General features: G+C 43.5%; 3 non-coding genes across 3 annotated transcripts; 1 reads left to right on the forward strand and 2 right to left on the reverse strand.

Annotated features, from left to right (window-relative positions):
- The first annotated feature begins 31,513 nt into the window (after window positions 1–31,513).
- Window positions 31,514–31,651, forward strand: LOC114810900. The gene has a single exon (XR_003758590.1). It is a non-coding gene; the product is annotated as a small nucleolar RNA SNORA7 (small nucleolar RNA).
- A 3,505-nt stretch (window positions 31,652–35,156) lies between these two features.
- LOC114810904 lies at window positions 35,157–35,294 on the reverse strand. The gene has a single exon (XR_003758594.1). It is a non-coding gene; the product is annotated as a small nucleolar RNA SNORA7 (small nucleolar RNA).
- Window positions 35,295–52,571: 17,277 nt separating this feature from the next.
- On the reverse strand, window positions 52,572–52,709 carry LOC114810662. Its single transcript, XR_003758357.1, has one exon. It is a non-coding gene; the product is annotated as a small nucleolar RNA SNORA7 (small nucleolar RNA).
- Window positions 52,710–72,089: the final 19,380 nt, after the last annotated feature.

Below are 72,089 nucleotides of genomic sequence, written 5' to 3' on the forward strand. Positions count from 1 at the left end.
TTACTTAATAATGCTGGTATTTGTTAAGTGCTTACTATGTGCAGAGCACTGTTCTAAGTGCTGGGGTAATCAGGTTGTCCTACGTGAGGCTCACAGTCTTAATCCCCATTTTACAGATGAGATAACTGAGGCCCCGAGAAGTTAAGTGACTGGCCCACTGACAAGTGGCAGAGCTGGGATTCGAACCCGTGACCTCTGACTCCCAAGCCCGGGCTCTTTCCATTGAACCATGCTGCTACTTGTTAAATGCTTACTATTTGTCAAGCACCATTCTAAGTGCTGGGGTAGATAGAAGTTCATCAGGTTGAACACAGTCCCTGTCCCACATGGGACTCACAGTCTTAATCCTCATTTCACAGATGAGGTAACTGAGGCCTAGAGAAAGAAGGGACTTGTCAAAGGTTACACAACAGACAAGTGGCAGAGCCGGAACTAGAACCCAGGTCCTTCTGACTGCCAGGCCCGTCTTCTATCCACTAAGTCACACTGCTTCTCTTTAGCTTTTCAGCCATGCTTGGACTCACTGTACCTCCATCTTGTCTCTCTCACTTCTGACCCCTTGCCCACTTCTTCCCTCTGGCGTGGAGCACCCTCCCTCCTCAAATCCAACAAATAATTACTCTCCCCCCTTTCAAAGCCTTATTGAAGGCACACTGTCTCCAAGAGGTCTTCCCTGACTAAGCCCTTCTTTCTTCTTCTCCCATTCCCTTCTGCGTCATCCTGACTTGCTCCCTTTACTCATGCCCCCTCTCAGCCTTATGTACATATCTGTAATTTATTTATATTAATCTCTGTTTCTTCTTCTAGACTGTAAGCTCATTGTGGGCAGGGAATGTATCTGTTTATTGTTACATTGTAGTCTCCCTAACACTTACTACAGTCTTCTGCACAGTAAGAGCCCAATAAACTTGATTGATGATGGTTTCTTTCATGAAATTCACCATCATTGATGTCTTTCAAATCAGAGAACCACCCTAATGACAGTTTGAGAACTTTTCAGAGTTTGAAAAGTGTCACCCAGTGCCTGGGGATTCCAAATCAGTCTTCCTAATTAATATTCCTAATATCTGAGGATTTCAAATCGATATGATCATTGCAATTTAGTATGTAAGGGTTGAAAGCATATATATAGTATGTATGCTACAGCGTATATACATGTATGTGGTTTTCAGCCCTTCCATGCTTAATTGCAGCACATCATACTAATTTGGAGTCCCCTGATATTAGTTGATTTCTTTGACACTTTCAACCACCCAGTTCTCCTGGAAAATTTATCCAACCTTTACTTCACTGAAGTAAAGTTCTAGTTCTCCTATCTCTCTGGACGTTCATTCTCAGTCTCCTTCACAAGGTCCTCCTCTGCCTCCCACCCCCTAACTGAGGGAGCCCCTCAAGATTCAGTTCTGGGTCCTCTTCTATTTTCCATCTACACCTATTCCCTTGGAGAACTCAATTAATCCCGTGGCTTCAACTACCACCTCTTTGCACATGATTCCCAAATTTCTATCTCCAGACTTGATCTCTCTCCCTCTCTGAAGTCTCACATTTCCCCCTGCCTTCAAGACATCTCTTCTAAGATGTCCCACAGACACCACATGCCCAGAATAGAACTCCTCATCTTCCCACCCAAATCCTGTCCTCTCCCTCAATTTCCTGTCACTATAGACAGCATCGCCATTCTTCCTGTGTCACACCTCTTTAACCTCGGTGTTATCCTCAACTCATCTCTCTCACATAATACACATATTCAATCTGTCACTAAATCCTGTAGGTTAAACCTTCATGATGTCACTGAAATACCCCCTTTTTTCTCCATCCATTCATTCAATAGTATTTAATGTTGGTATTTGTTAAGCACTTACTATGTGCTGAGCACTGTTCTAAGCGCTGGGGTAGACATAGGGGAATCAGGATGTCCCTCATGGGGCTCACACTCTTAATCCCCATTTTACAGATGAGGTAACTGAGACCCAGAGAAGTGAAGTGACTTGCCCACAGTCACACAGCTGACAAGTGGCAGATCTGGGATTCGAACTCATGACCTCTGACTCCAAAGCCCATGCTCTTTCCACTGAGCCACGCTGCTTCTCTCAGCATATTTATTGACTCTCTCTCAGTATTTACTGAGTGCTTACTATGTGCAGAGCACTGTACTAAGTGCTTGGAATGTACAAGTTGACAGCAGATAGAGACAGTCCCTGCCCTTTGATGGGCTTACAGTCTAATCGGGGGAGACGGAAAGACAAGAACAATAGCAATAAATAGAGTCAAGGGGAAGAACATCTCATAAAAACAATGGCAAATAAATGGAATCAGGGTGATGTACATCTCATTAAACAAAATAAACTAAATAGGGTGACAAAGATATATACAGTTGAGCGGATGAGTTCAGTGCTGAGGGGGTGGGACAGGAGAGGGGGAGGAGGGGAGGGAAAGGGGGGAGAAGAGGGTTTAGCTGCGAAGAGGTGAAGGGAGGGGTAGAGGGAGCAGAGGGAAAAAGCGGGGAGCTCAGTCTGGGAAGGCCTCCTGGAGGAGGTGAGCTTTAAGTAGGGATTTGAAGAGGGGAAGAGAATTAGATTGTCTGAGGTGAGGAGGGAGGGCATTCCAGGACCGCGGGAGGACGTGGCCCAGGGTTCGACGGCGGGATGGGCGAGACCGAGGGACGGTGAGGAGGTGGGCGGCAGAGGAGCGGAGCGTGCGGGGTGGGGACTAGAAAGAGAGAAGGGAGGACAGGTATGAAGGGGCAAGGTGATGGAGAGCCTCGAAGCCTAGAGTGAGGAGTTTTTGTTTTGAGCGGAGGTCGATAGGCAACCACTGGAGGTGTTTAACAAGGGGAGTGACATGTCCAGAACGTTTCTGCAGGAAGATGAGCCGGGCAGCGGAATGAAGAATAGACTGGAGCAGGGCGAGAGAGGAGGAAGGGAGATCAGAGAGAAGGCTGACACAGTAGTCTAGCCGGGATATAACGAGAGCCCGTAGCAGTAAGGTAGCCGTTTGGGTGGAGAGGAAAGGGCGGATCTTGGCGATATTGTAAAGGTGAGACCGGCAGGTCTTGGTAACGGATCGGATGTGTGGGGTGAACGAGAGAAACGAGTCAAAGATGACACCGAGGTTGCGGGCCTGAGAGACGGGAAGGATGGTCATACCATCTACGGTGATAGGGAAGTCTGGGAGAGGAGCAGGCTTGGGAGGGAAGATGAGGAGCTCAGTCTTGCTCATGTTGAGTTTTAGGTGGCGGGCAGACATCCAGGTGGAGACGTCCCGGAGGGAGGAGGAGATGTGAGCCTGAAGGGAGGGGGAGAGGACGGGGCAGAGATGTAGATCTGCGTGTCATCTGCGTAGAGATGGTAGTCAAAGCCGTGAGAGCGAATGAGTTCACCAAGGGAGTGAGTGTAAATGGAGAACAGAAGAGGGCCAAGAAGTGACCCCTGAGGAACTCCAACAGTTAAAGGATGGGAGGGGGAGGAGGCGCCTGCAAAGGAGACCGAGAATGACCGGCCAGAGAGATAAGAGGAGAACCACTCCTACCACATTAACCCAAGCATTTATAATAATGATAAAAATTGTGGTATTTGTTAAGCGCTTACTTTGCACCAGGCACTGTATTAAGCACTGGGGTGGATACAAGCAAATCTGATTGAACACAGTCCCTGTCCCACATGGGGCTCAGTGTCTCTTTCCCCATTTTTCAAATGAGGTACCCTAGGTCCCAAGGTCGTACAATGGACAAGTGGTGGAGCTGGGAATAGAGCCCATTACTTTCTGACTACCAGGCTCGTGCTCTATCCATTATGCCATGCTATTTCTCATCCTGGTTCACCTTGTCAACTGCATCAACTCTTTTTCTGACCTTCTTGTTTCCTGTTTCTCCCCACTTCAGTCAGTATTTCACTCTGCTGCCTGGATCTTTTTCTTTTCAAAAATGTTCATCCACTTTTCTCCACTCCTCAAGAACCTCCAGTGGTTGCCCATCCACCCCCACATCAAACAGCAACGCCTTATCACCTATTTTAAAGCACTCAATCACCTCATCCCCTCCTATCTCACTTCACTACTCTCATATTACAACCCAGCTTGCATTCTTCACTCCTCTACTGCCAACCTTCTCACTATACCTCGACTTCGTCTATTTTGCCTCTGACCTCTTGCTCACATCCTGCCTCTGTCCCGGAACACCCTCCCTCTTCCTATCGGACAGATGATGACTCGCCCCACCTTCAAAGTCTTATTCAAGGCATATTTTCTCTGAAAGGCCTTCCCCAACTAGGCCCTTATTTCCTCTTCGCCCACTTCGCCCACTCCCATCTTTAGCACTAGGATTTGCATCCTATATTCACCCCTCCCTCTACCCCACATTAATTATATGCATATCCATAATTTGTGTATTTACATTAATGTCTGTCTCCCGCTCTGGACTGTAAGGTCGCTATGGTCAAGGAATGTGTCTATCAATTCTATTTTATTGTACTTTCCCAAGAACAGAGTATACTGTTCTGTACACAGTAAGTGCTCAAATGCAATTAATTGATTGATCGACACCTTTAAAAATCCATTGAAAATTAAGGGGTTTAGCACATAGTACAGTGCTCTGCACAGCAAGTGCTCAGTGAATATCACTGAGTGATTATGGTGGCCAAATTCAACTATGCTTCCCAGATCTGTCTGTGACTCTCACAAATTAGAGCAGGAACAAGCATCCCCTATCTAGTAGGCATGTTTTCAGTCTTCATATATGCTATGATGCAGTTTGTCCTGAAGTCTGAGTTACAATGTTATTGAATGAGATTTCCTTAAACCACATTTCTACTTCTGTTTGTATCCCTGTCACATAACTCACGGAACAGCTGGATGTAGGGAAAGTGAAATGTAGAATGAAAAGTAAGCAGCTTTCTTGACTAGACCAACATGCTAACGCACCTTTGGATTTTTCCTCTGTGACAAATGGCAGAACAGGTTTAGTAACCCTGAACAGGTTTTCATTCTTGCCCCTTACAAATTCCCTGCTGCCTCAGAGTTTGGAAATGGAAACTACAGCATATAATTCTCTCCTCCTTCAACCCCAGATCCCAAAAGTAGTTTCATGTCCCTTTTGGAAGCTTTACAAATCTACCATCCAATCAAATTTCTGGGTTTGGCTGAACATTCGAAACCTTCATAGTTTGGAAAGGACTCATGTCATGCAATGGAACAGTTTGCTTGTAACAAGGGTTCTTCCATTACAAGTACACAGGAGTGGGAAATTAATTGCTCTAACTTATTCGAAGTTTGGTGCAACTGAACTCTGTTGCATTTTGGATCCCATAGATCTTTTCAAATGGTAGTTTTCAAGTGTTTTAAGTCTGGCAGGCCTAAAACGAATTTGGCCAAATGCTTTTCCCCTTAATTTTTAAATCCATGTCTATTTCAAGGAAAATGTACACCGTATGTTTCTGATTCATTTGTACGTGATTTGTCAAAACACTGTTTGCTAAGAAGTACTTGATGTCCAAGAACCTTGACGACCCCTTTTAGAAACATTTTTTCGGACGAGAACATTTCTTGTTGTCGGTTCTAGTTATATCTCAGTTCAGCTTCACTCCAGGCTTATTTCTACTTCACAGACTCCAGGTTGATTTCCTGAAGACTGTAAGCTCCTTGTGGCCAGTGATTACATTTTACTAACTGTGTTTTATTTTCCCAAGCATGTAGTACAGTGCTCTGCACCCGTAAATGCTCAGTATATTCATTTATTCTTTCAATCGTATTTATTGAGCTTAGTGTGAGCAGAGCACTGTACTAAGTACTTAAATATACCACTGATTGTTTGATTCATTCATTCTACAATTCATAACTCCGAGTAAAAGCATTCTATACTTGGCAAAATGCTTAGTTTCCTCTCTGGGAACTTGACTAGGATGGTATAAGAGGCTGGACTTTCTATTTTTCACTAGTATTAGTCTTCTCACAGTTTGTTCTTAGATCCTTGATGAAACTTTGGAGGCTTGGCTGAAAACCCTGGGCAAGCTAAAAGCCTGACTTCACTGGGTTGAGTAATTAGGCCCTTCTAAAAGTAAGGCGTGTGTATTCCTTTGCCTTTATTTGTTTAACATGCAGCAGGGTAAACGAATATGTTTCGCTGTGGTTTACCTCTATTTGAACTGTGGTATAAGAGACTTCATTCACGGTTCAGACATCCAGACGTGACTACTCATCTTTGCATCTTGGACCTAAACCTTAATCATCTTCTGATTGAAGATATCACCACTTATCTTTGAGTTTCTCTGTCCTGGCATGAGACCTGGCCAGTAAAACCATATGGTTAGGCAAGAGGAGAAATACGAATCATACCATTAACGTTCTCTCCTTCTTGTTTGTTTTCAAGAGGATGCAATGGAAGAGACACATGTGCAATGAAATTTTTAATTAGAGGCATATAAGGTGTTACAACTACTCTATAATACAATTGCCCTGGGAATTGAGAAGCAGCATGGCCTAGTGAATAGAGTATGGGCCTGGGAGTCGCAAGGATCTTGTTTCTAATCCTGGCTCCTCCATTTGTCTGCTGTAGGACCTTGGGTAAGTCGCTTCACTTCTCTGTACCTCAGTTACTTCAGTGTCCAACTTTGTATCTACTATGGTGCTCAGTACAGTACTTGACACATAGTAAGCACTTAACAAATAACTTAAAATAAAAATCAACTAGTAGTGTTTGATGCCTCATGATATGACCAGCCTGGGGTTATATTCTGTACTATTTAATGTCCTACTCTCGTTGTGGGCAGGGAATATGTCTATTCACTGTGCTATGCGCACATTTAGTGCTCAATAAATACGAATGGCTAAGTGATTACAACCATTGTATGATACCAATGGGGATGCAACCAGCTGGAAATGCAACATTTATTGTTTGATTATCTATCCCTGCCTACACCCCTCTAGCTTCATAGCATTAGAAATGCATATATCCTTCCCTGACCCTTCCCTTCACCTTAGAAGAGATTAAGCAATCAACGGAGACTGGACCTTGGAGGATGCTCTGACCACCGTTGACATCAAATTCTCAAAGGGGTTGAAGGCACCCTTGAGTAAGCAGCCCCAGAGGTGGTGGAGCTAGGGAAGCAATTCAATTTAAAAATGGAGGGAGTAAATAGAAATGAGCAAATTGCACCTCATTAATAGATAGCCTAGCCACAGTGTCTTATTCCTCCCATTTTTTATATCATCTTCCTGTCCTTGTGTTGCTTGTGTTTTATTGTTTAATTCTTCCTTGCGAGTCTGTCACCTTATCCCTCACCCCTCATTCATTCTCAGATGTTGAGCCCTTTGAAGGCCAGGGACTGCCTAATGGTCACCTGTGAATTTTTCCCAGTACTTAATAATAATAATAATGTTGGTATTTGTTAAGCACATACTATGTGCAGACCACTGTTCTAAGCGCTGGGGTAGATACAGGGTAATCAGGTTGTCCCACGTGAGGCTCACAGTTAATCCCCATTTTACAGATAAGGGAACTGAGGCACAGAGAAGTTAAGTGACTTGCCCTCAGTCACACAGCTGACAAGTGGCAGAGCCGGGAGTCGAACTCATGACCTCAGACTCCGAAGCCCAGGCTCTTTCCACGCGAATCACTGGAAGATGCTGAAAACAGTGAAGAAGCCTTTGTGACTCCTCTGTCACCAGTTATAAACTTTGAATTTAAAAATCTTGCAAGTTTTCAAAAAAAACCAGATTAAGTTATGCATATGATTGAAGAAGAAAAACCTAATTGATAAAGTTCCTTTCTCAGAAGATGTGGCCTGCTCCGAGGTACTTTATGTAGAAAAGACGACTCCTGTGTAGCTTGAATTGAACAAATTTTTCACTCAAATTAAAAACTACTGCCACAGTCATCAGAACAAGCTTTTCTCATGGCAGCCTCTGGAAAGGCTCATAGTCACCTACAAATCATCATATAATATTGTGAAGTTATGCTTTGAATTACTGTGCTTTAATAAAGTTAAACAATAGTTGAGTGACATTTATCATTACGGGACATTAGTCTTCTTGAGGTTGTGGAGTAGATCCTAATTTTAATATGGAAGTTTATGGGAAAATATGTTGCACAATACAAATTCATTTTTAGGGACCATGACTTGAATATATCAGGAAGCGTTGTGCGTGTTCTTCAAAAGCTTGAAGGACATTAGCTGTTTAATTCTCCCAGAGACAAAATATCTATCTAGGGCCTCGTAGAATTACCAGACTCTCTCAGGTCACTAGCATTGGGTTTAGCAAGTAAATGCTTAGCTTTACTGAAGTATTTAAAAGTTTAGCATCTCCCTTGATGAATCATATAGTATTCTAAATAACTTTGTGGGGTTAACCAGCCCAAACCAGGCATGTCACCTCCATATTTTACAAGTCAATCTCCTGAGGGGGATTGTGATCTCCTGACTTCCCTTTGGCTAATTTAGAAGAAGGTTATTTTCCTCTGCAGCCAGCAGGTTCTTAATAATAATAATAATGTTGGTATTTGTTAAGCGCTTACTATGTGCAGAGCACTGTTCTAATTGCTGGGGTAGACACAGGGGAATCAGGTTGTCCCACGTGGGGCTCACAGTCTTAATCCCCATTTTACAGATGAGGGAACTGAGGCACAGAGAAGTTAAGTGACTTGCCCACAGTCACACAGCCGACAAGTGGCAGAGCTGGGATTCGAACTCATGAGCCCTGACCCCAAAGCCCGTGCTCTTTCCACTGAGCCACACTGTTCTTCTAATGCAACCAAGCCACTTCCCGGACTCCTTATGGAAATTAAAGGAAATATCAGCAGGAGTCATTGACCAACAAAAAGTATTGAGGGTTAAGGGAGAAAAAATTTGATTTTGTTCTGATTCCTCACAGGGCAAATGGAGCACTGAACAGCAATTAAAAAATTGTGAGATCGTACAATCTGGACAAAATCAAAAGGCCAGAACATCCTTTGGGAGACTCTCAGAATGTGATGGCAGTGTGGTACAGACTCCAGACCAAAGTGAAGTTCTGTCCAATCTTCTTTTCAGCTTTGAGACACAGACACCCCCTCAGACTTCTTGAGCAGTTCGTTCATTCACTCATTCAATTGCATGTACTGACTGCTTACTGTGTGCAGACGATTGCAGTAAGTGCTTGGAAGAATACAGTGTAAAAATCAACAGACACATTCCCTGCACACAGTGAGCTTACAGTCTTGCATTTCACCAGCATCACTCATGGGCCAGACTTGATAACAATTGGCAACATTGAAATTTTGGATCATCATCTGTCTCCTACCACATCGAAGCTATGCTCACCTAAGCATAGCTACCTTGGGTGGGATGTCTGAGGAGAATGAACAACAGCAAGGATATCCAAACAGCTGCTATATGGAGATATGACATGGTAAACTAAAAGCCAAAACTCCTTGTAGGCAGGGATCAGGAATAATGCCTACCTACTCACTTCTGTTGTACTGAATTTTACACCTTCAAATCCATACTAAAAGCCTATCTCCTCCAAGAAGGCTTCTGTGAATAACTTTTCCCTCCTATTCCCTCTCCCTGCTGTGTTACTTATACACTTGGCTCTGAACCCCCTAAGTACTCAAAGTATTCATCACAGAACTTATCTGCATGTGCTTATACTCTTCTTTAGAACCAGCAATGCCAAATAATTTTATTGCCTGGAACTGGCAATACAATATCGCATTTCTGGAATATTTCCTCCTGTTTGCATACATTTGTCCAGTAGATCACAGATGTATATGTCTATATATAAGTTACATATAAATAAAAGTTTTCTTCCTGGGATCGATACTCAATAACAAAGGAACTAGTAGCCAAGAAATATGCCGAAAATTAATGTTAGGAAGATCTGCTATGAAGAGCCTGAAAAAAGTCATGAAATGTGCTGATGTAACAATTGCCACAAAAATACAAATTGTAGATTTTATGGTGTTTCCAGTAGAAATGCATGGATCCAAAAGCTGGACAGTGACAAAACAGGATAGAAAGAACTTTGATTCTTTTGAATTGTGGTGTTGGAGAAGGCTTTTGCGAATACCTTGGACTGCCTGAAAAGCAATCAAATGGACTTTGGAACAAATTAAACCAAAGTGGTCTTTGTAAGGCCAATTTACTTGATTTATCTTAGCATATTTTGGACCCACAATCAGGAGGACTAATTCTCTGGAGAAGACACTAGTGCTAGGAAAAGTCCAGGGAAAATGTGGAAGAGGCAGACTGGCAGCTAGATGGAAAGAGACTATAAAAATGATAACAGAAGAACCATTAGAGAGGTTGAGGATTATGGCAAAGGAAAGGACGTTGCGGAGAAAGTATAACCATGGAGTCGCTATGAACAGGAAATGACTTGAAGGCACTTAATAATAATAAATATACATATGTATACATATATATATACTTGTATATATGTATACATATATGTGTATGCATATATACATGTATATACATATGTATATTCATGTATATACATATCTATATTTATTATTAAGTGCTTTCAAGTCATTTCCTGTTCATAGCGACTCCATGGTTATACTTTCTCGTATATATATATATTTATATATAATGTGTTATCCTCATATTATGGAGGAGGGAAAAGATATACAGTGAGGTAAAGTGTGTTATCTTACAACAAGGATGTCCAACCTGTGACACACAAGTGTTTTGGCCCCATTCTTTTTAATGTGGGTCACTGCTGTTTCATGAGAGAACCATTAAATTCATCAAAAATACATTGAAACACATGCCACTTCTATGGCCTAGCATCAGCCGCACAGACCTTAATTATAATAATAATATAATAACGATTGTGGAATTTGTTAAGTGCTTACAACATTCCAGGTGCTGTACAAGAGCTGGGAGTGAGGGGGATATAAGCAAATCAGGTTGGACACAGTCCCTGTCCCACGTGGAGCTCAAAGTCTCAATCCCTATTTTACAGATAAGGTAACTAAGGCACAGGGAAGTAAAGTGACTTGCCCAAAGTCACAAAGCAGACAAGTTGCAGAGCTGGGATTAGAACCCATGACCTTCCTACTTCCAGTCCCATGTTCCATCCATTACACTATGCTGCTTCTCGTATTCTCCCAAATGTTTAGCAAAGGGCTCTGCACTTATGTATGTATCCTTCATTCATTTATTTATATTAATTTTTAATGGTATTGGATAAGAGCTTATTATATTCTACACACTGTACTACATGTTGGAGTATTATATACAAGGTTGGTCACAGTCCCTGTCCCAAATGGCACTCACAGTTTTAATCCTCATTTTACAGATGAGGTAACTGAGGCACAGAGAAGTGAAGTGACTTGCCCAAGGTCACACAACAGAAAAATGGTAGAGTCAGGATTGGAACCCATGACCTTCTGATTCCCAGGTCCATGTTCTATCCACTATGCCATGCCGCTTCTCATGTGCGGTGCTCTGCACACAGGGTTTAATAAATACCATCAATTCATTCATTGATTGATTGTTATGCCCAGGACAGGGTCCAAAACCCCAGGTGACTAGAGAGATAATGTAGCTCTCATTCACTACTCCTTTCCTACTCAACTCCAGTGTAGTTACTTCCCTGTTCTTAGCAAACTCCAGCACTGCCTCCAAATAGGAGTCATATTTAAGATAGTTTTCTCTTCCTTCAACCCCATGGAAATTTGGGGGTGGAAGGGTGTCACTTTTCCACTATTTTAAAATAGACAGCCCAAAGAGTTCAATGCCCAGCATCTATTTCAAAATTAATTTCCCCCAATACAAAAATCTAACCATGATTCACAGTCACTTATGTGCTGACAACACACACACACACACACACACACACACACACACACACAACATATGCCAGTCAGATGGTTTTACCTAGATTTTTTTGTGACATTTGATAAGCGATTCCTACGAGCCAGGCACTGTACTAAGCACTGAAGTAAATACAAGCCAATGAGGTTAGACCCAGTTAATATCTCCCATGAGGCTTGCAGTCTTAATCTCCATTTACAGATGAGATGACTGAGGCACTGAGAAGTTAAGTGACTTGCCCAAGGTCATGCAGCAGACAAGTGGTGGAGCTGCGATTAGAACGCAGGTCCTTCTGACTTCCAGGCCTGTGTTCTATCCTCTAGACCAAGCTGTTTCTCTACTTCCCTGGAATCTTGGAATCATCACCCTTAGTACTTTTCCCCCACCTACCTGGGAGCATTTATGTACTCAGTCTTATATTCTGCTCATTCATTCAATCGTATTTATTAAGCGCTCATCTCTCTTGCTTCCCTTATATGAAATTAATTTTACTGTCTTCCCCACTAGATTGAACGCTCTTTGTGGAAAAGGATCATCTCTACCACCTGGACTGTACTCCTCCAACTGCTTAATACAGTGTTCTGAGACAGTAAGTGCTTGATTATACTACTGATTGAAGATTTCAGCATGAACCAAAATTGTCAACAATCCTCAAATTTGATTAGCACCTTCAGGCCCATGGTTCCAAGTCCTAGTTCAAAGTCAGGTCATATCTGTAATTTATTCATTCATATGAATGTCTGTTTCCCCCTCTAGACTGTCAGCTTGTTGTGGGCAGGGAAAGCACACAGTAAGCACTAAATAAATGTGATTGACTAACTGAATGAGCAGATTTTCAATCCCTATTTTACAGCTGAGAATGCTGAGGCACAGAGAAGTTAAGTGGCTTGCCAGAGGTCACACAGCAAGCAATTGGCAGAGCTGGATTAGAACCCAGGTCATCCAAATCCCAGACCCATACTCCTTCCACTAGGCAATGCTCCTTCTCCTAACCCCAAGCAACTTAATATTCTCCCCACTCCACTTCTCCCAGGGCATGTATGCATATATCCTTAAACTCTGTTGCTTCCCCTATCTGTAATTTAGCTTACTGTCTGTCTTTATCACTAAATTGTAAGTATCCTCTGGTACTCTCCCAAGTTTTTAATACAGTGCTCTGCACACAGATAGTGCTCAATAATACTACTGATTGATGATGATAGGGAAGCTTAGTGGCCGATTCAATTCTCTCCAGATTTATGTAACGCAAGATGGTTTGCGAGAGACGTGAAAACAGAACTCCAATCAGTTTCAATGATTTCCTAGTCTGGTCCCTAAAGAAAAATCTTTGAAACAGCCTTGGTTTGGGGATTTCAATATTTCCATGTCTGATCCCAGACAGAATCTGATTGGACGGAGGCCACAGTAGAAATGAGAACTTTCTTGTGGAAAAATATTCACCAAAATTCTTTGTGGGGTGGGCAGCAAAGGGAAAGGGGAGAGGGGGTGTTCCTAAAGAAAATGTCCTGTTTTGGCTCTGAGCAGAGACTGCACTGTGTTCTGAACCTCTATTCTTACTCTGAGAGGACCCACTGCATGGCTGATTGGAATGGACTGGTCAGTGCCAGGCTCTCTGGCCAATTTCTCCAAACAGTCTCCCTTGTGGTGATTTGTTCCCTCACCAGGCAGTTTGGAATGTAAATCAACAGTTCAGGTCAATGTGCTCGAGGCTTTGAAGTTGACGTTAAGAAACAGGGCTCCAAGATAAACTTTTACTAGAATATCAACTGGAGGAGGTTTCCAATCCTCTGAGGGCCCTTCCCCCTGCCGCCTCCCTTTTCTTTTCAGTTTTATTGAAAAGAACAGTCAGTTTCAACTGGGAGGAATCTTTTCCAAACCAAAGTTAAGAACGACTTTGGTACAGAGAGCTGGCAGGCTTTGGAGCGATGTGTCTCGAGTCAAAACCCTTCACTTATCAAGGGAGAGCAGCTGATGTGAGCACTTTGAATGTTGACATATAAAACAAATAAACTGAGCGACTGAGTGCATTCTTGTTCTTGAGCCTCTTTGGGCAGGGATGGTATCTTCCCCGCCTTGGGCCCAGGGCAGAGCATGTTGTCAGCACTCAATAAATAATCCTGCCAGCTCAGAGGAAAGGGTCATGAGCTGTACGTGAAAGGGGTCAGTTGTTCGGTTGCCCGGAGTGGTGTAGCTCGTCGGCCCAGTGCTCTGGCTTTGGGACCAAGATGAGGAAGACTTTCCGGAGGACGTTCCATGGGCCAGCGAAAGAAGCCGCTGCTTACCTTTGCAGAATTTGGCTTGGAAGCCGGAGTTCCAGGGGGTATTGATTAGCCACAGCTGCCGAAGGAGCATCTACCCGCCACAGAAGCGGGTCTTAAATTCCACCCAGTGTGGCAACACGCTGCTTGGACCTGGGCTCGGTCCAAGATTCAAGTCTAAATCAAATAATGGTATTTTTTAATGGTATTCGTTAAGCGCTTACTGTGTGCCAAGCACTGTAAGCAGCATGGACAAATTGTTAGAGCACAGGCCTGGGAGTACATCTCCCCCAAGAGGCCTTCTCTGACTAAGTCCTCCTTTCCTCTTTTCCCACTCCCTTCTGTGTCACTCTGACTTGTTGCCTATATAAGCGCTTAATAAATAAGATTGAATGAATGAATTCATCCCCACTCCCAGCCCCACAGCAGGGGTAGGCACAATACAATCATATGAGACTCAGCCCCTGTCCCACATGAGGTTCACAGTTTAAGGGAAGGGAGAACGGGTACTGAATCCCAATTTTACTGATGAAGAAACTGATGCACAGAAAAGATAAGTTAACTTGCTGGTAATCAGCAGACCATTCATTCATTCAATAGTATTTATTGAGCGCTTACTATGTGCAGAGCACTGTACTAAGCGCTTGGGATGAACAAGTCGGCAACAGATAGAGACAGTCCCTGCCGTTTGATGGGCTTACGGTCTAATCGGGGGAGACGGACAGACAAGAACAATGGCAATAAATAGAGTCGAGGGGAAGAACATCTCATAAAAACAATGGCAACTAAATAGAATCGAGGCGATGTACAATTCATTAACAAAATAAATAGGGTAACGAAAATATATACAGTTGAGCGGACGAGTACAGTACTGTGGGGATGGGAAGGGAGAGGTGGAGGAGCAGAGGGAAAAGGGGAAAAAGAGGGTTTAGCTGCGGAGAGGTAAAGAGGGGATGGCAGAGGGAGTAGAGGGAGAAGAGGAGCTCAGTCTGGGAACGCCTCTTGGAGGAGGTGAGTTTTAAGTAGGGTTTTGAAGAGGGAAAGAGAATCAGTTTGGCGGAGGTGAGGAGGGAGGGCGTTCCGGGACCGCGGGAGGACGTGACCCGGGGGTCGACGGCGGGACAGGCGAGACCGAGGGATGGCGAGGAGGTGGGCGGCGGAGGAGCGGAGCGTGAGGGGTGGGCGGTAGAAAGAGAGAAGGGAGGAGAGGTAGGAAGGGGCAAGGTGATGGAGAGCCTTGAAGCCTAGAGTGAGGAGTTTTTGTTTGGAGCGGAGGTTGATAGGCAACCACTGGAGTTGTTTAAGAAGTGGAGTGACATGCCCAGATCGTTTCTGCAGGAAGATGAGCCGGGCAGCGGAGTGAAGAATAGACTGGAGCGGGGCGAGAGAGGAGGAAGGGAGGTCAGAGAGAAGGCTGACACGGTAGTCTAGCCGGGATATAACAAGAGCCCATAACAGTAAGGTAGCCGTTTGGGTGGAGGGGAAAGGGCGGATCTTGGCGATACTGTAGAGGTGAAACTGGCAGGTCTCGGTAACGGATAGGATGTGTGGGGTGAATGAGAGAGACCAGTCAAGGATGACACCGAGATCGTGGGCCCGAGAGACAGGAAGGATGGTCGTGCCATCGACGGTGATAGAGAAGTCTGGGAGAGGACCGGGTTTGGGAGGGAAGATGAGGAGCTCAGTCTTGCTCATGTTGAGTTTTAGGTGGTGGGCCGACATCCAGGTGGAGACGTCCCGGAGGCAGGAGGAGATGCGAGCCTGAAGGGAGGGGGAGAGGACAGGGGCGGAGATGTAGATCTGCGTGTCATCTGCGTAAAGATGGTAGTCAAAGCCGTGAGAGCGAATGAGTTCACTGAGGGAGTGAGTGTAAATGGAGAACAGAAGAGGGCCAAGAACTGACCCTTGAGGAACTCCAACAGTTAAAGGATGGGAGGGGGAGGAGGCTCCAGCGAAGGAGAACGAGAATGACCGGCCAGAGAGATAAGAGCAGAACCGGGAGAGGACGGAGTCCGTGAAGCCAAGGTGAGATAAGGTACGGAGGAGGAGGGGATGGTCGACAGTGTCAAAGGCAGCAGAGAGGTCAAGGAGGATGAGAATGGAGTAGGAGCCATTGGATTTGGCAAGAAGGAGGTCATGGGTGACCTTAGAGAGACAAGTACCTGCAAACTAGGGGTCAACCTCACCTACTCACTTTTTCAGCAATATATTCAAATATTCAAGCAATTGCTATCCTCTGCTCCTTCTTCCTCCTAAACATTTCCCACATCTACCCAAACATCTACCATCCTTGACCGAGTTCTTATTGCTTCATGGTCAGACAACTATATAAATTTCCTCTCTGGTCTCCATACCTCCACTCTCACCCCACATCACATGCTACTGCCCTCAATCACATTCTTGAAAAGTTGCTTGACACATATCTCTCCAATCCCCCAAAGACAAAGCAGCAAGCCTTAGTGGATAGAGCATGGACAAAGGAGTAAGAAAGACATGGGCACTAATCCCAGATCTTCCACTTCTCTGTTTGGACAAGTCACTTCACTTCTTTATGCCTTAGTTAACTCACCTATAAAACTGGGGATTAAGACTGTGAGCCTCATGTGGGACAGGGACTGTGCCCAATTGCTTGTATTCTCCCTACAGTGTTTAGTACAGTGTCTGGCACATGGTAAGCACTTAACAAATACCATTATCATCATTATTATTACTAATAATAAAAGTCAGCACAAATGGCTGCCCATCTCCCAACAAGTCAAGTTAAAGTGCCTCACAATTGGCTTTGTCTCCTCCATAATATCTCCCTAACCTACATATCAGCCTCAAAACTGACCTTCTATATTTCCCTCTCCATTCTCCCTCCTAAGAGCCCTCATTTTTCCACCCGGCCAAGAAACTCACCTCTGCTCCCACTCCCCAGCCTGTCTATCTTCAGCTTCAAAGCCCTCTTGAATCCCAGCCCCTCCTAATCCACAACATTTTAGTCCTGTCAACCCAGTAGTCCCCGCTAAGCTCTTTTGTGTTTAGCCTGACTCTCCACACTTACCTATATACCTCTACATTAGACAAGCAGCACGGCATAGTGGAAAGAGTATGGGCCTGTAAGTCAGAGGATTTGGATTCTAATTCTGGCTCTGCCACTTGCTTGCTGTGTGATCTTGGGCAAGTCATTTAACTTCTCCGTATCTCAGTTCCCTTATCTACAAAATGAGGATTCAATGCCTGTTCTTCCTCCTACTTATACCGTGAGTCCCATGTGGAACCTGTTTATGTTGCATCTATCCCAGGGCTTAGTACAGTACATAATACATAGTACATGCTTAACAAGTACCCTAGTTACTATTATAAATATTAATCAACTTGCTCTAAGTTAGCCAGGGTTATTAGAAATGTAATCACATTTGAGTAGTTGCTTAAAGTTTGCCTGAAAGTAAATCAAGAGGCATTGAAAAAATGGCCAACCTAAGGGAATGGCTGACAAATCTACAACCATCATTTCCTCCCTCCAAGACCAAACTCTTGTAGTGAAATTTGAGACTAGCCAAGTTGTACTCAGGCTCAGCTTTTGTGCAAAAATGCTTGTACTCCTCATTTTAATTGTGCTGGTAAACCTTCTTTGAAGTTGACTTTAAGAAAAATCCACTTTTACGGCTGAATAATATCTTAGAAGAGAGAGACTCTCACACATATGACTTTTAATTTTAACAGAGGAACTGTCTCTTCTGACCAGACTTTGAACTCATTGGTTATAGGTTTGGGAAATTGATCCAAAGTCGAATTTTTGGAGCTTGGAGTTTGCTCATTCTTAGAACAATACAACTTCCCGTTCCTAAAGGAAAAGACATCTTGAACATCAAATAACTCTTGCAAAACAACTTCAGTGACTTAAGGGTAAATGAATCAGATACATAAGGATCACATTTCCCTTGAAACGCAAAAGGGTTTAAAAATTAAGGGGAAAAAGTCATCAGGGGAAGGCAGATTTTGCTGAACCCAACACATTTGTAAAATCGCTTGAGACCTTCAGTAAGCTCAAAAACAGCTGTGGTCCAACCCCTTTATTCCGCCCTGCACACATCGGACTCAACTAATATATAGTCTGTATCTAGGCTTTTATAAGGGAGAAAAACCCCCCACCAGAGTGAAAGGCATTCGTTTGAAATAGAAGGCTGATACGGAGTTTTATAGCTTCCTCCTAGAAAGAATGATACAGCCCACGTCCCTATAATGCTGAATGAAATCCTGTGAGAGCCTCACTTCACCCCACAAAACACAGAGACCCAAAGAGATCCAGGCTGATAATTTAACTAACTCTGTTGTGCGAACACATAGGAACAACATAGCAGTAGGAGTAGCTGTCTGTCAACTGTCACTGACTTTCTTCATGAAAGCAAAAGCAATTAGTTCTGGTTAGGAGCCATTTATTCAAAGAAGAAAATGTTGAATAAAATGGGCACAAACAGCATATTACAAGCATATGGCCTTGATTTAGCCTGCCCTTGAGTACTCATTGAAAGGGGGACAAGATGGGGAATGTTAGGGCATCTTGGAATGGGTCTAATTTGTGGCATAAAATACCTTTTATCTCCAGGATGCCAGAGTCTTGCTTGTCAACCAAAGGGCCATGACTCTCCCTAGGGTATTTGTGTGAAAAGGAGATGGCTGACAAAGTGCGCGTAATCACAGCTGGAAGTCCCTGAGCTCAAAGAGGCCAAGTCAGACATGAAGCCATCAATCAACAGCAGACCATGGATCCACCACTCACTGGCTCTTTCTAGAGTGCCCAGTGGGTGAAGCAGGGTACAAGCTCATATCAAAAGACAGATGAAGGTACCACCCTTGCCCTCAAGAGGATTATAATCTAATCAGACAGGCAAGATAAGTCTGGAAGGTTTTACCCCACTCTCCCTGACTAGGGACAGTACAGAGGAGGTTGGTGAGAAGCTAATATCTGTTCTATAGGGAAGCAGAGTGATGCGATCAGGAACCAGAAGATCTCAGTTTTTATTTCAGGTCTGCCACTTGTCTCCTGTGTGACCTTCAGCAAGTTAACTAACCTCTATATACCTGGTTTCTCACCTGAAAATAGAAATGATACTATCGATCTTTACTTACCCCCCAGGGATGGCGTGATGACAAAAACAAAGTGAAATAATGTGAAAATGCTTTGGGAATAAAATCACTCTACAAAATCAAGATATCGTAACTATTCTGCAGGTCAACAGAAGACTCTGGTCTATTTCCAGCACTTTCAGTCCCTCTTCGCATGCAAACATTTCAGACCTGTTTAAAGATTAGAAAAATTAGATGTTGTTTCATTTGTAATTAAGCCAGGAAAGCAAGAGCTCTGGTTAGGTTTTATTTTCATTGTGGCATTACCCTTATAATTTCATATATGTAAAAAAAAATACAAAACAAGCAGAACCACCACAAATAAGGGCACATAAAGCAAGCCACATTTCCCAAACAAAAGTGCTTTCAAATTACAGAGGAATGACTAAAACTTCACTGAAAGCAACCACACTTCATAAAAAAAAAAAAAAGAATTCTACCTCCCCATGCTCCCTCAGGGCACCCTAAGGCATGGATAGGAAAATTGTCGATCAGGAAAACATGTCCCATCCTTCTTCCAGAGATCGATTCTCCCTCATTGGAATCGTGTTCAGGAAGATACCACATATGCAGAAGGGATTTTGGAAGGAATAGGGGTAAAGTCCTCTCAAACTCCAGTGGAAGCAGTGTAACTCAAAGCAAGATGACTCATGGGGTCAGACTGCTTTTCTTGGGATGAGAAGTGAATGAAATTTCATGGAATGTGACACTGTCCAAAGAACTGGACTGGTGTCCTGCGGAGTGGCTGGAGAATTGTGGTTAGGAGAGGAATTTTGGTGCTATGAGATTAAACCCATAATGCCAATTTCAAGAGGAAGAGGAGTCCTCTCTGGCTTTATGTCATGTGACATAACAATGTTTCCATTCCCAGTCCCTCAGGATTTGTTACCTTTGGTACACAGAGAAGCAGTGTGGCCTAGTGGAAAGAGCATGGGCCTGGGAGTCAGAGGACCTGGGATCTAATCCTGGCTCATCCTTTTACCTGTTGTGTGACCTTGGACAAGTCATTTCACTTAGTGCCTCAGTTCCCTCATCTGCAAAATGTGGATTCAATTCCTTTTCTCTCTCCTACTTAGACTCTAATCCCCATATGCATCTTGATGCTTTTGTATTTACCTTAGCACTTAGTATAGTGTTTAACACATAATGAATGCTTAACAAAAACCACAATAATCATTATTACTATTACATATCTGTATATTCTCCCATTTCCCTTATCACTAGTATTATTAATTTACTGTATTATTTATTTATTTATTTTAGTGTCTGTCTCCCTATCTAGACTGCAAACGCCTGTTGTCAGGGATCATTTCTTAACAACTCTTCTGTTATGTACTCTCAAGTACAGCATTTTGACAAAAGTAAGTGCTCAACAAAATACAATTAATTGATTGATTTATAGAATTCATGCATTCATTCAATAGTATTTATTGAGCACTTACTCTGTGCAGAGCACTTACTAACTGCTTGGAAAGTACAATTCAGCAATAAATAGAGACAATCCCTGCCCAACAACAGGCTCACAGTCTAGAAGGGGGAAGACAGACATCAAAATAAGTCAACAGGCATCAGTACCATCAAGATGAATAAATGGAATTATAGATATATACACATCATTAATAAAATGAATAGAATAATAAATATGCACATATATACACAAGTGCTGTGGGATGGGGAAGAGGGTGATAATAATAATAATGTTGGTATTTGTTAAGCGCTTACTATGTGCAGAGAACTGTTCTAAGCGCTGGGGTAGACACAAGGGAATCAGGTTGTCCCACGTGGGGCTCACAGTCTTAATCGCCATTTTACAGATGAGGGAACTGAGGCACAGAGAAGTTAAGTGACTTGCCCAAAGTCACACAGCTGACAAGTGGCAGAGTTGGGATTCGAACCCATGATCTTTGACTCCAAAGCCCGTGCTCTTTCCACTGAGCCACGCTGCTTCTCAATAAAAATGTTGGTATTTGTTAAGCGCTAAGTGCAGAGCACTGATCTAAGTGCTGGGGTAGATACAGGGTAATCAAGTTGTCTCACGTGAGGCTCACAGTTAATCCCCATTTTACAGATGAGGTAACTGAGGCCCAGAGAAGTTAAGTGACTTGCCCACAGTCACACAGCTGACAAGTGGCAGAGCCGGGAGTCGAACTCATGACCTCTGACTCCGAAGCCCAGGATCTTTCCACTGAGTCATGCTGCTTCCCCAGCAGCACTGGTGGACTGGAACTCCCCAGGTGCGACCCTGAGAGGGATAGGCAAGATGGAAATCTATTAACTAGGCCACAAGAGCAGAGTAGAGAAGAGGGAGCAAGTTGGGGTGAAGGGGAGGGGAGGAGGAGCAGAGGAAAAGGGGGGCTTAGTCTGGGAAGTCTTCCTGGAGAAGGTGAGCTTTCAGTAGGGCTTTGAAGGGGGGAAGTGTGCTAGTTTGGCAGATGTGAGGAGGGAGGACATTCTAGGCCAGAGTTATGACGTGAGGCAAGAATGAGGCCTAGTGAGGGGGTTAGTGACAGAGGAGCGGAGTGTGTGGGCTGGGCTGGATAACAAGAGAAGGGAGGTGAGGTAGGAGGGAGCAAGGTGATGGAGAGTTTTGAAGCCAATAGTGAAGAGTTTTTGCTTGGTATGGAGAATGATAGGCAACCACTGGAGATTTTTGAGCAGGGTAGTGACATACCTAGAGTGAATGGCTGAATGAATGGCTTAAGGCAGAAATGTGCTTACGATCACAAACACTGGTTTCCGGGGGCTAATGAGCCTCAGAAATAACCCTATCTGAGATCAAGATCTAAGCCTGGCATCAGAGCAGAAAATACTATTTATGTTTCCTCTCTTCTGACATTTTGGACAATTCAAAATTAAGTTGCCTCTTCCTTCTTTGAATTCTTTCATTATCTGTTCTTTTAGGTGACTGTGGTGGAGTAAGAGAGGGCCTCTATTCTGATTTTGCTTTACAATGTCCTGATCAACAAAGTCATGAGAATACATGCATTGCTCAAAGGAATATGATGATGTCTATGGGGGAAGACTTGTTCCTGAATTCTAACTCGCACTAAACCTTTCCTCTCACTGCCGCCTTGGCTTATTCACTGGAGAGAAAGAATAAAGGGGGAAGGAGGTGGCCTGGTAAGCAAAGCACAGACCTGGGAACCAGAGGACTTGGGTTCTACTCTGGACTCTGCTGCTTGCCTGCTAAGTGACTGGGCAAATCACTTCAATTCTCTGTGCCTCAAATTCCTCAACTGCAAAATGGGGATTCAATACCGGTTCTTTCTACTTAGACTGTGAACCCCATGTGGAACAGGAAATATATTTAGTCTAACTTGTATCTACTCCAGAACAGTCCTTGACACATAGTAAGTACTTAACAAATACCAAAAAACCAAAAAAACCAAAAACCAAAGCCAAAATATTTATGTAGGGTGAAAGGGTGAAGGTGAGGTTACTGATCGTAAGACCTAAAAGGAATCCAGAATTGGATTTTTCCACTAGACCAACAAGATTATGGCCTCTTCTGGCAGATTTTTCAAATGCTGGGTTCCATCACTACAGCTGTCTAAAATTGTTTCTCCTCCAAGAAGCTTTTCCTGACTAACCTCTCTTTGCCCCAACCTGTTTTTCTTCCTTTCACACTGCCTATGTAAGGATCTGTACCTTTTAACCACTTAATATTCACTCCATCATCAGCCCCACAGCATTTCTCAATCAATCTATCAGTCATATTTATTGAGCTCTTACTGTGTGCCATGTTAATCTCTTTCTAAACTTTTGCAGGCTGCAACTCCTATTTGTAATAGAGTTTCTTCCATTATGTTATTTGGGGATTTAAAAAATCACAACATATTGCTTTTTTTAGGCTGGTGTGATTAACGTAATATAACTTCAAATAAGGAAGGGTCTCCAATTTTGGTATCCACAGTGAAAGAAATATTTTGTATATTTCTACTCCCCAAACCAGGATATTGTCTTTTCATTAAAAAAAAGTAATTTTTTGTAGGGAGATTTATCTGTCTCTAATGGAGTTAATTGAAAAAAGCTGAAGGTGTATGAGGACGAGGTTCTTTCTGCTGCTGCTACCCAAGCCAGTGAGTCATCTTGTCTTTAATACCAGTGCTCAGGCATCCACAGCCTCCCCTGCCTTCTCCTGCCCCACCCCATCACAACCAACCACATCCTCCCCATCACAGCCTCCCCATCACAGCCAATTCATTCCCTAATCAGTCTTGATAAATGGGAAAAGGACAAACCCTGAAGTCTCGGGACTTCAGCTGATTAAATTGGGTAAGATTAGTGGGGACAGGAGAGACTCTGAAATTAGGGAGCATATCCCATCTAAATCGAGACAGCCTGAATCCTTACCTCCATCTTAATCCTACAAAGTAATAAAACTTCGGTTCCTATATCTTGTCTCCATCTCCTTTTCTATACATCTATGCATTCATAAACATAATAATAGTAATAATGGTATTTAAGTGCTTACTACGTGCTAGGCACTGTTCTAAGCTCTGAGATAGAAACAAGATAATTGGGTCAGGCACAGTCATTGTCCCACATAGGGCTCACAGGATTAAGACTGTGACTTTGACTGATGAGGGAACTGAGGCACAATGAAGTGACATGTCCAAGACTGAGCTCCTTATCTTCTCTCCCAAACCATGTCCTCTCCCCAACTTTCCCTGTTATTGTGGACAGCACTATTATCCTTCCCATCTCACAAACCTGCAACCTCAGTGTCACCTTGACTCTGCTCTCTCATTCACCCCACACATCCAATCCGTCACCAAAACCTGCTGGTCTCACCTCCACAACATTGCCAAGCTCTGCCCTTTCCTCTCCACCCAAACTGCAACCTTGCTGGCACAATCTCTCATAATATCCCTACAGGAACACTGCATCAGCCTCCTTTCTGATCTCCAATCCTCCTGTCTCTCCCCGCTTCAGTCTATACTTCACTCCGCTGCCCAGATTATCTTTCTGCAGAAACGCTCTGGGCATGTCACTCCCCTCCTCAAATATCTCCAGTGGTTGCCTATCAACCTTCACTTGAAGCAAAAACTCCTCACTATTGGCTTCAAAGCTGTCCATCCCCTTACCCTCTCCTACCTCACCTCCCTTCTCTCCTTCTACATCCCAGCCCGCACACTTTGCTCCGCTGCCCCAACCTCCTCAATGTGCCTCATTCCCACCTGTCCCATCCCTGGCCCAGGTCCTACCACTGACCTGGAATGACCTCCCTCCTCACATCCACCAAAATAACTCTCTTCCCTTCTTCAAAGCCCTACTGAGAGCTCACCTCCTCCAGGAGGCCTCCCCAGACTGAGCCCTCCCTTTCCCTCTGCTCCTCCTCCCCTTTCCATTTCCCCTACTCCCTTCTTCTGCTCTTCCCCCTTCCCCTCCCCACAGCACTTGCATATATCTGTACATATTTATTGCTTTATTCATTTTATTAATGATGTGCATTTATCTATGATTCTATTTATCTATCTTGATGGTATTGATGCCTGACTACTTGTTTTGTTCTGTTGTCTGTCTCCCCCTTTTAGACTGTGAGCCCGTTGTTGGGTAGGGATTGTCTACATCTGTTGCCCAAATGTAATTCCCAAGTGCTTAGTACATTGTTCTGCACACAGTCAGCACTCCATAAATATGACTGAATGAAATGAATGACTATTAAGTACTTGGGAGAGTACAATACAATATAACCAACAAATTCCTGCCCACAACCATCTCCCATGTACATATGCTCATATCTGCCATTTCCCCATCTATTATTTATTTTAATGTCTGTCTCCCCCTCTGGACTCTAAGAATCTGGTGGTCAGGTATCTTGTCTACCAGCTCCACTGAGTTGTACTTCCCCAAGCAGTTGGTACAGTGCTCTGAACACAGTAACAGCTCAATCAACATTACCGATTGATTGACTGATGGAAAATAACCTATGTGGGACCTGCACCCCCTTCCATACTGAGCACTGGAACAGGGCACCCAAACTAGGGGAGCAGAATGAACTAATAAATCAATCAGTCATATTTATTGAGTGCTTACTGTGTGAAGAGCACTGTACTAAGGGCTAGGGAGATTACAACAGAGTTGGTAGACACATCCCTTGTCCACCAGGGGCTTAGAGTGGATGGAGATGGAGAGTAGAATAGAATGGAATAGAATAGAATAGAATAGAATAGAATAGAATAGAATAGAATAGAATAGAATAGAATAGAATAGATTGAACCATTTAAAGATATAATGGGTACATTCTCAAACACCAGATCAGAGCAGTAGCCGATTAAGCATTACCTAAACCCTTATTTCTCTTATAACTCCAAGTTTATATTCTTGGAGAACCTCAGGTTCAGGAAAAATCATGTTATAGTATGCACTTCTTGACTTACACTTCATGCATTTGTACAATCAATCCTTCCAACATGGCATCACTTACTCTCCAGCTGGACATGCATCGTTGAAGGAACAGTCAGTCACTCATTCCCTAACAATGTTCCATCCAAATCTCAGAGCAAAAGCATGCATTTTGGAAGATCTAAATCTAAAATTTTCCCTCACCTCAATTACTGAGCATGCTGTGGTATGTGATGCCTGATAACCACCAGGAACACCTCAAGACTATAAGCTCACTATGGGCAGGGAATGGGTTTGCTAATTCTGTGGTACTGTACTCTCCCAAGTGCTTAGTACAGTGTGATGCATTAATTAATTCAATAGTATTTATTGCATGCTTAGTGTGTGCATAGTACTGTACTAGTAAGCACTTAATAAATACGATTGATGGATTGATTTTCCAGAAGAGAATGAAAACTTGGTCTAGTTAACTAGGGCTATCAGATGACCCACCACCTCTGTCTGTGGCCAGCAGCGCCACTCATTCATTCCATCCTATTTATTGAGTGCTTACTGTGTGCTGAGCACTGTCTTAAGTGCTTGGGAAAGTACAATATGACAATAAGCAGACACATTCCCTACCCTCAATGACCTTACAGTCTGGAGCCGGGGAGTCAGCCAACAGTACAAATAAATAAACGTTGGTATTTGTTAACGTTGGTATTTGTTAGGCGCTTACTATGTGCAGAGCACTGTTCTAAGCACTGGAGTAGATACAGGGTAATCAGTTTGTCCCACGTGAGGCTCACAGTTAATCCCCATTTTACAGATGAGGTAACTGAGGCACAGAGAAGTTAAGTGACTTGTCCACAGTCACACAGTTGACAAGTGGCAGAGCCGGGAGTCGAACCCGCCCAGACTCTTTCCACTGAGCCACACGTAAGTGCTGTGAAGTGGAAGGAGGGAAGAACAAAGGGAGCAAATAAAGGTGATGCAGAAGGGAGTGGGAGAAGTGGAAAGAGGGGCTTAGTCAAGGAAGGCCTCTTGGAAGAGATGTACCTTCAATAAGACTTTGAAGGCAGGAAGAATCACTGTTGGATTTGAGGAGGGAAGGCATTCCAGGCCAGAGGGAGGATGTGGGCAAGGGGTCAACAGTGAGATAGAGAAGATCTAGGTACAGCGAGAAGGTTCACAATTGAGGAGCAAAGTATGAAGGCTGGGTTGTAGTAGGAGAGTAGTGAAGTGAGGTAGGAGGGGGCAAGGTAACTGAGTATTGTAAAGCCAAAGATGAGGAGCAGTTGTTTGATGCTGAAGTAGATGGACAACAACTGGAGTTTCTTGAGGAGTGGGGAAACACATCCTGAACATTTCTGTAGAAACATGATCTGGTCAGCAGAGTGAAGTATGGATCAGAGTGGGGAGAGACAGGAAGAACCCTGTCCTCTCCCTGACTTCCCTGTCACTGTGCACGGCACTACCATCCTTCCCGTCTCACAAGCCCACAACCTTGGTGTCATCCTTGACTCAGCTCTCTCATTCACCCCACACGTCCAATCTGTCACCAACCCCTGCCATTCTCACCTTCACAATATCTCCAAGATGTGCCCTTTCCTCTCCATCCAAACTGCTATTGTGTTGGTACAAGCTCTCATAATATCCTGGCTGGATTATTGCATCAGCTTCCTCGCTGATCTCCCATCCTCCTGTCTCCCCCCACTCCAGTCTAGTCTTCTTTTCGCTGCCCAGATCATCTTCCTACAGAAACGCTCTGGGCATGTCACTCCCCTCCTCAAAAACCTCCAGTGGTTGCCTATCATCCTTTGCACAAAACAAAAACCCTTCACTTTTGGCTTCAAAGTTCTCCATCACATTGTCCCCTTCTACCTCAACTCCCTTCTCTCTTTCTACTGCCCACCCCATACCCTCCACTCCTCTGCCGCTCACCTCCTCACTGTCCCCCATTCATGCCTATCGCTCCATCGACCCCTGGCCCACGTCCTACCGCTGTCCTGGAATGCCCTCCCTCCTCACATTCGCCAAACTAACTCTCTTCCCATCTTCAAAGCCCTACTGAGAGCTCACCTCCTCCAGGAGGCCTTCCCAGACTGAGCCCCTCTTTTCCCTCTGCTCCCCCTCCCCTCCACCTTCTACTCTTCCCCTCCCTTCAGCACTGTGCTCATTTGTACACATTATTTATTATCCTATTTATTTTGTTAATGACGTGTATATCTCCTTGATTCTATTTATCTTGATGATGCTGCATTGTTTTTGTTTTGTTCTGCTTTGCTTTGCAGTCTGTCTCCCCCATTTAGACTGTGAGCCCATCATTGGACAGGGATTGTCTCTATGTGTTGCTGAATTGTACATTCCAAGCACTTAGTACAGTGCTCTGCACATAGTAAGCGCTCAATAAATACTATTGAATGAATGAAGCTGGGAGGTCGGCAAGAAGGCTGAAGCAGTAATCCAGGCAGGGTAAGATGAGTAATTGTAGTAACGTGGTAACAGTTTGGATGGAGAGGAAAGGGTGGATTTTAGCGATGCCGTGAAGACAGGATCAACAGGATTTAGAGATGGATTGAATATGTGGGTTGAATGAAAGAAAGGAGTCCAGGAAAATGTCAAGGGTATGGGCTTGTGAAGCAGGAAGGATGGTGTTGCTGTCTTAACCTCCTTGCAACTCAGGTTCCTCATCTGTAAAAGGGGGAAGAAATATCTACTCTCCCACCCTTCTAAATGGTGAGCCACTGGGTTCCATCTGATTGCCATGTTCCCACCCCAGCACCTAGCAAAGGGCTTGGCACATAATGATTATCATAACCAATCAACATCAAAACAACTAATTCCTCACAATGACAATTGTGGTATTTGGTAAGTGCTTCCTTTGTGCCAAGCACTATACTAAGCACTGTTCAAGATGAGCAGAATGGACACAGTTCCTGCCCCTCATGTCTAAGGGGAAGGGAAAACATACATGTAATTCCCATTTTAGTTCAGAAAACCTATAAAACTATTAAATAATCTGTGATAAGGGCAAGTCACCACATAATAGTTGCTTTGATGCAACAAATATTACTTCAGGGAAAAAAATCAGTGGCACAAAAGTGAAGCAAAAATGCAAAAATGAAAAGCCATGCCAAAATTATTAGGTTTACATTATACAGTCAATTATAGTAAAAAGTACAGTACATTTTTGTAGCTGTTTTTTCAACACAACTTAAATTTTAAATTAAAGCACTTGAAAGAAACAAAAAAATCCCACCTTGCCATAAAATGAATTCTACATTTATTCTCTGAAAAAACCTTCCAAAAACCCCCAAACACTCAACTGTTTTTAAAGTAGGCCCAGAGAACTTACGTGACTTACTCCAGGTCACACAGCAGACAAGTGGCAGTTCGTCTATTAAAACCGGAGGTGCCCTGAGTACCAGGCCTGTACTCTTTCTTCTGAGCCACACTGAGTAGATAAATAAATTACAGATATTTCATAAGTGCTTTGGGGCTGGGAGGGGAGAAGAACAAAGGGAGAAAGTAAGGATGATGCTCTGAGCCAGACACTGTATTTAGAGCAGGGGTAGACACAAGTGATCAGGTTGAACACAGGTCCTGTCCCACATGGGGCTCACAGTCTTAATCCCCATTTTCTAGATGAGGTAATTGAGGCACAGAGAAGTAAAGTGACCTGTCCACAGTCACACAGCAGACAAGTGGAAGAGCCAAGATTAGGACCCAGGTCCTTCTGGCTCCCAGGCCTGTGCTCTATTCACTAGACCTTGATGCTTCAGCCCAAATCATTTTCCTACAAAGACATTCTGGACCTGTCACCCCGCTCCTCAAAAAACCCCAGTGGTTGCCTATCCACCTCTGTATCAAAAAAACATTCTACTAATTGTGTTGGGTTGCATGAGTAGATATTCCTTATGTCAAACCCTCAGTCCCAACCCTGAAACTAAGTCATTTCCTGACCTTTTGCAGACAGTAGACATACACTCCCCAGTGCTATGGACTATATATGAGTCTTTTTAGTAATAATCAAGCACCAAGAGTGGAAATTCCATAGGCAACATTATCTTTAAATAAGAATTAAAATGATACTCCCTCCCTCAGGAACATCTGTTTACATTGTGTAGCGGTGAAACTGTTTTTCAGGTATAAAGATGAAGCTAATAACATCATCTCTTATATGGTTTTCTCCATCTGAGAAACTTCAGTTGATAATTGATCAAAATAATCATATTTTTTATGTGCTTGCGGTGTGCAAATCACTTTACTAAGCACTTGGTTAAGTAAAATGCAACAGAATTGCTAGACACAAACTTTGCCCGTAAGGAGCTTACAGGGGAAGTCAGACATTAAAATAGAATGTACTCTCCCAAGTACTTAGTACAAGTGCTCTTTACATGGTAAGCTCTCAGAAGCAGCTTGTCGAAGTGGTTAGGGCACAGGCTTGGGGATTGGATGGTCATAGGTTCCAATCCTGGCTCTGACACTTGTCTGCTGTGTGACTTTGGACAAGTCACTTCACGTCTCTAAGCCTCAGTTACCTCATCTGTAAAATGTGGATTGAGGCTGCCAGCTCCACAAAAGACAGGGACCGTGTCCAACTTGATTTGCTTGTATCCACCCCAGTGCTTAGTACAGTGCCTGGCACATATTAAGCACTTAATAAATACCATTATTATTATTGTTTTATTAATAATTACAATAATAATACATTCCATTGATTGATTTGTGGATAGGGGAAATGGTAGAATATAAGAATATATGCTTATTGTATTGTACTTGTTGTATTATATATTTGTTGTATTGTACTCTCCCAAGCCCTTAGTAAAGTGTTTTGCACACAGTAAGTGCTCAAAAAATACAATTGATAACTAATAATAATAATAATAATAATATTTACAAAAGCACTGTGAGGCTGGGCTGAGTAGCTAAGGGCTTAAGGGGTATGCAGGAAAGTTCATCATCGATGCAGGGTGGGGAGAGCAGTTAGGAAAAATGAGGGCTTAGTATGGAAAAGCCTCTTGGAGATATGATTTTAAGAGGGCTTTGAAAGTGGGGAGAGTGGAAGATAGTTGGATATGAGAGAGGAGAGAATCCGTGGAAAGGAGTTTTTGATACAGTGGTAGATGGACAACCACTGGAGTTTTTTGAGGAGTGGGGTGACATGGCCAGAACGTTTTTGTAGGAAAATGATTCGGACCGAAGCAGCAAGGTCTAGTGAAAAGAGCACAGGCCTGGGAGCCAGAAGGACCTGGGTCCTAATCCCGGCTCTTCCACTTGTCTGCTATGTGATTGTGGGCAAGTCACTTTACTTCCCTGTGCTTCACTTACCTTTTCTAGAAAATGGGGATTAAGACTGTGAGCCCCAAGTGGGAGAGGAACTGCTTCTAACCTGATCACTTGTATCTACCCCAACTCTTAATACAGTGCCTGGCACAAAGTGCTTAACATATACTACAATCATCATTATTAATCTTTCTTTGACTATCAATGCCTCACTGGATATTGTATTGCCCAGAGAGTAGAAATCGGTGAATGTTCAACTCTATATCTATGATGGAAATTGGTGGTTCTGTGTAGAGTTTTCAGGGTACAGACTGGAGCATAATTTCAATCTTATTCCGCATAAGCATCAGACCGCAGCACTGGGATGATTCCACACTAATTAATAATCAGTTATCAATCAATGGTATTTATCGAGTGCTTACTACGTGCAGAGCACTATACTAAGCTTTTGGGAAAGTACAGTACAACAGAGCTGGTAGACATGATGCCTGCCCAGAAGGAGCTTATGGTCTTCAGGGAGAGACAGACGGTAAATTAAATTACATAAAGAAGGAACAGTAGACAATAAGGATATATACCTAAGTATTGTGGGTCCGGGGTGAGTATTAGAATGCTTAAGGGATGCAAAATCAAGTGCACAGGCAACACAGAGGAGAGAGAGGTTAGGAGAAATGAGTGCTTAGTTAGGGAAGATTTCTTGGAAGAGATGATATTTTAGCAGGGTACTGAAGGTGGGCCCTCTCAGGGTCGCACCAGGAGAGTTTCCAGTACTCTACCAGTCTTGACTACAGGAGGGAAAGTCAAGCAGAGGACTGTCCATTCCATTCCTATCTTGGGCAGTGGCTAGCGTGTGGAAGGCAATCTGCTACAAGTTAAAACTCACCTGTGCTGGGCAACAGCGGCATGGGAGACAGTCGAAGGCGGAGACTCATTTACTGCTCGGAAGAAGGCAATGGTAAACCACTTCCGAATTTTTACCAAGAAAACTCTCTGGATCCACTACCAGAACGATCACAGATGGAAGGGGGGCGTTCTGGGAGAGATGTGTCCATGGCATCACTATGGGTCAGATGCGACGCGACGGCATAAGACAACAACAACTGAAGGTGGACTGTCCATCCCATTTGACCTCTTCCTCTCTAACCTCTGATTTTAAAGATGCCATCCATCCTCTCTGACTCTCAAATACTCATTTTCCAAACACTTCTCTAAAGCACTCCATTCACGTTAACTCCTCCAAGCACTATGGACTGCCTCTAATCCACAGACGTTAGGAGCCTCCCCCTGCCTGACAAATGATAGGAACTGGAGCTGAACCAAAACAATTTTGGGGTTGGCTTTCTAATTTGGTTAAAGTGAACTCTGTTTTGAATTAGGATCATTTTGTTTTCCTCCCAAGGGAACCAACTGGAAACAACAAGGAACTTCAATGAAAGTTGTAAGCACAATGATCGGGCTGATTAAGGACATGCAGCTGACTTCCCAGGAGGTACAGAAGGTGCAAGGAAGGGGAAAGGCAAGAAATCTTGATAATCGACCCTGTGTTATCTGGGGCCTTCCTGCCCCGTGCCCCCTCCACCTCCAAAATCATCATTCTTCCATTCTTCTGGAGTGGAAAAGTTCAGTCTCATGGAGTTGTATGGTGTCAAGGTGCAGTAGTGACTTTGAATATTATAACACTTATTCCATGTGCTGTTGATCATCCTTTCTGAACTGAGCAACATTTGAATCCATCCTCAAAGGGCCCTACCGATTCAGGCGGAGAGACGCTTACAGATGGGAAAACCGAAACACCAATAAACAAAGAGATTTTGCCTCCTCGCATCGCAGTGAAATCCCGGCAGAGCCAGAGCTAGCCACAGGCTTCCGGATGTTCAGAAATCTAAGCTGCCTCGTTCTTTTAACGATGGCTCTGTAACCTACACATCGGCGAGTCTCCATCTGCAACCAGCCTCAGTCCAAACATGGAACTTGAAACCAGAGAGAGTAGATTAACTATTTCCATGGCAACCCAACATCCAATTCTCCTTTCCCACATCCCCTAGATCCCTTTAATGTTTAAACATTTGCTGATGAGGAAATGGGAGCATATATATTAAAAGTGACAAGCAGAGAGGCCTCCTTCATTAGTGGAATATCACCACACACTTTCCATCCCCTAATTTCATAGCTCTTTCCAAACATTTACTCACTGTGGAGAGATCCTTGGTGCTTGGGTATATTTTTCATTGGACATTCTCCTCCAGGAAGTCATATATCAGTAACTTAGATTCTGAGCCCCATGTGGGACAAGGAACCATATCTAATTCCCACCAGTGTAGTCTCTCCCAGGGCTTAGTACAGTGCTTTGCACACTGTAAGACCTTAACAAATACTATTCCTACTAAATATTAACTCAAATAACTAACTACAATAACTTCATTAAGTCTAGAATTGATGAAGGGCAATGAGAGATAAAGGAAGTAGAGGAGATGGAACGGGGAAAAGGAAAGGAGAACTGAGAGCGATGGGAAAGAAATTGAACAGACGGGAACATTTTCAAATTTATTTGGCTATTGTTGCAAGAATCCCAGCCCAATTCTGCATACCCAAGAGGCTTAACTAATTAAGATAATCTTCCAATATTTTGGAAACCAGATACGAAATCTGAGCTTTAGAGAGCCCTCCATTTAAAATGGCAAATAAATCTGCATTATTGTAATGGCCAGATCCTTGTCCTAGGTGACTCCTTGAGAAAGCTCATACTAACAGACCTTTCATAAATCTTCTCAAGGTATAAAATTTCCTTTCTCATTCTTTCCCTTGAATCCTTGGCAAAAGTAAATACAGTGAAACCCTATTTTACCTGCCTCTTTTCATCTAGAGGCCTAAAATAAAAGCTGTCCAGAGGCAGAGTGGTCTCATGGAAATAACATGGGGCTGGAAGTCAAGAAACCCAGATTCTAGCCCCAGGTCAGTCCCTGGTCTGCTGCCTGACCTTGTGGACACTTGACCACTCTTGGTCTCAGTTTAGTCATCTATAAAATGGGGACAAGATACCTGTTCTCCCTAACTCTTAGCCCCCTTTAGGAGAGGGGCTGTGTCTCATCTGATTATCTTATACTTACCCCAGTATTCTGGCACATAGTATTTTTAATGCTACCTGCTAAGTACTTACTATGGGCCAGGCACTGTACTAAGCACTGGGATAGATAAAAGAGAATCCTGCTGGACACAGTCCCTGTTCCATATGGGGTTCACAATCTAAATCATAGCAGGGAGAGTTTCATCCCTATTTGGCAGATGAGGTAAATGAGGCACAGAGAAGTTAAGTCATCTGCCCAAGATCACAGAGTAGACAAGTGGCAGAGTCAGGATTAGAACACAGGTCCTCTGACTCTCAAACCCGTACTCTTTCCACTAGGCCAGGCTGCTTCTCATCTATTAAATTGTCACCCAACATTGGTGGGGGAATCACCATTTCCCCAATTCCCCAATAATGCATCATTAAACTAATCAACAAAGAATGGATTTAATATCAAAAAGACTATTATTACTATCCCTTTTGGATTCCTAAGTGTTTCTCTCTACTTGCTGGACCTAGGGCCAGGTTAACTGGGGCTGCACCATGCTGGGTTTGTTCTTTCAGGCTTCCCTCATTATACTAACCATTCCCCTGCAGTGGAAATCTCACTCCTGCAATCAGGGCAGACAGTCTGCCGCTTCATTTCCATGTATCAACACTGGGTCCATGTTGTCTATCTCAGGACAGTTCTCTGCCTCCTCTACTAGAGTGTAAACTTATTGTGGGCAGGGAATTTGTTGCAAATAATAGTAACAATGATACTCCTTTTAATAATAATAATAATAATAATAGAAAGCTAACATCTGTAAAATGAGGATTAAGAATGTGAGTCCCATGCGAGACAGGGACCTTGTTCAGCAGGATTCTCAAACCTCAAGTACCTCATCTATAAAATGCGGATTGAGGCTGAGAGCCCTATATGGGACAGGGACTGTGTCCAACCCAATTATCTTACATCTACCCCTGTGCTTAGTAAGGTGCCTGTCACATAGTAAGTACTTAACAAATACCACAGTTATTATTATTAGTTTTATCACCACCGAAAGAGGAGTCAGATGTCTTTTGGGATTCTGTATATCTCATCTTCTTATCTTATGCTGTCGAGTTGTTTCCGACCCATAGAGACTCCATGGATACACTCTCTCCCAGAACGCCCCATCTCCATCTGCAATCAGTCTGGTACTATATCCCCAGAGTTTTCTTGGAAAAGAATATGGAAGTTCTTTATTTTGTTGCTTCCTTCTAAGCAGTAAACTTGAGTCTCAGCCCTTGACTCTCTCCCATATCGCTGCTGCCCAGCACAGGTGAGTTTTGATTTGTAGCAGATTACTTTCCACTCTCTAGCCACTGCCCAAGCTAGGAATGGAATGGGTATGCCTCTGCTTGATCCTCCCTCCCTTAGTCGAGACTGGTAGGGTACTGGAAACTCTCCAGGAGCCATCCTGAGAAGGGAATCTCATCTTCAGTCTTGTGCTAATCAATCAGTGGCATTTATTGAGCACTTACTGTGTGCAGGGCACAGTACTAAGCATTTGGAAGAGAACAATACAATAGAATTGATAGACATTATCCCTGGCCTCAAGGAATTTACAACCTAGAAGGATGCTTCACTCTAGTTAAAATTCAGGCCTTGATTACATCACTTTCATCCAATTTCATTTGAATTGTTGCATTTCCCCCTTAAATCACTGAATCTAAGTGAAAAGTAAGTAAGCAATTTGTGAAGAGGGCAAGGAAAGTTAGCAGTGAGTATCCTGGAGAATAATGGTCTTCTAATTTTTCTAGTGTAATTTATCTTATATATAACAACCACTTTTATGATAAAAAAATATATTTTTACTCGCTGTTCGTTCTTTTAACTTTCATATCAGTCATGGTAAGTACAGGCATAGAATGCAGTCAGTTCTTCCATGATGTGTGCATTCACTACACATTTGGAATATTATTATTGTTTATCAATCATATTCATTGCACATTTACTGTGTTAATCACTGTATTAAGTGCTTGGGAGATTACAATATAACATCAGACACATTTCCTACCCACAGAGAGCTCACAGTCTAGCAGGAGCTCACAGTACATAATGTAATGACAGAATTAAGTCAATGCTCTTCTGACAATGCATATCTATCTGGAATTAATGGGATGTATTTTGGGCACTGAGTGAGAAATCACAATTTGAATTTTCCTTACTGTGGGATTCTTCAAGACCATAACAACCACCTTCTTGGAGAACTAATTGTACTTAGTTTTGACATTCACAAATCTTTTCGATCAAAAGTATTCTCTGAGAGTTCTCTGCACGTAGTAAGTGCTCAATAAATATGATTGAATGAATGAGAGTTTTATGCAGAGCAATGTACTTGAGCTTGGGAGAGTCTAATACAGGTGGTAGGCTAGTCTTGCTCTCAAGGATATTACAATCTAGCAGGGAAGACATGCATTAACATAAACTACAAGAAAGGGAAGCAACCAAAAGTAAGAATATACTTATGTACATAAGAATATATACTTAAGTGTTATACAGTGCCTGGCATGTAGTAAGCACTTAAATATCATTATTATTATTATTGTTATTATTATTACACATAAATTCTGTAAGGCTAGTGGGTTAGAACCAAAGTACTTAGGTGAGGTAGTCGGTAGGGAAAATAGAGTAAGGGGCTGGGAGGTTAATCCGAGGTTAATAACAATAATAATAATAATAATGATGATGATGGTTCTTGTTAAGCACTTACTACGTGCCAGGCACTGTATTAAGTGCTGGGATGGATACAAGCAAATCGAGCTGGACACAATCCCTGTCCTATGTGGGGATCACAGGTTTAATCCCCATTTTAGAGAAGCAGCGTGGCTCAGTGGAAAGAGCACGAGCTGAGGAGTCAGGGGTAATAGGTTTTAATTCCGGCTCCGCCACCTGTCAGCTGTGTGACTTTGGGCAAGTCAATTAACTTCTCGGTGCCTCAGTTACCTCATCTGTAAAATGCGGATTAAGATTATGAGCTTTATGTGGGACAACTGATTACCCTGTGTCTACCCCAGCTCTTAGAACAGTGCCTGGCACAGGGTAAGCCCTTAACAAATACTAATATTAACATTATTATTATTACAGATGAGGTAACTGAGGCCCAGAGGAGTGAAGTGACATGCCCAAGGTCACACAGCAGACAAGTGGCCGAGCCAGAATTAGAACCCACGACCTTCTGCCTCCCAGGCTCATGCTCTATCCACTACACCATGCTGCTTCTGCTTTCAAACATCCTCATGTAACCCCTATCCTAAAGCAAACCTACCTTGACACCCAGTTCCTTCCAGGTATTGTGCCATCTCTTTCCTACCACTCCTTTCCCAACTCCTTGAGCGAGTTGTCTGTGCTTGCTGCCTCCACTTCCTCTCCTTCAATTCCTTCATTGACCCCTGGCTTCTGTCCCCATTCACTCCATGGAAATGGACCTTTCTAAAGTTACCCCTGAACTCCTTCTTGCCCAACGCAGTGGCCTCTACTCTATCTTAATCACCCTCAACCTCTCATCTGCCTTTTCCTGAAAACATTATTCAACTTCGGCTTCTGGTTCTCTTATTCTGGCCACTCTTTCTCAGTCTCTTTTTCATGTTACTCTTCTGCCTCTCTCACTTTAACTCTGGAGATCTCTCAAGGTTCAGTAATGAGTTACTTTCTATTCTCCACCCACACTGACTCCTTTGGAGAACTCATTCACCCCCATAGCTTCGACTACCATCTTTAGACAAGAACATTCCCAAATCTAACCTTTCTCCTCTCTGCCGTCTCACATTTACTCCACCCTTCAAGACATCTCTACGTGGATGTCCTGCCAATCCTTCAAATCAGTAAGTGCTTAACAAATAACCATTATCAAGTTCAATAAATACAATTGACTGAACATGTCCCAAACAGAACTCCTCATCTTCCAACCCAAACCCAGTCCTCCCCCTGTCTTTTGCATCTCTGTAGGAAATGGCATTATCTGCCCTGTCTCACGAGCTCATATGCTTGGCTTTATCCTCTACTCATCTCATTTGCCCCGCACATTAAATCTGTCACCAAATCGAGTCGGTTCTACATTCATGACATCTATAGAATCTGCCCTTTCCTCTTCATCCAAACCGTTACTATGCTGATCCAAGTACTTATCGTATTTCACCTTGACTACTCCAGAAGCCTCCTAAATGACCCATCTCTTGTCTCTCCCCACTCCAGACCATACCTCCCTCATCTGCTGAGATCATTTTTCTAAAAAAAAAAGTCAGTCCATCTGTCCCACTCCTTAAAAACTTCCAGTGGTTCCCCATATATTTCCACATCAAAGAGAAACTCCTTACCATAAGCTCTAAAGCCTCCCGAGAGCATCATCCCTGTTGGCGTCAACTGCTAGTTTCTGCTCATCTCTTGCATGAGAGCCACATCTTCCCCCTCTGCTCAGTTTATTCATTTTGAGTGTTGTGAATATTTTAGTTTGTTAGAATATGAACTCCTTGTGGGCAGAGAATATCCCCCTTTGTTATTCTGTGCTTCCCAAGTGCCTAGTACAATGCATATTAATTCAATTGTACATTTTGAGCGCTTACTTTGTGCAGAGCACTGTACTAAGTGCTTGGGAAAGAACGACACAACAATAACAATGTCATTCCCTGCCCATAAAGAGCTTACAGTCTAGAAGGGGGAGACAGAAATCAATGCAAATAAATATTACACGTAATAATGATAATAATAATAATAATGATGATGGTATTTGTTAAGCGCTTACTAGGTGCGAAGCACTGTCCTAGTGTTGGGGAAGATACAAGGTTATCAGGTTGTACCACGAGGGGCTCACAGTCTTAATCCCCATTTTACAGATGAGGTAACTTAGGCACAGAGAAGTTAAGTGTCTTGCCCAAAGTCACACAGATGACAAGTGACGGAGCCGGGATTAGAACCCATGGCCTCTGACTCCCAAGGCCATGCTCTTTCCCCTAAGCCACAATGCTTCTCATAAGTGCTGTAGGACTGGGAGGGGAGAAGAGCAAATGTAACAAGTCAGGGTGATGCATTAAGGAGAAGGAGATGAGGAAAAGTGGGGCTTAATAATGTATTACTAGTACTACTAACAATCAAAGGTATTTATTGAACTTTGTCTGTATGCAGACCATTGTACTATGTGTTTGGGAGGGTACAATATCATAGAATTGGTAGCTCTCTGCCCTCATGGAACTTAGAGTCTACAAGGGGGGACAGCTTTTAAATGAATTACAGATAAGAGAATGAGGAGAGAATAGGGATATGCACATAAGTGCTACTTGTACTATAACGCCAATAATGCTGACCTCTCAGCACTAACAATTTGATATTGTTAAATATAAGGTTGAAACTGGAGGCTGATAGCACCAGGAAGGCAAAACCGCTCCATTTAGGGTAAGTCAGCAGGCAGCTGTGATTTTGGTTCTTCATTTAAGTTATTTGCATCATCATTTCCGGAATGGAATAACATTACCCAGGAGAAAGTGGCCATGCAGATGTTGTTCTATGTGAATCACTAAAATCAAATCTGGACCCTGAAATTTTTGAAATTTAAGCTTGATTTTTACCTGCATTTAAAACAACAAAAAAGAAAGCTTTAATTCCGCCTATAACCCCCAATCTACCTAGGGGCCATAATTCACGCCAGATGTGAAGAATCGTTTTCCACGAGGGTCTGGAATGCAGTCAGCCAACCCGCACAGAGTCGATGCCTTGTGCTCTTCCCTGGATGTCATCTGCAAGGTCTGGAGAGAGCAGGATTCCTAGGCAGTTGCTGAACAATGAGCCAAAATGGGCAGTATGAAAGCAGGGAAGACAGGAAAAATATTTTAAAATGGAGTGCAGTATGGTCCCAAACCATGTGATCAGGCATAAGGGACTCTCCAGGAACAACTGCTGCAGGCAAAGCAGCCTGGCACGGAGCTAGGGAGAGTGTTCAGTTCCACCAAGATTGCACCTGTCAGGTGCAGATTGAAGCCCAGAAGACATTGCTAGTGTTTGAAGCTTGGCTATTCTACTTTGGTCGTTTTAGACTTCCACCCCTCTGCCCCCAAGATACATCTATCCCCCACCCAGACTGGCCCTGGGCCATGTCAAAGCCACCAGAGAAGCAGCATAGCCTAATAGAGCACGGGCCTGGGAGTCGGAAGGTCATGGGTTCTAATCCTGGCTCTGCCACTTATCTGCTATGTGACCTTGGGCAAGTACCTTCACTGCTCTGGGCCTCAGGTACCTCATCTAAAATGGGGATTGAGACTGTGAGTCCAGTGTGGGACAAGGACTATGTCCAACCCGATTTGCTTGTATTCACCCCAGCACTTAGTCCAGGGCCTGACACATAGTAAGTGCTTAACAAATACCACTATTATAATTATTATTTTTTTAAGAACACCAGAAGGAAAGAATAAGGCACAGAGACATGAAATGACTGTTCAAGATGGACCGCCTTATACTTATTCTTTTGTACTGAAGCCTCCCAGTGCTCTTCACCCAGAAAGTGTTTAATAAATACCACTGGGTAATTGATTGATTCCTCAGGTCAGGGTTCATTTCAGGCTCTTTTTTATAGTATTTGTTAAGCACATACTGTGTGTCAGGCACTGTACTAAGCACTGGGATAGATATAAGGAAATCGGGTTGGACACTGTCCATATCCCTCATGGGGCTCGTAAACTTAATCCCCATTTTATAGATAAGGTCACTGAGGCTCAGAGAAGAGAAGTGATTTGCCCAAGATCACACAGGACACAAGTGGCAGAGCTGGGATGTGAATCCAGATCCTTCTGACTCTCAGCCTGTGCTCTATCCACTAGGGCACTCTGCTTCTCTTGACTCGTTCGGACCACCTCCGTTGGGCCAAAAGCTCATCTGGTTGGTATTTAGAAAGGGTGCTTTGGCCAGAGAACTCCAGGTTCGTGTCTACCAACTCTGTCGTATGCTCCCAAATGCTTAGTATGGTGCTTTGCACAAACACTCTCTAAATCCTATTGATTGATAATGGCAGTCTCCTGGCTTTAAACATGACTGTCTGCTTTTCAGGAACTCTAGCGCCCATTTGATCCAATGTGGCATTGGGTGTCTTTATGCATGATAGTAGCAGCCTTGCTCTTAGGACTCTGGGAGAGGAATGCAGGATCCATGGAGCACCTATGGGGTTCAGGGTATCCAGGAGAAAGACCTTAGGTTTAGGCGGAATCAAGTGGATTTGAATAGTCTTATGAATAAAAATGGCACCATCTAGACTGTGAGCCCGTTGTTGGGTAGGGATTGTTTCTATCTGTTGCCGAATTGTGCTTTCCAAGCACTTAGTACAGTGCTCTGCACACAGTAAGCTCTCAATAAATACGATTGAATGAATGAATGACCTTAGGAAAGTCACTTCACTTCTCATTGTGCCTTAGTATCTCATCTGTAAAATAGGGTTTGAGACTGTAAGCCCCAGGTGGGAAGGGACTATGTCCAACCCGATTTGCTTGTATCCTCCCCAACTCTTAGTACAGTGCTTGGCACATATAAGTACTTTACAAATACCACAATTATTATTATTATTAATTATTATTAAGGGCATCCCATGGTCTGTTTTTTGCATGTTTCTAACTGCAATTGATGGCCAACTACTCAAAACATCTTCCTCCCAAAGGATTACCAGGTGAGCCGGTCAGCACGTTGAAATGAGTGCCCCAGTTTCAGAGCTTGTTGGATTGCATTTTTCCCCATTTGCCTTTATTTCAGAGGGATTCCTCCTGAAGGGTCCATCCGATGGGTGGACCCCAAAATCACTGTCAAACCAACAATATATGGAAAGGAAAGGAAATGGTATGGAAAGTAAAACTCTGACTGTCATCTTACTAGACTGTACACTACTGATTAACCCTCTCCTAAGTGTTTATTACAGTTCTCTGCACACAGTAAGTGCTCAGTAAATACTATTAATTGATTGAATAATCTCTCTCGACCCCACTTCCCCTTCCAGTTATCACCCTATCTCCCTACTACCCTTCCTTCCCAACCTCCTAAAACGAGTCATCTACTCTCGCTGCCTAGAATTCCTTAACTCCAATTCTCTCCTGGACCACCTCCGATCTGGCTTCCTTCCCCTCCACTCTACTGAGACTGCTCTCTCAGAGGTCACCCATGACTTCCTTCTTGCCAAATCCAATGGCTCCTACTCTATTCTAATCTTCCTTGACCTCTCAGCTGCCTTTGACACTGTGGACCATCCCCTTCTCCTCCACACTTTATCTCACCTTGGCTTCACGGACTCCGTCCTCTCCCGGTTCCCCTCTTATCTTTCCGGCCGTTCATTCTCGGTCTCCTTCACGGACTCCTTCTCCCCCTCCCATCCCCTAACTGTAGGAGTTCCTCAAGGGTCAGTTCTCAGCCCTCTTCTGTTCTCCATCTACACTCACTACCTCGGTGAACTCATTTGCTTTCATGGCTTCAACTATAATCTCTATGCAGATGACACACAAATCTACATCTCTGCCCCTGTCCTCTCCTCCTCCCTTCAGGCTCGTATCTCCTCCTGCCTCCAAGACGTCTCTACCTGGATCTCTGCCCACCACCTAAAACTCAACATGTCCAAAACTGAGCTCCTTATCTTCCCACCCAAGCCCTGTCCTCTTCCGGACTTCCCTATCACCGTGGATGGTACTACCATCCTTCCTCTCAAGCCCACTACCTCGGTGTCATCTTTGACTAGGGTCTCTTGTTCACCCCACATATCCAATCTGTCACCAAGACCTGCCGGTCTCACCTTTATAATATTGCCAAGATCCTCCTTTTCCTCTCCACCCAAACTCTATCTTACTGGTATAGGCTCTCATAATATCCCAGCTGGATTATTGTGTCAGCCTTCTCTCTGATCTCCCTTCCTCCTGTCTCTCCCCACCCCAGTCTATTCTTCATTCCACTGCCCGGCTCATCTTCCTGCAGAAACGCTCTGGGCATGTCACTCCCCTCCTTAAAAACCTCCAGTGGTTGCCTATCAACCTCCGCATGAAACAAAAACTTCTCACTCTGGGCTTCAAGGCTCTCCATCACCTTGCCCCCTCTTACCTCTCCTCCCTTCTCTCTTTCTACTGCCCACCCCATAGGCTCTGCTCCTCTGCCGCCCACCTCCTCACCGTCCCCCGTTCTCGCCTATCCCACCGTCGACCCCTGGGCCACGTCCTCCCGTGGTCCTGGAATGCCCTCCCTCCTCACCTCTGCCAAACTAACTCTCTACCCCTCTTCAAAACCCTACTGAGAGCTCACCTCCTCCAAGAGGCCTTCCCAGACTGAGCTTCCCCTTTCCCTCTGCTCCCTCTGCTGCCTCTTTGCCCCCCCTTCACCTCCCCTCAGCTAAGCCCCCTTTTCCCTCCCTTCCCTCTGCTCCTCTCCCCTTCCTTCTCCTCCCCTCAGCACTGTGCTCCTCTGCTCATTTGTATATATTTTTATTACCCTATTTATTTTGTTAATGAGATGTACATCCCCTTGATTCTATTTATTGCTATTGTTTTTGTGTCTCCCCGATTAGAATATAAGCCCGTCAATGGGCAGGGATTGTCTCTATCTGTTGCTGAATTGTACATTCCAAGCACTTAGTACAGTGCTCTGCACATAATAAGAGCTTAATAAATACTATTGAATGAATGAATAAATTGATTGACCGTTTCATTCTCCAACTGAAAATTTCTCTGCTTCTGTAAGGTCATCATTTTGATTCCAAGATCTCCTGATTCATAGATTCAAAGTGTCAGTGCTGAGCAAAATTGGTGGCCAGCAATTATGAATGCAAATTGTGTCGTTCCCAGGGCTGAGAATCTTTCTGTTCCCTGCTATAGGCAGGCAGACCCAGCTTTTTTGGAATATTTATGCCCTGGGTTTCCCCATTGAGGACATTACTAACACATTGGTGGGCCTCTTGTTCTCTGTGTGTCTATTTCCTTAAACTTTCTGCCCCCTTTTTTATTTTTATTTTTTTTTCTGTCATGTGTGCTCTGCTTGAAGGTCAATAAGACTTCATGGATAGAGGCATTCTGTTCAGGGGATCGTAAGCAGCTTGCTTATGAATGAAGAAGGCTTTGTGAACTTCCAGGGACCTGCTGAGCCTTTTTTCAAAATTACCAGTGGGACAAGAAGCTTGGGAAAGCAAAGGCCTCTTATAGAAACAGAAAACCCAGGCATACTGCCAATAAACCTGGACTTACATTCCGGTTTGTCAGAATCATGTTCAAGGAACAACCCTCCAGGAGACAAATGAACTATCTACGCGTCAGGGTTCAAAACTTTCAGAGAAGGGGGAAGGGGCAACAGGGCAACAGGGGCAGAGGAGATGTGTGTATGTGTGTGGGTGTGCAAGTCTGTGGGGTGTGTTTGTGTGTGTGTATTGGGGGGTGGGGGGGGTTGACGGCACCACCTGTGGTTAAGTCAACAATCTAACATTAAGGTGCCATTAAATAAATCTCACCAAGAAGCCGGGCTCTCAAGGAATCGACTCGTGGAATTGTCTTGGAGCCTGTGCATTTTCGAGAACTGGTCAGGAATGCAGTGCGTAGGTTTCACATCGACAAATATGTACAAACACCCTGGAAAACCCTGCAGGAATGCAACTTTATGGCTAGACATTTAAACCCCTAAAAGCCAGGAAATGCAAAAGTTATGACTTTTCTTAGTAACCTTAACTCACATCCATTACATAGGCCAAAGAATAAACTATGTTCAACCCTGAAAGCCTAAAGTATGGATTATCCAATTGGAGTAATTTTGGTTCAAGCTGTAATTTTAGCTCTGCTGAAGTTTTATGTTCCTATCTTTCACTTTACATTACTTCTGACTTCCCCGGTTGATTTCTTCAGAGTTCTTTAAAATCAAAAGAGAAAGGGAAAAATGCCTCTAATCCTTTTCATAATGCAACAGTGTCATTAACCTACCCAGCTCTCAAATACAGATTCCTTGTGTATCTGCGGCCCTCCACTCCACCCAATGGAAATTAATTCCATCGGCAAATTAGGTATCAGCGTTACTCCAGTCAGCTTTTAGAGTAAAGGTTTACTTTTTAAGACTATTAATTTAATTTCAAAATTACTCCATAACAGTCTCCTTAGGAGAGGTAGAAATGTGTTAAAGTTCAGCTGGTTTAGAATTTTCTAAATATAAAATTTGCAATCTGAAAGTGCTTAGAAAAAGAAATGGGTTTTTATTTTCCAAGAGCTTCTAAATCAAAAATTAGGCCTTCCTGAAGTGAAAACCTTATTGAAATAAGTTCACTTTGGGGTAGAAGCCAAATGTGGAAAATGTTATCCCCATGGAATCATTTTTCAGTATGCTATGAGTGACTGAAAACAGTGGATGAAAACAGAAAACTGTACACAGCCTGAACTCTGGGATTGACTACCAGAATAGTAGACTGGCCATTCCTTGTGTTGACACACCAGATTTCCTCTATGGATCTCAAACTGTATTTTAGACATTTACTTTGTAATGTCTTCTCTTAGAAGCATGAATGGGGAAGGACTTGTTTTGATCATTTATCAGCTGAAGGAACAGACTTGAAACAGAGAAGTGAATTACTTTAGTAACCAGAGAGAGCCCCTGATGTAAAAGGGCACATTCATTCATTCATTCAATCAAATTTCTTGAGCACTTACTGTGTGCAGAGCACTGTATGAAGCACTTGGGAAAGTACAGTACAGCAGTAAAGAGAGAAAATTCCCCTCCCACAACGAGCTCACAGTCTACAGCTGGGGAGAGAGATATCAATACAAATAAAGAGACATCAATATGAATAAATGAAATTACAGATATATACATAAGTGCTGTGGGGCGTGGAGGGGGGAAAGAGCAGTGTGGAGTGGGGAAAGAGCAAAGGGAGCAAAGTCAGGGTGACCCAGAAGGGAGTGATAGATGAGGAAAAGTGGGGCTTAGTCTGGGAAAGCCTCTTGAAGGAGATGTTTGAAGTGGGATAGAGTAATTGTCTGGCTGATTTGAGTGGTGGAGGAGCATCCCACGGCAGAGGTAGGATGAGGGCCAGGGCTCAGGGGCGAGACAGGTGAGTTTGAGGCACAGGAGAAGGTGCCAGATGGAGGGTTTTGAAAGATAGGGGGGAGGGAGGAGGAGGAAGAGCTGGAGACCAAGACTCTCATCTGTGTCAACTCTCCCCGAGGTTAATCCTCTCACTGGTGAATACTGTAATTCATAGCGCCCTTCAAGAGATGGCAATAATAATGATAATAATAATAGTATCACTAATGATAAAAATAATAATGGCATTTGCTAAATACTTACTATGTGCCAAACACTCTACTAATCGTTGATACAAGATAATGAGATCAGACACAGTTCCTGTCCCCCATGGGGCTCAAAATCTAACTAGAAGGGAAAACAGGTGTTGAATTCCCATTTTACAGATGAGGAAACTGAGGCACAGAGAAACAAAGTGACTTGCCCCAGATCAGACAGCAGGTAAATGGCAAAGCCAGAATTAGAACCCAGTTTCTCCTAATCCCAAGCCAGTGGTCTTTCCACTAGACCGAGCTGGTTAAAAATTAGCACGGTCACACATGCGACCACACCTCTGCACATACACATAATTTTCTTTTTATAACATACTCACCGATTCTGATCCACTTCTACTACTTCCCATCACATCCTTGTTCATTCATTCATTCATTCATTCATTCATTCATTCAATAGTATTTATTGAGCACTTACTATGTGCAGAGCACTGTACTAAGCGCTTGGAATGTACAAATCGGTAACAGATAGAGACAGTCTCTGCCCTTTGACGTGCTTACAGTCTAATCGGGGGAGACAGACAGACAAGAACAATGGCAATAAATAGAATCAAGGGGAAGAACATCTCATTAAAACAATAGCAAATAAATAGAATCAGGGTGATGTACATCTCATTAACAAAATAAATAGGGTAATGAAGATATATACACTTGAGCGGACGCGTACAGTGCTGAGGGGATGGGACCGGAGAGGGGGAGGAGCAGAGAGAAAGGGGGGAGAAGAGGGTTTAGCTGCGGAGAGGTGGTGGGGGGGGGGGGTAGAGGGAGCAGAGGGAAAAGGGGAGCTCAGTCTGGGAAAGGGGTATAGATCGTGCATAGGTGACACAGAAGGGAGAGTGCTTAGAGGAAATAAGGGCTTAGACCCGGAAGGCCTCTTGGAGGAGATGTGATTTTAGGAGGATTCTGAAGGTGGGGAAAGCAGTTGACTGCTAGATTGGAAGGGGGAGGAGGGAGTTCCAGGCCAGGGGCAAGATGTGGACAAGAGGTCGGGGGCAAGATAGATCTAGGTGCAGTGAAGAGGCTAGGTTGATAGGTTAGACGAATGAACTGTGTAGTTTGTGTTGTATTAGGACACAGCCCGGAAAGGTAGTCAATCATGTTTATTGAGCGCTTACTGTGTGCAGAACACCGTACTTAGCGTTTGGGAGAGTTCAATACAACAATAAACATGTTCCCTGCCCACAACAGTCTAGAAGGGGAGACAGACATTATAGAAATAAGTAAATCACAGATGTTCACATAAGTGCTGTGGGGCTGGAAGGAGGGGATGAATAAAGGGAGAAAGTCAGGGTGATGCAGAAGGGAATGGGGGAAGAGGAAAGGAGGGCTTAGTCAGGGAAGGCCTCTTGATGAAGATGTGCCTTCAATAAGGCTTTAAATTGCCTGTCGGATATGAGCAGCGAGGGTGTTCCAGGTCTGAGGTTTGGAGGTACAGTGACAAGGTTTGGGTTAGAGAAGGCAAATATGCAGGTTGGGTTGTAGCCGGAGAGTAGTGAGGTGTGTTAGGATGGGGAGAGCTGATTGAGAGCCTAAAAGTCGATGGAAAGGAGTTTTTATTTGAAATGGAGATCAGTGAGCAACCACTGCAGATTTTTGTGGAATGGGGAGACATGGATGGACTGTTTTTTTTAGGAAACTGATTTGGAAAGCAGAGTGAAGTATGGACGGGAAAGGGGAGAGTCAGGAGGCAGGAAAGTCAGGGAGGAGGCTGATACAGTAGTCAAGGCAAGATATGATAAGTGCTTGGAACAACATAGCCATCTGAATGGAGAGGAAGGAGTAAGTTCTAGAGATGTCATGAAGGTAGAACCTACAGGATTTGGTAAAAGATATAGAGTTGCAGTTGAATAAGAGTCAGGATTATCAGCTTGTGAGACAGGTAGGATTTTGTCTGCTAAATCTGCTGTACTGCACTCTCGCAAGTGCTTAGTGCCATGTTCTGCACCCAATAAGTGCTCAGTAAATATCACTGATTGACTGATTGATTGGTGTTGCCTAGAGAAGCAGCATGGCCTAGTGGCAAGAGCACAGGCTTGGGAGTCAGAGGTCGTGGATTCTAACTCCAGCTCCGCCACTTGTCTGCTGTGTGACCTTGGGCAACTCACTTAACTTCTCTGTGCCTCAGTGACCTCATCAGTAAAATGGGGATTGAGACTGTGAGCCCCACATGGGACAACCTGATTACTTGAATCTACCCCAGTGCTTAGAACAGCACAGAGTAAGTGTTTAACAAATACCATAAATTGTTATTATTATTATCCCACTTTCCTTCAATAACAATGGTATTTGTTAAGCATTTACTGTGTGCCAGGCACTGTACTAATCACTGGGGTGGATACAAGCAACTCCGGTTGGACAAAGTCCCTGTCCTACGTGGAGTTCACAGTTTCAATCTCCATTTTACAGTAGATGTAACTGAGCCCCTGAGGAGTGAAGTGACTTGCCCAGGGTCACACAGCAGACAGGTGGCAGAGTAGGAATTAGAACCTATGACCTTCTGACTCCCAGGCCCATGCTCTATCCACTGTGTCACACTGCAGAGAAGACTGTCACCATCATCATCATCAACAGCAGGTGTATGCGGACTTGTACTAGGTCTCTGATAACATAAAATGGAAAGAAAGGACATGGGTCCCTACCTCTGAGGAAGTTCACAATCTAAGAAGAGAGAGAAGCAGAATACTTACAAAGACAATATGCCAAGTGGTAGAGTAGCTACGAAATAATAGAAACTAAAGTCTTACGGGAAGCAGCGTGGCTCAGTGGAAAGAGCCTGGGCTTCGGAGTCAGAGGTCATGGGTTCGACTTCCGGCTCTGCCACTTGTCAGCTGTGTGACTGTGGGCAAGTCACTTAACTTCTCTGTGCCTCAGTTACCTCATCTGTAAAATGGGGATTAACTGTGAGCCTCACGTGGGACAACTTGATTACCCTGTTATGTATCCCAGTGCTTAGAACAGTACTCTGCACATAGTAAATGCTTAACAAATACCAACATTAATAAAGTCAGCAATTAAATTATTCAATAAATCAATAATGAACAGAGATACACAAGAATACAAAGGGGGCTAATTAATAGCATGACCTAAACAGTGTTGGGGGATAAAGAGGAAAACCTCTTGGAGAAGGTGTGTTTTTCGAAGGTCTTTGAAAGTGGGGGTGGGTTGTAGTTGGGAAGGTTTTTGGAGGGAGGAGAATCCCATGAAGAGATAAATTCAGGATTAGATCAGAGATTGGAGGGTAATAAATAGAAATAAATAGTAGAAGACTGGCCTGGGGGGCAAAGAGTATGAAACCGCAGAGAGAAGAATGTATGTAAAGAGAGAGACATGCACTGAATCACCCTGAAGCCAATGTCTAGGAATTTGCTTGAATGCAAAGGATGTATTAAATTTGAGGCGTTGGTGTGATATGCAAGTAGAGATGATTTGAAGGCAGGATTTTTTTTGGGGGGGGCATTTGTTAGGTGTTTTCTATTTGTCAGGTACTGTACTAAGCTCTGTAGTAGATAGAAAATTGGACACAGCCCATGTCCCAGTTGGAGTTCACAGTCTCTTAATCCCCATTTTACAGGTGAGGTAATCGAGGCACGGTGAAATGAAGTGACTGGCCGATGGTCAGACAGCAGAAAACTGGCGAAGCTGGGATTAGACTCCAGGTCCTTCTGACTCCCAGGCCAATGTTCTCTCCACTAGGAAAAACTGCTTTTCTTGCCTGCTGTGTATCCTGGGGTGAGTCACTTAACTTCTCTGTGCCTCAATTTTCTCTTCTGTAAAATGGGGAGTCAATACTCAGTCTTTCTGATAAGGTACAGGGTCTGTGTTATCTTTGCTCTACCATAGTACTTACTACAGTGCTTGGCTCAGAGTAAGCACTTACCAAATACTATCATCATTATAAGATTTTGACTGAAGTCGGCCATATGCTGCTGTGACATTCAAATCATGGATTCTACTAACCGTGATGCTTGAACATAAAACCCAAATGTCAGAAAGGTCATACTTGCTTCTCTTCTGACCACTGGTAGGATAGCCATATTGTTCCCCTTGAATTCTGACAACCAAGTTGTTTCACGTTGAATCGGTGTTTAAAAGGGACTTCATCACTGCCATTCCTGGAGTTATTTCAGAGGCTAGCTCTACTAAACTTTGGGGCAGTAGTTCAATCCTGGGTCGTAGACACGATCCAGGGAAGCAGGATGGCCTAGTGGAAAGAGTATGGGCCTGGGAGTCAAAGGACCTGGGTTCTAATCCTGGCTCTACCACTTGGCTGCTAAGTGACCTTGGGCAAGACACAGTCTATCGCATTTATTGAGCGCTTACTATGTGCAGAGTGCTACATTAAGTGCTTGGGAGAGCACAATACAACAGAATTGGAAGACACATTCCCTGCCTACAACTAGTTTACATTCTAGAAGGGTACACAGACATTAACATGAATAAGTAATTTATAATATACGATTTAAAGATATATACATAAGTGCTGTGGGGTTGGGGCTGGAGTGAATATCAAATGTCCAAAGGTCACAGATCAAAGTGCATGGATGATGTAGAAGGGAGAGTCAGGAAAAAGAGGGCTTAATCGGGGAGCTTAACTTCACTATCCCTCAGTTACCTCATCCGTAAAATGGGGATTAATACCCTAAACCCCACATGAGACAGAGACTATGTCTAACCCACTTATCTTGTATTTACCCGAGTGCCCCGCACATAGTAAACTCTTAACAAACACCATAATTTAAAAAGCGGGGAGGCTCTTTCCCTAGCACAAAGTTTGCTTCAGAGTACAGGGTTAAGCAAATCTAAATTGCGTTTCCCATTAAGTGGACTACTCAAATACTGAATGAGTAGGGCCCAGTGCTGTGATGATTGGAGCTTCCAACAAGAGGGAGGAGGAAAGGCTGGAAGCATTTGGAATTGTCGTTAGAAGAGACGAAAGAACCAAAGGGAACAGCTGCAGCAATCTCTGAATCTGGGAAAGAGACATAGATCCCTGAAGGCTTCCTTACTCTCAGGAAAGGGAAAAGGACAACCAGTCCTTGAGGCATATGCTATCAGGGGTGGAAGAAACAAATGAGCGAGTGAAAGAAATAACATCTCTTTTCTGTTTGAACAACCAAAACAAAAAGAGTAGAGTTAGAGAGAAGGGAGAAGAGTCAAAGTCAAATTGAGATTGTGAAAGATGAACCCCAAAAGAGAAGGCAAGAGAGGAAAGTATGGAAGAAAATGAAAAGAAAAAGGTACTGAGTGGAATAATGAATGTTTATGTTCTTTTACTGCCACAGGGCAAAGGATTCTGGGCTTGTGGCTTAAGAAGGGTGGAGGATCAGTACTTTGGGTTTCTGTTCATCTCTTTTCCTCTCTGGCACAAAGATATCTCATCCCCCATGAGGAGCCATTTCTTAGTTGCCAAAACCATTTGCAAATCCTCAAAACCTCATCTGAAGCTGGCTTGCTGCCTCAGTAAGGAAGCTTTCTCCAGTCTCAGGGTTTTGGTGAAGGAGATGAATTACATCAAGCTTTTCTTTAAGATTACAACTAAACTGATTTTGGTGCATCAGAAAAAAAGGGACTCATTTTTCAGACTCACCTCCTCTTTGGGTAAATTTAATCAAGTGACATAACAAGCTTTTTGCATCAAGATTCCTCTGTCTCCCTTGCTCATGACGCTTCAGAGGCTGTAATCGAAAATTCCACATAATATTCAATTGTATTTATTGAATGCTTACTGTGTTTAGGGCACTATAGTAAGTACTTGGGAGAATATGATATAACAATAAGCAGACATAATAATAATAATGTTGGTATTTGTTAAGCGCTTACTATGTGCCGAGCACTGTTCTAAGCGCTGGGGTAGACATAAGGGAATCAGGTTGTCCCACTTGGAGCTCACAGTCTTAATCCCCATTTTACAGATGAGGGAACTGAGGCACAGAGAAGTTAAGTGACTTGCCCACAGTCACACAGCCGACAAGTGGCAGAGCAGGGATTCGAACTCATGAGCCCTGACTCCAAAGCCCGTGCTCTTTCCACTGAGCCACGCTGCTTGCCCACAAAGAGCTTACAGTCCATAATAATTGTGGTACTTGTTAAGCATTTACTATGAGCCAAATATTGTTCTAAGCACAGGGGAAGACACAAGTTAATTAATTTGGATGCAGTCTCTGTGCCACATGGCACTCCCAGTCTAAGCATGAGGGAGGAGGATTTAATGTTTGTTGTGTCTTTTGCTGTCAAATCATTTCCGACCCAAAGAGACTCTATTGACACATTTCTCCCAAAACATTTCGTCTGCAGTCTCTCTGGTAGTAGATCCATAGAGTTTTCTTTGTAAAAATCCGGAAGTGGTTTACCATTGCCTCCCTCTGTGCATTAAACTTGAGTCTAAGCCCTCAACTCTCTCCTATGCCACTGCCTCCCAGCATAGTTTAGTTTTGAACTTGTAGCAGATTGTCTTCCACTCGCTAGCCAGTGGCCAAGCTAGGAGTGAAATGGACAGGCCTCTGTTTGACTCTCCCTCCTCTAGCCGAGACTGGTAGAGTACTGGAAACTCTCCAGGTGCAAACCTGAGAGGGTCTAGGATTTAATATCCATTATTATTTTAATAATGATAATAGTATTTGTTAAGTACTTACTATGTGCCAGGCACTGTACTAAAAATTGGGGTGGATACAAGTAAATCATGTAGGACAGAGTGGGGCTCACAGTCTCAATTTCCATTTTACAGATGAGGTAACTGAGAAGTGAAGTGACTTATCCAAGGCCATGCATCAGGCAAGTGGAGGGCTGAGCTTAGCACCCATGACTCCCAGGCCCTTGCTCTATCCACTGTGCCTTGCTGCTTTCCCACCCCCAACTTCTAATCAGGTAACAGGCACAGAGAAGTTAAGGGACTTGCCCAAGGTCAAAGAGCAGACACGAGGCAAGAGCCAGGATTAGAACACAGGTCTTTTGACTGATGCCTGTTGACTTGTTTTGTTGTCTGTCTCTCCCCTTCTAGACTGTCTGCTTGTTGTTGGGATGGGATTGTCTTTGTTGTCAAATTGTACTTTCCAAGTGCTTAGTACAGTGTTCTGCACACAGTAAGTGCTCAATAAGTACAACTGAATGACAGAATGAATGACTCCCAGAACCATGCTCTTTCCACTAGGCCATGATGCATCTCTAGTTAAACCAACTATTTGATGTGTTACCACAATCCATCATAACCTCTACCTTGCTCTCCAAATCAGGTGAACTCTTAAATCTGTTTTTGCCCGATTGATTTATTGAAAATCACGAATGATTCTTTAAAAAAAGGGATGTGTCACCTTCAAAAAATGTCTCTTTATAAGGCAAAGGAGAGAATTCACACTGATCCTGGCACTAAATCTTTTAAAAACCTGGGATCCTAATTGGCATCCAGTGATCCATTAGGGCATCCTCAGCATCTACGTGCAGCTATCCACATTGGGTGAATTAAGAGAATGTTGGAAGACTCAAAGAAAACCTCACAGTTTTGCATAAATCACTGATACGATCACACTCTTTATGAAATAACTTATAAAACAGGCATGGGCACAGAAGTCCTGCTAAAGTCCTAAAGGTAAGGACAGTGTCTTCATAGAGAAGCAGTGTCACCTAGAGGAAAGAACACAGGACTAGGACCCAGAGGACCTGGGTTCTAATCGCAGCTCTTCCACTTACCTGCTGTGTGACCTTGGGCAAGTCATTAGCTTACCTGGGCCTCCATTTCTTTCATCTGCAAAATGAGGGTCATCTCTCTCCCTGTTACTTAGACTGGGAGCCCCATGTGAGATTTGACTATCTTGTATCTACCCCAGAGCTTAGTTCAGGGCTTGGCACGACTAAAGCTATTTGCTATTGTCTTAATGAGATATTCATCCCCTTGAGTCTATTTACTGCTATTGTTCTTGTCTGTCTCTCCCGATTAGACTGTAAGCCCATCATGGGGCAGGGACTGTCTCTATCTGTTACCGATTTGTTCATTCCAAGCGCTTAGTACAGTGCTCTGCACATAGTAAGCGCTCAATAAATACTATTGAATGAATGAATAAAGCACTTAACTCACAATTATTCTCATTACTTATTCTGTTGTACTCTCCCAAATGCTTAGGACAGTGGTCTGCACATAACAAGTACTCATTAAATTTCACGACTTGATTGACCAGTATCTGCTGCCTTTGGGTTCTCAAAGATCCTATGGACTGCACCTTAGCTAGTCATGGTTGGGGGAGAAAGTGTGGATTTCTAAGCACAAAGCATCCTCACTCCTGCAGAAGCTCACATATACCTCCTGATGCCATTTTGATTACTCTTCCCATAAATACTTCTTTGTCTGTCTCCCCTTTTAGCTCCTTGTGGGTGGGAAATAATAACAATAATAATAATGATAAAGATATTTGTCAAGCACTTACTATGTGCCAAGCAAATGTGTCACTTATTTTCTACCTCTTCAGTACTGAGGGCAGTATATTGCATCCAGCGGGTGCCCAGTAAATGCTATCATTACTAAGATATCCATTTCCCCTCTAGCCATTGTGATCTGAACAGTGCTCACCTCAAATACAAGGGGCCAGGAAAGGGGTGACACTGTGTTTTCACAGGCTCAGGTTGCTGAGGTGCCAAACTTTCTCACTAGGACCCAAAACCTATGGGTATAATTATTGTTAAACTCCATCCCTCTCTTTCTTACTTAGACTATGAGCCTCAGGTGGGACAGCGACTGCAACAATTAACTTATCTACCCCAATGTTAAGAACAGTGTTTGACACATAGTGTTTGTCAAACACACAGTGATTGCTTAACAAATATCATAAAATACAATCCTCTACATAGTGTAGTTGTCTCGACAGGAAAATTCAAAAGGAATGTCCACCCAACACTGTGAGATTCATGGATGTAAAGCACTGAATAATTCCTTCGATATCTGGGAAGACTCTCTCCATTATCTTAGGCTCTGCCACTTGCCTGCTATGTGACTTGGGACAAGTCACTGGGAGCATGGGCCTGGGAGACAGAAGGTCATGGATTCTAACTCTGGCTCCGCCACTTCACTTGTCTGTTGGGCAAGTCACTTCACTGCTCTGTGCCTCAGTTACCTCATCTGTAAAATGGAGGTTGAGCCAGTGACCCCACTTGGGACAGGGACCATGACCAACCTGATTTGCTTGTATCCACCCCCATGCTTAGTACAGTGCCTGGCACATAGTAAACGCTTAACGAATATCATCATAATTACTATTATTATTATTCTCTCTACCTCATTTCTTCCCTCCCTAAATAAGACTATAAATCTAATGTGGGACAGGGACTGTGTCCAACCTAATTACCCTGTATCTACCCCAGCACTTAGTATAGTATTTGGCATGTAGTAAGCACTTATCTAATACTATTATATTAAAAAAAATACCTTCCACATCTCCCTCCAGGACTCTTCTTGTCAGGATCTGGTGAATAAAGAATCCAAGAGATGACATCCCTCTCAATTTCCACTTCTGAAGCATTCGAGAGTCATCTAACCTCTAACCAGCTCTCCCACTCGTCAGCTGTGTGACTGTGGGTGAGTCACTTAACTTCTCTGGGCCTCAGTTACCTCATCTGTAAAATGGACACTAAGACTGTGAGCCTCATGTGGGACAACCTGATTACCCTGTATCTCCCCCAGCGCTTAGAACAGTGCTCTGCCCATAGTAAATGCTTTCCAAATACCAACATTATTATTATCTAATCACTGTTACACTGACAACCTCCCTTAGTACTTTTGTAAATCGTTTAGGTGCCTTTTACATAGAGTACAGCACAGCTGTACGACTGTAAGCATTACTTCAAACAGCTGACTGTGTCCCTACTTATTGGTGATTTTGTCCTTCCATTTAATATTAAGTTCATTCATTCATTCAGTCAATCGTTTTTACTGAGCACTTACTGTGTGCAGAGCACTATATTTAGAGCTTGGAAAGTACAATGCATCAATAGAGAGAGATCATCCCTACCCACAATCAGCTTACAGTCTAGAGGCAGGGAGACAGACATCAAAAGAAGTAAACAGACAGCAATATAAATAAAATTATAGTTCTATACATATATACATAAGTGGTGTGGGGCAGGGAGAAACGGGGAAGAGCAAAGGGAGTGAGCCGAAGCGGAAGGGAAGGGGAGCTGAGGAAAATGGGGCTTAGTCTGGGAAGACCTCTAGGAGGTAGTGTGCCTTCAGGAGGGCTTTATAGGAGGGAAGAGTCATTTTTTGACAGATTCGAGGAAGAGGGCATTCTGGGCCAGGGGTAGCATGTGGGCCTGGGGTCAGCGATGGGATAGGCGAGATCAAGGCACAGGGAAACGGTTAGCACCTTTGCCTATCAACCTCCGCACGATACAAAAACTCCTCACTCTTGACTTCAAAGCTCTCCATCACCTTGCCCCCTTCTACCTCACCTCCCTTCTCTCTTTCTACTGCCCACCCCGTACACTCCGCTCCTCTGCCGCTCACCTCCTCACTGTCCCCCGTTCATGCCTATCCCACCGTCGACCCCTGGCCCACATCCTTCTGCTGTCCTGGAATGCCCTCCCTCCTCATCTCTGCCAAACTAACTCTCTTCCCTTCTTCAAAGCCTTACTGAGACTCACCTCCTCCAAGAGACCTTCCCAGACTGAGCTCCCCCCTTTTCCCTCTGCTCCCCCTCCACCCTCTGCTCCTCCTTCCCCCTTCACCTCCCCTCAGCTGAGCCCCCTTTCCCTCTGCTCCCCCTCCCCTGCCCTCCCCACTCCACCTTCTGCTCCTCCCCCTCCCTCCTTCTCCCCTCAGCACTGTGCTCATTTGTATATATTATTTATTACCCTATTTATTTTGTTAATGAGGTGTACATCCCCTTGATTCTATTTACTCTGATAATGTTGTCTTGGTTTTGTTTCATTCTGTTTTGCTCTGTCTGTCTCCCCCAATTAGACTGTGAGCCCATCATTGGGCAGGGATTGTCTCTACCTGTTGCTGAATTGTACATTCCAAGCACATTCCAAGTGCTCTGTACATAGTAAGCACTCAGTAAATACTATTGAATGAAAGGAGCTGGTAGTGTGTGTGGGCTGAGAAGCAGCGCGGCTCAGTGGAAAGAGCCCGGGCTTTGGAGTCAGAGGTCGTGGGTTCGAATCCTAGCTCTGCCACTTGTCAGCTGTGTGACTTTTGGCAAGTCACTTCATTTCTCTGTGCATCAGTTACCTCGTCTGTAAAATGGGGGGGTGAAGACTGTGAGCCCTACGTGGGACAACCTGATTACCATGTATCTACCCCAGAGCTTAGAACAGTGCTCTGCACATAGTAAGCGTTTAACAAATACCAACATTATTATTATGTTAAAGGAGAGAAGGGAGGTGAGGTGGGAAGGGGAAAGAATGGAGAGCTTTGAAGCCAATAGTGAGGAGTATGGTTTGAAGGTGTCTAGTGAAAACGCTCAAGAAACGGGCAACATCTTCTGTAGTAGGTTCAAGCCTCATGGCCCACTAAAAGGTTGGACACTGCTGGAGAAGCAACACTGCATAGTAGAGAGGTCATGGGCCTGGGACCTGGGTTCTAAACGCAGATCGGCCAATGACTCTGTCAATTACTTGCTGTGTGACCTTGGGCCGATCACTTGGTTTCTCTGGCCCTCCGTTTCCTCAACTGTAAAATGGGGATTCAATATCTGATCTGTATGACCTTGGGCAAGTCACTTCACTTCTATGTCCCTGGACATGGGAGAGAGTCTTGGGAGGGGCCTCGAGTTTACTGCGTGGAAGGCGGCAATGATAAACTGCTTCTGTATTTTTACCAAGAAAACTCTAAGGATACACGAAAGGAATTGTCTCTATCTGTTACCGAATTGTACTTTCCAACAGCTTAGTACAGTGCTCTGCGCACAGTAAGCGCTCAATAAATACGCTTGATTGAATGAACTAATGAATGAAGGAGACTATGAGCACCCGTAGGACAGGGACTGTGTCCAAAACCCGATTTGCTTGTATCCACCCCAATGCTTAGTACAGTGCCTGGCTCCTAGTAAGCACTTAACAAATACCACAATTATTATTATTATTACTTAAGACCGTGAGCCCTCTGCATGACAGGGACTGTGTCCAACCTAACTGACTTGAAACTGCCCCAGCCCTTAGAACAGTGTCGGTACATTATAAGTGCTTTACAAATTCTACAGAACAAACAGTTACTTCAGCCCTAGCTCTTCGACATAATAGTAATAATAACTGTGGTATCTATTAAGGGCTTACTATGTGCCAAGGACTGTACCAATGACTGGGGTAGAGTTAAATCAGATCTTAGATATATCATCATTTCCCTCCTTCCTCAGCTCTGTACATTATTTTAGAATCTATCTCTGCTGCTGGATTATAAATTTTCTAAGGGCAAAGCTCATGTCTACTAATTCTATTGTACTTTCCCAAGTGCTTAGTACAGGGTAGGACAGTAGGTCCTCATTGTTGATTGATTAAAGCATGATGGCCATCATCCAACTCCTGACTACATTCACTGACAGATACTATAAACGGGAAGAGAAAGATGTGTAGCCTTGTGCTGTTAATAATAACAGTAGGATGAAAGAGTGATTTGTACCCAGGAATCAGATGGTGTAATGCCCAAGGAATTAACATTTGGAGACTTCAAATTCCAAAGCGTATTTCATCTTTACATAAGTCTCTCAAAACCCCTCCATCTCTCCAAGTTCCACCCTAATCATCCTTCACTCTGAGTTTGTGGATTAAAGACAGAGTTCAATCCAATTTGTCAAAGTTGGCCTTTTGACTCCAGAACAGCATACCTCTCCCCTCTAGCCCTCACATGTAACCTCTGTTGGGAGGAATTCATTTTACTCTAACCCAATCCTCCACAAGTTCACCAACTCTTCATAATTCGTGATGAAATCCTTAACCTCCAGAAGGCCTGCCAGAATGTCCTTGGGGAGGTATCTGGGGAGAATAGGCAGAGGCTGGAAACATAAATTACAGAATCTTCTGCTGGAAGATCTCTTCTATTCCCCGACCTTCAAGCAAAACTGTATATGTCCTTTGGAACGTGTTACCAGCACTCCAGAGCACGGGGTGGAAAGTGTTCTTGGCATTCTTCCATTAAGGGAAGGATTTGGGAATCTCTTCCTACAATGGAGGAGTGCGATTTCATTGCCAAGGGAGAATGGGCCCAGCCATTGCCCTGGGCATAATACTCAGCCTATGGCCTAGGGAGGTGCTCATGTTCTTACTTCAGTGGAAGTAGCATGGCCTAGTGGATAGAACCCGGGTCTGTGTGACAAAAGGACCTGGGTTCTAATCCAGATCTGCCACTTCTCTGTTATGGGACCTTACACAAGTCACTTCACTTCTATGGGCCTCAGTTACCTCATCTTTAAAATGGGGATTAAGACTTTAAGCCCAATGTGGGACATGGATTGTGTCCATCCTAATTATTTTATATTTGCCCCAGCACTTAGAACAGTGCCTGGCAGAGAGTATGTGCTTAACAAATTCCATTAAAAAAAAAGTGGAAGTGGCATAGCTTAGTGGAAAAGACCACAGGCCTGGGAGTCAGAGGACTTGGGTTCTAATCACTGTTCTGCTAACTGCTTGCTCTGGGACCCTGGGCAAGGCCAGGGTCTTCTCTGTGCCACAGTTTTGTCACCAATAAAATGGAGATTAAATACATGTTCTCCTTCCTACTTAGATAGTGAGCCCCATGTGAGGCAGGGAACCTGATTGATTCATATCTATACCAGGGCTTAGAACAGTTACTGACACCAGTAAATATAATAATAATCTTAATAACAACAGCAACGATACCATTTGGCCCAGTCCCAAGCCACATGAAAATTATTGCTTAAAACAATAATAATAACAATAATTATGGTATTTGTTGAGCATTTACTATGTGATAGACACTGTACTAAGTACTGGGGTGGTTACAGTAAATTGGGTTGAACAATGTCCCTGTCCCCTGTGGGGCTCACAGTTTTAATCCCCATTTTACAGATGAGGTAACTGAGGCCCAGAGAAGTGAATTTGCTTGCCTAAGGACACAGAGCAGACAAGAGGAGGAGCCGGGATTAGAACCCATGACCTTCTGACTCAGACCTGTACTCTATTCATTTCGCCATGCTGCTTCTCATAAAAGAGCTTCTCTAAAAGTGTTTTGAGAATCTAGGGAAGGACTGGATCTCCCTACTTTTGACCAGGAAAGGATTGAGCAAGACTTAAAACTTAAGAGCAGGGAGTGTGTCTACCAACTCCGATGTACTGAACTCTCCTGAACATTTACTACAGTGCCCTACATGCAATAGTACTCAATAAATGCTACTGACTGAGATTTTCAGAAGGCAGAGGGTTGAGAATGGAAGAATCTCAAAAGTCAGTGCTTGGAAGAAAACGAGAGCAAAAAGATACAATCCCAACCTTCACAAATGCAATGATTTACACTTATAAGGAAAAGAATGGATGAATGAATATAATAATAATAATAATAGTGTTGGTATTTGTTAAGCGCTTACTATGTGCAGAGCACTGTTCTAAGCGCTGGGGTAGACACAGGGGAATCAGGTTGTCCCACGTGGGGCTCACAGTCTTAATCCTCATTTTACAGATGAGGTAACTGAGGCACAGAAAACTTAAGTGATTTGCCCACAGTCACACAGCTGACAAGTGTCAGAGCCGGGATTCGAACCCATGAGCGCTGACTCCAAAGCCCGTGCTTTTTCCACTGAGCCACGCTGCTTCTCTATAATATATAAAAGTCTTAAATAGTAGAATATGCTAATCCATATAAGAGTGCTCTGCTTGTCTGTAAATACAAAAGTGTAAATATGTTAGTTCAGAAAAGACGATCTAGGAAGAAAATTAATCAAGGGAATGCCTCCTGGAGGAGAGGGGATTTTAGAAGGGCTTTGAAGATGAGGAGACTTGTTTGCCAGATTAAAATGGGGAAGAAGTTCCAGGCTGGAGAGAGAGCAGGAGCAAAGGCCCAAGGGTGACAGAGGTGAGAGCCAGGGGAGTGTGAAATTTCCCTTGGGAGGAACAAATTGTATGAACTTTGACAAGCAGGTGAAGCAGAGGAGTAACCTAGCCTAGTGGTAAGATCATGGGCTGGGAGTCAGAGAACCTGGGTTCTAATCCTGGCTCCACCACAATAATAATAATGGTATTTCTTAAGAGCTTACTATGTGCCAAGCACTGTTCTAAGCGCTGGGGTAGATAGAAGGTCATCAGGTCTTCCCACATGAGACTCACAGAATTTATCCCCATTTTACAGATGAGGTCACTGAGGCACAGCGTGGAATCCCGACTCTGCCACTTGCCAGCTGTGTGACTGTGAGCAAGTCACTTCACTTCTCTGTGCCTCAGTTCCCTCATCTGTAAAATGGGGATTAACCATGAGTCTCACGTGGGACAACCCGATTACCCTGTATCTATCCCAGCGCTTAGAACAGTGCTCTACACATAGTAAGCGCTTAACAAATACCAACATTAAGTGGCTTGACCAAGATCAGACAGCAGACAAGTGGTAGAGCTGGGATTAGAACCCATGTCCTCTGACTCCCAAGCCCATGCTCTTTCCACTAAGCCACACTGCTTCTCTGCACCTACCTCTCAGGCATGTACTCTCTGCATGACCTCGGTCAATTCACTTCACTTCTCTGTGCTGCATTACTCCATCTGTAAAATAGAGATTCAATACATGTTCTCCCTCCTACTTAAACAGTGAGCCCCATGTGGGACAGTGACCGTGTCTGACCTGATTACCTTGTCTTCTCCAGTGCTTAGTACAATGCTTAATACATAGGAAGTGCTCAACACAAGCCACAATTATCAATCAATGATACTGAGCACTTAGTATGTGCAGAGCACTGTACTAAGAACTTAGGAAAGTACATCTTTTTATTTGAATTTTCCTAAGCACTGTTCCAAGTGCTAATTACAGTGCTTGGGACAAAGTAAGCACTCAATAAATACTTTTAACTGATAAATTGATTCATTGAGTGCCTCCCGAGTGTGAAGAGCCACATTAAGCAACAGGGAGGGTATAACACAGCGTATTCCTTACCTTCAAGGAGCTCGCTATTTTAAGGGATAGGCAGACCAACAAGAATGAGTTACAAAGAATATGCCCAGGATGATACGACATGAAGCAGGTCAAAGTAATAGTACAGCAGCAGAAGTAATCAGATTAAAGTAGAATAAGATGGATATATATGTATTTGTTGAAGATAGGAATACTCAAGTGCTAAGGGTGTTGGTGTTTGAGATAATGCAGTAATGGGAATGTTAAGCATTCAGGGAGGGATAGCATTTTAGGGAGCCTATAAAGATTGGAGAAATTAGGCTCTGGTGGATTTAAAGAGAAAGGGAGTTCCAGATAGGGGAGAGAGGATGAGAACAGGGTCAGAGGTGAGAATGTTTGTTTGGGAGGAGCATAGAGTACTTACTGGAGAGTAGTGGGTGAAGTGAGTGAAATGAAAAGCAGTTTGGTCTAGTGGAAATAGCACAGGCCAACTCTGCCACTTGTCTGCTGTGTGACCTTGGCCAAGTAACTTCAGTTCTCTGTGCCTCAGTTACCTCATCTGTAAAGGGGGAATTCAGACCGCGGGTGCTGTGTGTGATAAGGACTGTGTCTAACCTGATTATCTTGTATCTATCCCAGCTTGGCTCAAAACACGCACTTAACTCCCACCATAGAAGGGAGCCGGTAAGTACATATTACAGTTTTTTTTATTATTAAGTGCCATAGAGTCATTTCCGATTCATAGCGACACCATGGATATACTTTGTCCAGAGCATTCTGTCCTCTGCCATAATCCACAACCTTTCTAATCATTTTTCCATTATCGTTGTTATGGTCGCTATCTCTCTAGCTGCCGGTCTGCCTCTTCCACCGTTTCCCTGGACTTTTCCTAGCATTAGTGTCTTCTCCAGAGAATTAGTCCTCCTCGCTATGTATTCAAAATAAACTAATCTAAATCGAGCCATTTGGCCTTCCAAAGTCCACTTTGGTTTAATTTGCTCCAAAATCCGTTTGTTTTTTGGGCAGTCCATGGTATTGGCAAAAGTCTTCTCCAACACCACATTTCAAAATAATTGATCTTCTTTCTATTCTGTTTTTTCACTTCCAGCTTTCAGATCCATACATTGTCACTGGAAGCACCACAGAGTTGACAATTTGTATTTTTGTGGCCATTGTTACATCAGCAACATTTCATGACTTCTTCCAGGCTCTTCATAGCAAGACCTTTTACAATAGGAATAACAACTGCAAGAAGCAACTGGGTTTAGCTTTTGTTGTGCTGGACCACTCACATACCTGAACTCATACCATTAGAACTGCCACCCTCAAACGATCTTTAGTAACACAGATTCTCTGCTTCTCTCAGTAGGAACTCTACGTTGTCGGTGGGCCAGAGGCTGGAGCTGGGAAAATCCATGTTTGACATTATTCTTTCTCTCTCTCCCTGAAAAGAGCTTTTAAGCAGCAATAGTTTTGGCAATAACTAAGTGCAAAGTATTTTTATTAATTATATTTTACATTTTTGGTAATGATTTTTGAGTCCCAAATGACATAATTACGACGTGTGATTAGATGTTATGGGAGTCGGAGGGAAAAGCAGAGGGAAAATATGAACTCTCAGACCAGTCACATTTTTCCAATGGCAGAAACTCCCCCAAAACCTAATCCCAGCTGAACAGCCCCTGCCTTTGTGACCTCCATCTTGCTTTATGAATGTGCTAAACTGCCGGTTATTGTCTGAATGGGTTTGGATCTCGCTGAGGCGGTTTTATGTGCTGGAGACTCGACTGGAAAATAAAAAAAAAAAAGCAACACCACTTTTCCTCCCCGCACTCGCCGTTTCATTCACACGCAGAGAGACGGAGGATTGATTTTTCTGGGTGTGACCCCTTCTCCCCTTGGCATTTGGGAAAAGAAAACATCATCCAGGATCCGTCTGAGCACTGGCAAGTTGTTTTTGGAGAGTGGGCCGGTTTTTACACGATAAGAGTTTGCTGGAAACCGGTGTAAGGCCCCCCAATTCTTTATTACATAAAAACTTTTCCTGGCTTTGCAGCGCAGGAACAAGCATGTATATAATCCCTGATTCACATAAACGCATGGCATGTGCTTCAGATTTCAAACCCAAATATTTTTGCGCTCATACAGTAAAGACCCTTTGCTGGGGCCAGGCGTTGGTGTCTGACGATCATGGCTTTTTGTAGGCAGCCTGGATAAAAGGTTGTTCCTCAGCCCCACAGAGGATCAGTTTGACATCTCATAATCATGATTCTTCCTGAAAGGACTGCCGTAACAATTATTTGAAACAAGCCATCTTACAATTTCAACTGTGGTATCTAAAAGCAGTTCTGTGTGACCTTAGGCAAGTCACTTCACTTCTCGGTACCTAAGTGACTTCATTTGTGAAATGGGGACTGAGACTGTGAGCCCCATGTGGGACAGGGACTATGTCCAACCCAATTTGTTTGTATCCACTCTAGCGCTTAGTACAGTGACTGGCACAGAGGAAGTGCTTAACAAATGCCACAGTTATTATTCCTATTCAATTTGATAAGCTGGTTGTTATGGGAGATATCAATGTATGGGTTGGCGGCGTGCGGAGATATGGAAAAAAGACATTGGACAACATAAGAAGCACTGGATAGACCACAGGCCTGGGAGTCAGAAGAACTTGAATTCTAATCCCGGCTCCACCACATGCCCACTGTGTGAACTTGGGCAAGTCACGTCACTTCCCTGTGCCTCAGTTACCTCATTTGTCAAATGGGGATTAAGAGTGTGAGTCCCATGAAGAACAGGGACTGTGTTCAACCTGATTAACTTGTATCTACCCCAGTACTTAGAATAGTGTTGGCACATAGTAAGAGCTTAACAAGTACCATAATCATTATTATTATCATTTTTGTTGGATTGGAAAGCTAAACAGTCATGGCCTCTCTGCCTCGGTGAGGTCGCTAGCTCACCAGCACTGTCTCCTTCCTGCTAAACTAGAGGAAGCCAACCAGAATGTCCTCAACAATCAATCAAATTTATTGAACACTTACTGTGTTCAGAGCACTGTACTAAAACGCTTGAGAGAGTATGATGTAATAGAGTTGGTAGACATGGTCCTTGATACGAGCTTACAGTCTAGAGGATCATCTAAAATCATCTAAATTGAAATCAAGAATCACCTAAAATCTCAGTATTTAAAAAATCTAGAAACTCCATAGTGGTGGAAGAGTGTGTCAAAGGATCTCAAAGGATGGACACATGGTTGTAGCCATTCCCAGGGTACAGAGCTGGAATGGCTTCAAACTCCCCCTGGCAGAACAGCACATCGATAGGAAAGTGAAGATCGAACCATCAAAGAAGCCAGCGTGGCATCGAGAAGCAGCATGGCCTGGTGGATAGGGCATGGGCCTGAGTGTCAGAAGAACCTGAGTTCTAATCCTGACCCCGCAACCCGTCTATCGTCTGACCTTAGGCAACTCATTTCACTCCTCTGTGCCTCAGCTATCTCATCTGTAAAATGGGAATTAAGACTGTGAGCTCCATGTGGAACAGGGCCTGTGTCCAACCAGATATGCCTGTATCTACCTCAGTCCTCAACATAGTCACTAGCACAAAGTAAGTGCTTATGAAATACCATAGGTTATTATTGTTATTAGGGTGTGTCAGACAGACTGTGGTGGCAATACTGCCCTCTAGACTGAAAGCTTACTGTGGGTAGGGACTGTGTCTATCTTCTCTGTTATACTGTAATGTTGTATTCCCCAAGTGCTTAGCACAGTTCTATGAAAAAAGTAAACACTCTAGCATTAATATTGATTGATTGAATAAATTTTGGCTCTGCAGAAGCACCTTCTGGCTGGTATCTGACATTTTGCCAATCAGAGAGTATTAGTAACTGGCACTTTGAAATCTAAATCCAAGAGCAGGTCTGGTTAAGTGTTCCACTCGCAGTTCTCGCAGTGATCATAATACTATCTTTACTCATATACTTGCCCCACATCTTTTCACACACTTCCACTAGGTTGTAAGCTCCTCGAGGACAGAGATTGCATCTATTTACCTCTGTGTACTTTCTCAAGTCTGAATACCATTGATTGATTTATTGATTAATGGTTAAATAGGGATGAAGCTATTACAACAGGCATCTAAGGATTAAGTCTAGCAATTAGGGAGAAGAAGAAAAAAGGGGGAAAATGGAGGGAGGGAAGGGAGAAAGCAGAGGAAAGTAAGAGGGCACTTAGTGGCTTAGTGGAAAGAGCACGGGCTTGGGAGTCAGAAGACTTGGGTTCTAACTTCGGCTCCACCATTTGTCTGCTGTGTGACCTTAGTCAAGCCACTTAACTTCTCTGTATCTCAGTGACCTCATCTGTAAAATGGGGATTAAGACTGTGAGCCCCACAAGGGACAACCTCATTACCTTGTATTTACCCCAGCACTTAGAACAGTGCTTGGCACATAGTAAGTGCTAAACAAATACCATTATCATCATTATTATTACTTCTATTGCCCTCTCCCAATTGCCACATACCCTAGGCACTCAGTGAATGAATCTCCTTATAATAATAATAATAATGTTGGTATTTGTTAAGCGCTTACTATGTGCAGAGCACTGTTCTGTTAATCCCCATTTTACAGATGAGGGAACTGAGGCACAGAGAAGTTAAGTGACTTGCCCACAGTCACAGAGCTGACAAGTGGCAGAGCTGGGATTCGAACTCATGAGCCCTGACTCCAAAGCCCGTGCTCTTTCCACTGTGCCACGGTGCTTCTCAGTGTTCCTGAGGGGTCCAGGCGGGTCCTTATATATATCTGCACTGTTTCCCCAGCCCCCTCTTTCTTAAGGTATTTCTAAAGTGCTTACTTTGTGATAGTACTGGTCTTATGTCTGAAGTAGACACAATGTAATCAAATTGGACACAGTTCCTGACTCTCATGGGGCTCACCTTCTTAATCTCCATTTTAGAGATAACTGAGGCATGGAGAAGGTAAGTGATTTGGCCAAGGTCACCCAGTAAACAAGTGGTGGAATGGAAACATGAACCCAGGTCCTTCTGATTCCCAGGCCCATGTTCTATCCACTAGGCTACATTGCTTCTGGACTTCACTCCTCCTCTCCTAGCCCATAGCTAGTTTACAATTATGAGTTGCAAAAATTAACCCTCTATTTTCTCCTCAAAAATCAGGGTGGGGTAATGACATGGTGGAGGCAATTAGGCAAGTAAATAAAGTACACTTTGAGGTACCAAGGGCTTAGTACAGTGCTCTGCACACATTGAGGGCTCAATAAATACAGTTAAATGAAAAAATGAATGTATTCATCCCATGCATTGAAATGGTGTTGGTGGTAGTAAGCTGGAGGTAGTCCTCCCCTCCCTCCCTCCAGCTTTCCCATAAACTCTTCCGGAGAACTAACAGGATTTCTAAGAGCAGGGGAGACAGGCAAACTGCAAGGCCTTCTGCTAATCTTACTACCAACCACAGTTCTCTAACAATAGTTTCAATCAATCAGTCAATCAATCAGTGGTATTTACTAAATACTTCCTTTATGCAGAACACTGTTTTAGTCCCTGGGAGAGAATATACAATTGGTAGACAAGATCCCTGCTGGGGAATTAGCAAACTGGCTTTGAAGGGACTTTATTCTTCATTATCTGACTCTCACTAGACCTCTGCATAAGTAACATCCCCTTGCAGAAGCAGCTCCCTGGGTTAGCCACTCCCATTTAGCCGGGAGTCCATTAACCAGAATTTTTTTTAGCAATCAGCCTCTCCTATATCCCCCAGTTGACAGATTTAAAGCTTTGACTGTATGTAGCTGAGTGACTCTCATTCACTAGCAGTTCAGATTCTTTAGCAGTTCCATCCCTGTCAGGTACTTGGCATACTTAGGATCCAAAGGCCGGGCAGGTTCACGAACAAACAGGGAGCTTGAACAAAAACTGTTTACTTTCCTTGAAGAAATGTTCACGACAGCACAGCTTTGTTGGGTGAAATAAATGTACAGAACGGAGGAAAGTAGCAGCTTGGTGAGCTGAATGAGGTGATGGGAAGCAGGGGAAATAAGGAACGATGAAACTCAGAATAAGACAACGTGATAAGGCAGGGAAATGTTGGGAAACAAAAAAAAAAAAAACCAAAAGCCAACCTGTCATGCAAGGAGACACTCTTCCAGTGGAGCCTTTCAATCAGTTTGTGGCATTTACTGAGCACTGTACTAAGTGCTTGGGAGAGTATACAGTAACAGAGTTGAAAGACAGCTCCCTGCCCACAAAGAACTAACAGTCTAGAGGGGAAGAGAGACTTTATTATAAATGTATTGTGGACATTTCCATAAATGCTGTGGGGCTGAGTTGGTGAATATTAAGTGCTTAAAGGATACAGATCCAACTGCATAGGCAACACAGAAGGGAAAAGGAGTAGGTGAAAGAAGGCTTCATTGGGAAAGGCTTCTTGGAGGGGGTGTGATTTTAATAAGGCTTTGAAGGTGGGGTGAATGGTGGTCTGATGTATATGGGTGGTGGAGGAAGTTCCTGGCTTGAGGAAGTAAGTAAGCAAGGTAGATGAGCTGGGGGTACACTTATTAAGTTGGCTTTAAAAGAACAAAATGTTTGGACTGGGTTGTAGTAGGAAATCAGCAAGGTGAAATGGGAGGGGGGAAGCGCAGTGTTTTAAAATCGATAGTAAGGAGTTTTTGTTTGAGGTGGAGGAGGACGTGTAACTACTGTAGTTTCTTGAGGAGTGAAGAGTCATGGACAAAATGTTTTCTTAGAAAACTGTTCTGTACTTCAGAGCAAAGTATGGATTAGAGTGGGGAGAGACAGGAGTCAGGGAGGTCAGCGAGGACTGATGAAATAGTCAAGATGGGATATTATAAGTGCTTGAATCAGCATAGTAGCAGTTTGGATGAAGAGGAAAGGACAAATTTTAATAATGTTGTATAGGTAGAACTGGTGACAGATTGAATAAGTCAGTTGAATGAGAGTACAGAGTTGAGGACATGGGAAAGTCTCAGGGAGGACAGGGTTTGGTTGGGAATATGAGGAGTTATGTTTTGAATATGGTAGTGTGAGGTGTGAGCAGGACAGCCAGGTAGAGATGTCCTGAAAGCAAGATGAAATGAAACTAGAGAAGGAGAGAGGTCAGGACTGGAGAGGTAACTTTGGGAACCATCACTGCAGATATAAGCACTTATTTTAGCCCACCTTGACTACTGCATCTGCCTCCTCCCTGATCTCCTGGCCTCCTGTCTCTCCCCACTCCACCACTTCTTTATGCTAAACAGATCATTTATAGACAAAAATCTTCAATCGATGTCTTCTCACTCCTCACGAAACTCCGAGCTCATCCTGCACACCCCACTCATTTGGAGCCAGCTTTCTCACTGTGCCCCAGTCTTCACTATCTTGCTGCTGACCCCTTTCCCATATCCTCCCCCTGGCCTGGACCTCCCTCCCTCTTCATATACGCTAGACCGTCACTCTATACACGTTTAAAGCATTATTAAGGTCATGTCTTCTTCAAAAAGACTTCCTGATTAATCCCTCTTTTTCCCGGGCTCACACTCTCTTCTGTGTCATCTATGTGCTTCGATCTGTGACCTTTGGACATTTGATATTTGGTTCACCTCCAACCACAAAGCACTTTTTTACATAGCTTTAAATTGTATATTGCTCTCATTTATTCATATCAATGTTTGCCTCCCTCTATAGATTGTAAGCTTGTTATTTGCAGGGAAGTGTTGGCTAATTCTGCTGTACTGTACTCTCCCAAGTGCTTAGCACAGTGCTACACACATTGTAAGCACTCAGTAATAATAATAACAATAATAATGGTATTTGTTAAGCACTTACTATTGGCCAGGCATGGTACTAAGCCCTGGGGTAGATACAAGCCATCTGATTGGACGCAGTCTCTGTTCCAAGTGGGGCTCACAGTCTCAATCCCCATTTTACAGATGAGGCAACTAAGGCACAGAGAAGTCAAGTGACTTGTCAAAGGTTACATAACAGGTAAGTGGTGGAGCTGGAATTAGAATACCACTGATTGATTTATTGATTAACATTCATTTCTATGGAGACAGCTCAATGAATTACTAAAGAAAGAAATGATTCTTTCTTCCTTCCTTGGCTTCCTTGGTAAATTAAAGGGTCGGAAGAGAATTTTCCCCCTGTGTGCCTCCTACTAGAAAGACATCCCAGCCTTCATTCTTAGCTCCTCTAACTCCAGTTTGCTGACTTTGCCCTGGAGCTGGTCTATTACTCCACTGACCTCTTTCCCACATGCCCTCCTCTTTAGCCTGGAACTTCCTCCCTGTACAGAGACACCAGGCCACTACTTTCCCCTCTTTCAAAGCCTTATTAAGGTCACATCTCCTCCAAGAGACTTTCCAGTATTAAGCCCTCTTTTCCCTGACCACGTCTCCCTTCTCCATCGACTCTGTACGTGGATCTGTATCCAGCCGCACGGCACCTATGTACGTTATGAGAGGCATCATGGCTTAGTGGAAAGAGTGTGGTCTTGGGAGTCAAAGGACGTGGGTTCTAATCCCAGCTCTGCCACTTGTCTGCTGTGTGACCTTGGGCAAGCCACTTGACTTCTCTGTGCCTGTTACCTCATCTGTAAAATGAGGATTAAAACTGCAAGCTCTACGTACGACTACCTGATTACCTTCTATCTACCCCAGTGCTTGGCACAGCGCTTAACAAATACCATGATTATTATTATTATAAATAATGTATTTTCATTCATTCAATCATATTTTTAAGCATTTATTGTGGGCAGGGAACTGTACTAAGTGCTTAACATTGTATTAAGCACTTGTATTTATTCATTTATATTAATGTCTGTCTCCCCCTTTAAACTGTAAACTACTTTTAATAATAACAATAATAATGTTGGTATTTGTTAAGCGCTTACTATGTTCAGAGCACTGTTCTAAGCTTTGGAGTGGATACAGGGTAATGAGGTTGTCCCGCATGAGGCTCACAATCTTAATCCCCATTTTACAGATGAAGTAACTGAGGCACAGAGAAGTTAAGTGACTTGCCTACAGTCACACATCTGACAAGTGGCAGAGCTGGGATTCGAACCCATGACCTCTGACTCCCAAGCCCATGCTCTTTCCACTGAGCCACACTACTTCCCGCTACCTTTGGGTGGGGGACATGTCTACCAATGCTGTTGTATTCTCTCAGTCACTTTACACAGTGCTCTGCACATAGTAAGCACTCAATAAATACTACTGATTGATTGACTGGCAAAATAATACCTGGCCTATATGAAACTACTTCGATAAGACATGGTCCTATAACCCCATTTACATTAATGGGGCACTTGATTATAACCTCTGTGGTGCCTTCCATAACATTCTGTCATACTTGACATATATCATTATATATCATTATATATAAACTGAATCGACAATCCGAATCTGGAATCCAATGAAGGAGTCGCCCCTTACATTGGACCTCTCCCTCTAAGGAGCTCCCAGGTTTAGAACTATTTAGAACTTGGGACAGGCAGAGTTACTGCCACTGTAAAGAAGTAACTGAAACAGAAGAAATGATTTATTCAAGTTTAAATCAATCAGTGAATGAATGGCATTTATTGGGTGCTTCCTGTTTGCAGAGTACTACAATAAGCACTTGGGAGAGTACAGTACAAAAAAGGTAAATGTTCTCTGCCCACAATGAACCTAGAGAGTAGAGAAATAGCTAGTAAAGGCCTCAGACAATACCTCATCATTCATTCCATGTGGGAGATTCATATGCCGGCCCAAATAAGGACTAAAGAGTAAGGTCCGTTGCTTTTAACTGCAACATTTCAAACAATTAATCAATTAATATCACTTATTGAACACCTTTCTATACTGGTCTGCCACTTTCCTGCTGTGTGACCATGGTCAAATGACTTAACTCCTCTGTGCTTCAGTT

The sequence above is a fragment of the Ornithorhynchus anatinus genome, chromosome 3, assembly GCF_004115215.2.
Source record: "Ornithorhynchus anatinus isolate Pmale09 chromosome 3, mOrnAna1.pri.v4, whole genome shotgun sequence".
NCBI lineage: Eukaryota > Metazoa > Chordata > Mammalia > Monotremata > Ornithorhynchidae > Ornithorhynchus > Ornithorhynchus anatinus.